Source organism: Protopterus annectens, chromosome 2.part0 (genome assembly GCF_019279795.1).
Source record: "Protopterus annectens isolate FY-2018-M chromosome 2.part0, PAN1.0, whole genome shotgun sequence".
Taxonomy (NCBI): domain Eukaryota; kingdom Metazoa; phylum Chordata; order Ceratodontiformes; family Protopteridae; genus Protopterus; species Protopterus annectens.
In genome coordinates this window covers 1,068,295,857-1,068,367,945 of record NC_056728.1, presented here as the reverse complement: position 1 = coordinate 1,068,367,945, position 72,089 = coordinate 1,068,295,857, and positions in this window count along the sequence as shown.

Sequence of the window (72,089 nt, the reverse complement as noted above, 5' to 3'; positions counted from 1 at the left end):
TTTCTGGGAAGTTCAATCCTCCTTGTTTCCAGGGTCTAATGTGATGAGTTAGAAATACTCTATTCTTTTTTGAGATGCCATAAAAATTTTATTAAACATGAGTTTATTTCTTTAAGAATGCATCTTTCAGGAATTAACTGTATTGCTAATGCTACATATAGTATTTTCGCAATAAGACCATTTTTATTAATTGTAATTTGTCTTTAAAACTTAATATAATTTTGTTCCACTTTTCTATATATTTTTTATTGTTTCAATAATGTTTTTCTAATTTATTAATATTGTTTTGTTTATATTTTTGCATAACACTATTCCTAAATAATTGAGAGTAAGTTCTTGTTTTCCTTTGATGGAGTTATCTGTAACTTGTAGTTCTTTTTTCTTATTTAAAAATAGAAATTTTGATTTTGATCTATTAAAGTGTAGACCTGAAATCTTATAAAATTTCTCCATTACTTCTTCTAGCTCTCCTAATGACTCTAGAGTTTGATAGGGTTAATAAAATATCATCAGCAAAAAGCATTATTTTTGATATGTACTGGTCATCGACTTCTATTCCTTTTATACTTGGATTATCATGTATTATTTCTCAAAGCAAATAAAATAGGAGAAAGGGGGCATCCTTGTTTAGTACCTTTTGTTATATGGATAGATTCTGAGGTGAAAGGACCTAATTTAATGTAGGCTAAGTTATTAATATATATGTTTTTAGTAATAAGATGAAGGGAGGAAGAAATTCAAATAATGCTAAAGTTTTAAATAGATATTACCAGTTGAGGGAATCAACGTTTTTTTCTATGTCTAATCCAATTACAAGTGTTTCTCTATCTTCTTTATTCACATAATCTATAAGAGTATGTATCTTTTAATATTATCATGTGTGTGCCTCTTATATAAAAATCCAGTTTGATCATTATTGTCTTTGAAAGTGGGATTTTCATTCTGTTAGCTAGGATTGACATGAATATTTTGTAATTGTTATTCAGTAATGATATAGGTCTGTATGAGATACAAAGGTCTGATGTTTATTATCTTTTAGAATTGGTGTTGTGAGAGAATATATCCACGAGGGTGGTATCTTTGCTTCTGACTGGACTTCTAGCAAAGTTTTATGAAAAAGGGAGATTACGTTTAAAGGGAAGAGTTTGAAAATTTCTGTAATTATACCATCTATCCCTGGAGCTTTGTTAAATTTACTTTCTTTTATCTTGTCAATAATTTCTATATAGGATATCATTTTTTGTAGGTCTAGTTTTAAGTTTTCATGATTTTTTTTATGTTGATAAGGTTTGTATCTAAGTTTATTTGGTTGGTATCTACATCTTCTTTTTTAAGTGTTCCATATAATGGAACCAAAATGCTTCAAGGATGTCTCCTATATCTGATACTTTTTCCCTTTCTTTTCATGATATATACTACTAATGTTATTTGATTTAGATTGTATTTTAAATCATGTAGATAAGTTATGTAGATATCCGGGGGAGGTGGCTAATGAGTTTATTTTACATTTTTCCAAGGCTAGACAATTTTTGTGTGTTAGAATTTCATTATATTTGTTATTTAATTCCTCTATTTCCTTTTTGACTTCTGGACAATTCTGATTTTTTTTTTAGATTTTGCTGTCAAGAGTCTGGTTTGCAAGTCTAATGATTCAGATTTCCACTCTCTAACTTTGTTTTTGTACCAGCTAAGGGTCTTACCAAATAAATATGCTTTCAATGAGTCCCAAACCATGACTCTACTGATTTCTGTTATATTATTGATTTAAAGAAATAATTGTAGTTCTGACAACATCCAGGGTCTGAATTCTTTAATTTTCATGATGTATGTTGGAATTCTAGTTGAGAGGACTAAAAGTTTAAACTCTATTTGGAGCTTCATTATCAGAGAATCATGATCTGAGAAGGGACATGGAACTATTGAGAAGTTGAGGATTTTTGATTGTAAATCTTGAACTACGAATAATTTGTCCATTCTGGTTTGTGTTACAAATCTATGGTCTTTATGGGAAAATAAGGGTTTATCATCTTTTACTTTAAAAGTGTCTATTAAATGAAATGAATCAATCCATCTTTTTAAGAATTTTGAAATAGTTGCTATGTTAAAAAGACTTCTTGGTGGTTTCAGAAGCTTCTAAGTTACAATTAAAGTCTCCTCCCAGTATAAGATTTCCTTTATAACTGTTGGAAACAAAATCTAGGTGTTTGTTAACTGTCCCTGCTCCAATTCCTGGGAATCAATATAGATTAGCTAAGGTCCATATTCTGTTATTAAATTGAATTATAACAAACTCTAGTAGACCTTCTTTGTCTTCATATTTATAAATAACTTTTGGAGTGATTGTGTTTTTCTTCCAGAGAATTGATACTCCTTTTGTCTTTGCTCTATAGGAGGATTGAGCTAAGACTGTATAGTCCTTAGGGTTCCAAATAAAGCTATCATTAGTCTTAAAATGCATTTCCTGGAGAAATACTACTTGTGCCTTATTTAGATTTAAATGTTTTAGTAAGTTTGATCTTTTATTTGCATTATTTAAGCCATTAGTATTTAGTGATAAGAATGTTAAACCCATTTCAAGTTATTGTTGGAAAAAAACATTTTGCTTCTTTTTTTTAAATTTTGATTACAGTAGTTAGACCATATTTTCTGATAACAGTGAATGTTATTTTTATGTGTGCAAACTTGGGAGTGTAATTTAATGTTCTTTTTCATTAAATACAAGCAGGGTAAAATTCTGGTCAGGCTTTTAAAAATTACTTCTATAAAACATTAATTCTAAAGTATCAAATACAAGTAAATACGAATTTCCCATCAAACATGGAATGAAAGTCATTCCTAATCCAACAGATAAAGATTATCACTCATACCTTTAACCAACAATATTAACTGAGCTCCATATCTTAAATTATTATACGGAGAATTTTCTTAAAAGAGATATGAAATTCTATATTACTATTATTATTCTATAGTATTTTATATATCAGGATGGAATGTTAGTAGTGTAAACAATTATTATGTTGACTTAGAAAATATCCCATATTTAGTTACCCTTAAGAGATTGCAAACATGTCAGATATGTCATTTCAGATAAATTAAATGCAACAGAGGAGCATGCACTAAATAAGCCAACAACAAATAGATTATTACTAAAATAATTTGACTAAAAGGACTCTGTAGGAGACAATGAGTGATTACCAATGAAATATGAATTTACTGTAGGTGTACTGTCTTCCTTTACTTTTCCACTCTTCAGCTCACCAACTTCAACTTACACCTATGAAAAGACATGCCTTATCAGTGGTATTGTGGCTCCAAGTAGAGGCACCCTACATTTTAGTGTGCAGTGCTTTTACATATTAATAGATTTACAAAGTAGAGTCTAAGAATGAACTATGATCACCCTGAGAATTCCCACCCTGCATAGGGCACCTCCTGCTTGCAGAATGGGTAAATCACATCAGGTCTAGAATGAATGTGTAGGTGTTGCTGTAATAGTTCCTTAAGAGTATCAGTCTGTTTTTGAGAATTTAATTTGAGGTTTTCTAAGTCATTTTTAAAGCCATCCATCTTCAAAGATAGTTCCTGTAAAGTAGATGTCATCAATTGCAGTTCTTTTTTCAAAGCAGCATTTGGATGAGAATTCCTTGAGTTGTTCATAGTCACTGACTCAATATATTTCCAAGTTCATTGACAGAAAAATGTGTGTATATCTCTACCAAAATTGACATTTATGTAGTTTAGTAGTTTATCTATAAATTTCTGACATTTTAAACTTGAAAATAATAACATTTTCCTATATTATTATACTAGTTTATGGAGCTCTCAAAATTCGTAGCTCTCAGTTGGCCATCTAGGCTCCTCCCCCCCAGTATTTAACAATTTGATGCTCTGTAGATGGCATACTTCACTGGTAAGAGAGACAACAATGGTGACTTTCCAAAAAGAAGAACAAATCCAGAGGACCCAGAAAATGTTGTGGTCATTTCGATATTAAACACAGATCTGAAGTTATTTTCTCGTATACTTGAAGAGAAGCTTGAAATATAGCTTTTGAAGTATTTTTTTCCAATGACAGGTGGATTTTGAGAAGGGGGAGTTCATACTTACATCACTAGAGGTTTCTTATAAACTTTATTGAATAAGGAAGAGGAGTGAGAAGAATATTCAGCAATCAGAAACATTTGTAATGGAGAAGTGAGAATTGTTATCTGAGGTTCTAGAATGGGTAATAGGTTCATAGGTAGGTACTAGACTATTGGCCCTGGGGCCTATACAAGCCCAGCCAAAAAGGTACCCTGGCTTTTGCCACCCAAGAAAATTATTTTCCTGTGCCACTGTCGAGCAGAGCCACAGAGGTGATCCCCGGGGTGAAGTTCCTATTTCCCATCCAATCATCAAGATTTTTCTTGAAGAGGGCTAATGAGGAATTTTGTTTGATATAGATGAATAGTCTATTCCAGAGTATGGGAAGTCTCTGGGACAGGAATCTATCCCTCTTGCATGTTCTGTTTATTGTGGTGACAAGGTTTATGTCCGTAGAGCATGTAGCTCGGAGGGATTGGGATTTCTTTAAGTGAAGCATGTCCAACAGCTCTGGGTTTGACATAGCTTTGTATGTTAGGCAGAGATCACCTCTGAGTAGGCGATATGCGATGTAGTAAAGCTGGAGTTTTTTGAGACAGTCTGCATAGGGCATCTCTTTGAGGCCGGTAATCCTCTTTGTGAGGTATTTCTGCAGCCTTTCCAGTTGTTGTAGATGTCTTGTGAGGTACATACCAAAAGGGGTGGTGTACTCTATAAGGGGTCTAATGAGTGATGAGTGGAGGGGAACAATGACCTCTTTTTTTTGGATGAGAAACCTTTTGTGATGAGGTGTGCCATGTAGAAGGATTTCCTGACTACTGTGGCGATGTGATTATCAAAGGAGAGACTAATGTCCACCTGTGTCCCAAGGTCTCTTATCACACTTCTGTTGTTAAGTATACTACCGCCTATGTTGTAGCTCATGGGTACAGAGTTTTTACCAAAGGGGATGACAATGCACTTTTTGGCATTGAGCTTGAGGCCATGGATTTGACACCAGGCATCTGTCTCAGTGAGGCCCTTTTGTAGGATGTCTACATTGTTAGGAGTTTCGATTATGGCTCCTAGTTTGCAGTCATCTGCAAACTTCATTAGCCAAAGACCTTCTGTGTTAGCCTGTACTTCAGAGAAGTAGATACCAAACAGGAGACGACCCAGGACTGAACCCTGTGGTACTCCACTTGCCACTGGTCTGAAGTCGGATTTGGAGTCTGCTACTTTCACAGTGTGGGTTCTGTCAGTGAGCCAGTTGGCAACCTGTCTTGTGACATAGGGATTTATACCTAGTTTAGTGAGTTTATCTATAATTCCATAGTGGGGGATGGTGTTGAAAGCCTTGGCAAGATCTAGATAGGCTGTGTGAACTGCCTTACCCATGTGTACAGCTTCGGTGACTGCTTCAAAGCAGTCTATCAGGTTTAGGAGACATGCTCTGCCTTTTACAAACCCAAACTGGGTGGAGTCCAGAGTTTGGAGATTACCAATGTCTTTGTTTCTATGTTCCATGATGATACGTTCCATGGCCTTGCAGACCAGGCTCATCAGGCTAATGGGGCAGTAGTTCCTGTGGTCCATGGTGGCTCCCCCCTTGTGGAGTGGGATAACTGTCACTCTGCGCCATTCAGCAGGCATAAAGCCTGAGGTGAGGCTATGATTGAACATGGTACTTAGGTGGGGTGCCAGTTCGTTCTGTAGTCTGTGTAGAACGTAACCTGGGATGTTGTCTGGTCCCATGGATGCTGTGTTCTTGGCTTTGGAGAGTGTGGTTTTTACCTGTGCAACCATGATTACAAGAACTTTGCATTCTTCCGGTATAGAGATGGGCTCCTTAGGGGGTGAGAGGGGGGTAAAGTTAGCACTGAACCTATCTTCCCGGATGTTGGCAATATCAGTTGGGTCTATATATTTAGTGCCATTGTGCTGTAACTCAGAGCAGATCTGAGTGCTGCCATTGAGATTTTTGACATAGCTATAGAATGCTTTGTGGTTGTCTTTAGAATCAGTGGCGATTTTGTTTTCGTAACTAACTTTGGAGGATTTTATCAGGGATTGCAGCTTCTTACTGAGGCTGACCAGGGAGCTCCTCCACTCATGAGATTTTACCCTCTTTTGCAGCAGTTTGTCCCTTCTATTGTACAGTTTGTTTATGGCAGGGGACCACCAGATTGGCTTACTTTTTTTGGAGGCTAGCGTCTTGGTTCTGTTTGTGATAGCACGATCCATGCACTCATGTAAGTGCTTATAAAGTGCAATTGTGTAGGATTCAGTAGTCATAACTGTATTGTCCATCTGCATGGGTGTCATGAAGTTCATCACTTCTGTCTTAAGAAGCATGAAGTTGGCTTTGGAGACATTTTTACCATGGTTTCCTTAATGGGGGTGGGGGTGGGATGTGGATATCTAGGGTAATTAGCTTATGGTTGGATCGGACCAATGAGGCGTTGACTTCAGGTGTGGAACATTGGTCACTCATGTTGTTAATGACTAGATCTAGGATATTGTTGCCCCTGGTTGGGGTGTGGATAAGTTGATCCAAGGCACTGGAGTTTATGAATTCCAGAAAACGTTGAGTGAGGGAGTTGGTACATGAGTAGTTTTCCCAGTTAATGGTGGGGTAGTTGAAATCACCCATTATTAGGGTGTTTGGTTAAACCCTAATATTTTCCAGTATATCAAGAAAAGAGGAGTGGGAATTCTGGGGCATGGTGGGTGATCTGTAGCAAGCTACAATTTGGATTGCAGTTTTGCCCAGCGTTAGTTGCACTTTGATAACATCAGCTACATTATGCTGAGCAACTAGCCTGGAGTTATGGATATCCTTAATGAATATGGACACACCTCGCCTTTGGTGTTCCAGTCCAAGTTACATGGCCGAAAAGTGTGGTATGAGTTATAGCCTGGTAGTGCAGTGGTGCTCTCTGGAGCCTTGAACCAGGTCTCAGTCACTGCACAGATACCGATGTTCTCCATTTTAAGGAGTGCCTCGAGTGAGTGCATTTTGAGATTTAGACTTCTAGCAATGAGTAGCATCACCCTCAGTTTTTGCTTGCCTGTTCCTGTTACGGTGGTGAATTTGTTATTTGAACCTTGCCTAGAAAAGGCACTATAGGGGCAGCAAGAGCCTTAGCCAGTATCCAGAATCCCAGGGGTGACAGGTGCAGGCCATCTTTGGCAAAGCATAGTGGTCTGTCGACCATGTCATCCCAGGCAGACAGATACTGGATCCCTTTAGAATGGCACCAGAAGCTTAGCCAATTGTTGAAGTCAATCATTTTGTTCTTGTACTGCAGCATCATTCTGGGTGATGGCAGAATGCTACTCAAGTCTAGGTTCATACCTGCCTGGGCTACAAGATTGGAGAGCTCTTCCATGTCTCTTTTCATGTAGTCCAGGGAGGTACGTCTCAGGTCATTCACAACAACATGGACAATGACAGAGTCATATTTGTACTTGTTGTGGAGAGACCTGAGTGCATGGGTTATGTGGTGGATCCTGGCACCTGACAGGCAGCTGACAGTAACCTTCTCCTTGTTTAGCCTGGTGAGTGGGACATCAGTGTGCCTGACTATAGAGGTAAAGAGATGGGACTGGGGGGAGTGTCCCAGATCAGATCTACAGTGGGGGCAGGCAACTGCAAAAGCCTCCAAATTTAAACAACAAGACAGGAATAGGGAGGATGGGTATGGGAAAACCAACACCTTCAGCAGAGATCTGAAAAACTATACAGTGAAGCAAAAATAACAGTGCACAACTCTGAAGTCAGCCAGCAATGATATAAAATTAGTCAAACGACAATTACCAGTACACAACTCTGAAGTGTCAGAAAAATATACTCAGCTCTGTATATCTCCAGATAGTTTGAAGAGCACTCTGTCAGGACACAGGAAGGCTTCAGCAATGATATGCAGGCTGTTACTAAGAGGGTCTAATTTTATGCAAGTAATCCTTGAGATAGTCAGATAACATACAGGATGTAAAACCAGTTATACCAACTTAAGAAATAGGGGGAGGGGGGGAAACACCTTCAGCAGAGATCTGAAAAACTATACAGTGAAGCAAAAATAACAGTGCACAACTCTGAAGTCAGCCAGCAATGATATAAAATTAGTCAAACAACAATTACCAGTACACAACTCTGAAGTGCCAGAAAAATATACTCAGCTCTGTATATCTCCAGATAGTTTGAAGAGCACTCTGTCAGGACACATGAATTCTCCAGCAATGATATGGGGTAGGAAGGATATGTATCAACTTACTTACGTTTTTTTTCTTTCATTCATTTTTCATCGTTAACTGGGAACGCAGGCTTTTTCAGGAACTTCTTTCAGTCACAACCTGGGCCATACACAATTATAGCTGTTTAGCTTATACAGCTTATATAGCTTGCATATGTGTATTTCTGTGTAATATGCAGTGCAATTTTATAGACAGTATTTATTTATACATTCTTGGAGGTAATAGTTGTTGTAGTATAATTTATATATACAGTAAATTTGAGGCTTAGGTATTAGCAAGATCACATCTCATATTAGCACTGAGCTCTTGACAATGCATTTTAATGCTATACAATACAGTGTTTGCTATAATCATTTTATGATTAGCTATTCTTACTAGATTTTACCACTGAAACAAAATATTGTTGGGAAAATATGCAAGAGAGGTGATGGCTTTATAATAATAGAAGGAAATAGATGGATTGCGGTATGGTACCTCTGCCTAATATTGTCATCTGAGATGCATTCTTGGAATAATAATATTAGATAGAGATGCATGACAGAGATATTGCTTATTGCTTACTCATAGTGTGTATCTATAGGTAATCATAGTACTATCCTAAAAGGTTTGGGGATATTTAGAAACCTGGGTGTGCTTAGGTCAGAAGAACAGTTAACATTTATTTTACAACCCTATGTAGAGCAGAAGAAAAGTTGGATTAAGAGGATGTATTAGAATACAAGGGATGAAGAGGGGCATATTGTACATGATGCCATGTTAAAGATGAATGGTAAACCAGATGATACTTGAGGATTTTGGAAAAGACAAATATGAAATGTTACTTACAAAACTGATAGCAATATTGGTGAGAAGGAATCAAGGGGCATGTAAGGAGATGTCAGTGTCACTGGGGTAGAAGTACTTCGTTAATAAAGTATCGCGTCAATGTAAAATAAGGCAAAAGAGTTGTTGGACAGGTAAAGTGGTAGTGCAGAATCATTGTGGGGCAGGGTTGAGGTAATGAGAGTCACGGTTTCCCAACAAGTGATATATTTATTTACACACCTGGGAATGGGTCTCAGGGGTTGCTAAAGGTTATGTCAAATATCCAAGATAAATAGATGTGGGAAGAGATTAGCAAAAATAAATAAAAATAAGCAGTGAGCCAATAAAGAAATTGAGGGCTTGGAGATGCTAGATTTTAGTATATATGGAATAGCTTGAGATATGAATCAGAAGTTATAAGGGTTGAGAAATAATCACATAAATTATGTTGAATCAGAGACAGAGATAGGAATGCAGGAAGGCAACCGTCATTTGGGCTGAACTGTGAAATCTACTAGTAGGAGACCAGACATGGTGAGACAGTGCAGAGAGAGAAGTGAGTTAGGGCAACCAGGGAATGAAAGTTTGGATTGTCACTGGAGGGAATATATACATAGATAAGGAGGCAAAGGGAAGACTAAGTTACTCTATTTTTCTTATGGAATTTCAATGGGGAAATGAGAAGGGTGTCTTTAAAAACTGGCTATTGATACAGTAAGAATATGTTTTGGGGAAGAGTATGGGATATTTAAGGAGTTAATTAAGGAAAAGATGGAAGAAGGGAAGGACAACATTGAATATTATGTGGTTAGAAAGATGAGAAAGGAACCATACATGGAGCAGAAGAGAGGTTGGATTAAGAAAATATATATTAGGATGCAAGGGATGAAGAGGGGCAATGAGATATAAACAGGCCCAGAAACAGGGAAATAAAACGTTATTGTAGAAAGGTGTATGGTCTGTGGCCTGTTGATGAGAGTAGGGCCAGTAGGTAATTCAATGAGAAAATTATTGAATAGGTAGTGAAACACCTCACATATCTGATATAGTGGTAATTTAGAGTTCTGTCTTTATGCTGGAGAAGTGGTACAGAAGGAGAAGGTGATGTACATGTTATGACTTTAGAAAGAAATTAGGAAGGCATGGGCTGAGAAACTAATAGACTGGAAGAAACTGTACAAGAAGACTGTTGAGAGGGTGCAGGAATTCTGTTTGTTTGGTGGAGCAGGGAATAAAAGTAGGACAAATGGGGTGGGACGACATTATTTATGGTTGCAGAGTTGGTTAAAAGTGAAATGGAATAGTGCTGGACAGATGAAAGAGCACCAGTGCAGGTAGGTCAGAGAAATATATGGTGGGTACAAAACTTAACTATAGGTGCATGAAATACATATGGGGTAAAAGTACAGAACAAATGGATAGTATAAGAACCAAGATGTAATAGGGAAAGGGGTTATGGAAGTATTTGAGAGGAAATAGGGGACCGTAAGAGTATAAATGCGGCTATAGAAGGGATATATTCATAAACAGACTGAGGAGAAGGGGAGACTTGAAGGAGAAGGGGGTTTAATCAGGTGACTTGGGAGTCTGACAGCACGATGCAGCATATTTTACCAGACTCTATGGATATTCATCAGTTCTAGCTTAGTGCACTGATGAGATTAGCAGACAGATATGGAAAGGTTATAGATAATATATTGTGTAGCAGGGAAATGGATATGGAATGCAATCTGCAGCTGATTTTTGGTTAACATTTTGCACATGAAGGAGTAATATCTGTGATAAATTTTATATTGTTTCATTTTACAAACATTCTAGAAAAAAGCTTAAAAAATATTTGATCTAAAAAACCTTATTTTGTATCCAATACATTTCAAAAGGTTTATACAGTTGAAACATGTTTAGTTTTAAACAAAAATTTAAAATGTTTACTTTTAAAGAGAAATTTAAAATGGACATACATATGGTATTAAATTAAAACTTGAATTTACATTTTTCTTATTTTTCTTATATCTTGCTTGCTAAACTTTCAACAACACTAGCAGACCAGCAAGAAGCAGCTAGGAAATAAATCATCTCCCATATCTGATACCTGCGCACTTAAGTCATCACTCGTATGTCAGTGGAAGGGATTATGTGTTATACAACAAACATTTGCAAATGATGGAAGCATTTGTCAGAAGCAAACATTCTTTAATCTTGATTTAACAGACCTAATTGTCATAGCTAGTCTTTTGGCCTGGGTAGTATGATTCTTGCATGTTTATGCAGCATTACAGCATCCATAACTCATATCCACATCTTTTTTTCTTTGTTTACTTGTAGCACAAAACTGTGTCATAGTTTAGAGCTTCTGTTTATTTTAGCTATCATTTTGGCATTTCCCATGTGTCTGCTTATAATAGCCTGTGCGTGATAATGTGTCTGTTCTATAGCTTTCATCTGAAAATGTTCATTTCTGTGAAATTGATTTTATTGTCAGAAGCTGACTATATGAAACAGAATCTTTAATGTCTTGGGAATGCATTTTTGTACTAAGGTTTTATTAGCTGAACTTACTTTTTAAAACTTTTTTTCCTATATGCCTACTTATTTTTTTCTGGTGAAATACATGTCTATGAAGTCTGTTTGTTGTAGATATTGCATTTCCAGTATATCTCATACTTGATATCTTTGTAAACTACCAAATAATAAGGTCCTTTCATTTTACTTTTGAAATATTTCCATGCACCATCAAATTCACATATGAAGCTATTCTCCAATTTTAAGTTTACCATATATTTATTTATTTTCACAGACTTGTTTTTTAGCATGTTTCCTTGCAACTTAAAATAAGGTTGCATTATGTTTATGTTTCCTTGCAACTTAAAATAAGGTTGCATTATGTTTTGCATGTCCAGCACCAATTGCTGCAACTTACAATAGCTAATTTATTTAATTGTGAACCAAGTAAAAGGAACTACCATGTAGTTCAAGTACAAACAGTTTATTAGCAAATCCACACCACGGACATAACACCAAAACACATTAATGCTCCACAATTCCTTATACGTTTTCATCACCAAATAACTTCATCAGATGAGATACTGCCAACACAGTCCTTCCTCTTTAGTTCATTATACTCTCAGTCTGCTAAGTGAAACTGCAAACCAGTATTCCTGTAGTCACCGGGGTTTGTCACATGATTTACCGTCATGTGACAAAAGTATACTAAAGCAGAAGGTAGTTGACAGCAGAACTGTACATTCCTTAGGGAAGTTGGGCTGTTTTTCAACTAACTCCCGAAATTATTTTCATGCACTTCCAGAAACTGAAGGAATACTGGTAAATGGTAATACGGTAAATCATATGACAAACCCCGTTAACTACAGGAATACTGGTTTGCAGTTTTACTTAGCAGACTGAGAGTATAATGAACTAAAGAGGAAGGACCGTGTTGGCAGTATCTCATCTGATGACGTTATTTGGTGACGAAAACGTACAAGGAATTGTGGAGAGTTAATGTGTTTTGGTGTTATGTCCGTGGTGTGGATTTGCTAATAAACTGTTCGTGCTTGAACTACGTGGTCTCCGGTGCTCCTTTTACTTGGTTTAGAGTACTATGGTTGGAGCATTGTGCCATATTCACTTTTTGGATTTATTAATTTATTTAATTACTGAATTTGTAGTTTAGATGCAAACTGTAAACTTTTTGTAAAACTGTGAAAAGGAGATGTATTAATGTTTTTCTCAAAGATAAGAGTATGCTGTTCAATTACTGAGGTATTTCTCCTCTAAGTCAATATTAACATTTGAGATGAACAGTGAGATTTTCTATTGATGGCTGATCCAATGCAATAACCACCCATGCAATATTCAAACATTGCAAGAGTTTTTTTTTTTAACATCTGTACCAAATTATGAAAATACTTTATTAGGTTCTTCAGAAAAAAGATAATTCTTTCTCAGGTAATGACTGGACTGTCTGCCTAAATAATACATTTAACAATGTTTGCATTTTAACCTGTGTTCATATGGGATGCGCTTTAATACTTCACTGCAATTAACTGATTTTTGTAGACATTAATACATTTTCGTTTCATTTGGATTTATAACAAGTTATAACGTAACATATAGACATTGTTAGATTTTCTTTATGTGCTGAAATAGTGCCTTTATCCTACTGTAGCTAGTGCTTATGGGACAGGTAGTACAGCATCTCTAATGAATTTAAGGCACTGATTCAATCCTGTTAAGCTTGCCTTGGTCAAAACAGTTTTATTTATTTTACAGTTTTTTTTCAAAGGCATGTAATACTTACATGTACTTATTAGTTAAAAAACTAAATATATTTTAGTTTAATTTTAATAATGGGAACTTATGCCTCATAACAACATATGACTCCTGGAAGTTGCATTGCATCCATAATGTCAAATAATGTATTATTTGCATAGAAGTGATGACATACTACTGAGTTATATTACAGAGGAAGATGAACATTAGATTATCACTACTGAAGATAACTGTTTTAGACAAGGGAATAGATTATATTTTTCACAGAAAAAAAGCATAAATGTATTCTATAAATATGTGCAACCAAATAATTCACTCTTGAATTATCATAAAACTGTCAGTAAAGCTAAGTATACCACTCAGCAGTCTGCAGGGCAGATTATGGTGGAATTTTCTATAGGGCAATGACTCGAGAATATAAATGTGAAGTTGTAATTTTATCATATCTAGAAAATGACATAAGATTCCCCACCTTGACCTTAGTGGTATGAAGCAATATAGAATTGGTTCTGAATCAGAGAACTATGTATGGCCTAAAGGGCACTAAGACATATTATATAAAGCATCAAGGACCATGTTAGAATGTAATCTTAACTACAGCTATCAGATTTTGTTGATTGGGATTGGAAAGTATGAAACTTGTGAAGAACGTAGGGCAGGGCCTACTGACCCTTTACCATCATATTTTACATCCTCCCACAAGAAAGATTAAAAAATATTGAACAATCAGTTTTTAGTGCATGCATCCTAAAGTACATCACAATTAAATAGTTAAAAACACAAGTTATACAAACAATAAATATATCAATTGAGAGAAAATGTCACTTAAATTAAATAATTGCTGAAATAATTGGTTATATTATGCTATACAGAAAAAATGTAACCTGAGGGCTCTCTGGAAGCACCTAGTTGAGGTATTGTCTCTAATCTAATGTGGACTCATATTTCACATGTAATATACCAATTATGGTATAGAACGCACAAAACAACCTTGACATATCCTAGAAATTATAGTAGCCCTGTACTAGCTACAAGTAGAAAGAGCATGAGATAGATGAGGTGGAAGTAAAGGAGTTACTGCTCAATGTTTGGAGTCTAAACAAGAAACTTCACTCCCTTCAAGGTCTCCACACTCTAGAAAACATTAATGTCTGTGTGGTCACTGAGGCATGGTTAAAAGCCACAGAGAGCACCACAACAGTACAGGCTATAATGCCTTCCACACATTTAGATCACCAACTACACAGGTGGGGAATAAGAGTGGATGTGTCTTGATTTACATCAGAAATAAATATCCCTCAAGGCTGGTGAAACAAGACAATGTACTTGAACTTCTCCAAGTTGAAATCACCATAAGCAAACCACTTTTATACACATTATAGCTCCCCATGTATGACCCAGGAAACACATAACATGTATTTAAATTTACTGAAACCCCTCACCATCCTACCTGATACTATATTCATAGGTGACATTAATTACCCTAGTATTAACATGGAATCATATACAAGACCAAAAGTGCAGACAAAGTGATTCATGGATTTTTTAAGCACAAACTTCCTGGACCAGATTGTCAAAACACTAACAAGGGGCACAAACATACTTGATCTAGTCCCCAGTAATATAGGAGAGTGCTGCACACCTCCTGGTATAATGTTCTCTCTAGTTAGGTCAGACTACAAATGGTCTCCTTTGAAGTAAAACAAAATCCTGGAACCCCAGCTAACCTGGAATATACAGGAACTACTCCAAAGGCTAACTTCCTACTATTAAGTGATAACCAAGCAAAATTTCAAGCCCCCCTAAACACTGACAACATTGCTGCCTATGCAGACCTGTTAACAGAAACCCTATGTAAACATGTTAATAGCTTCATAGATGCAGGTGTACCCACCGGGTTTAAGTACAGACCTAACTCAAAAAAGAAGCCAGCTTGGTAGGATCACAACATTAACAGGCTCTATAAAAGAAGGAAGAAAATTGTGGCAAAAATTAGGAGGTGTAGCACCCAGCAGGACAGAAGCAATTTCATCAAACTTAACAAATTGCTCAAAAGACAAATAAAATCTACCAAAGTCAAATTTGAGATAAATATGACCTCCAAGGCCAATTACAATCACAAAGACAATACACAGTTGTGTGCAGAACTCATTGTTAGTGGAGTTACCTATACTGAGCCAGAAGATATGGCAGACAAAATCTCAGCTCTTACATTACCCCCCCTCCTCCCATTGGGCAATGACATCAATACCCTACTATCTTTAGGAAATAGGTCCTCTATGCTTTCTCTAAGATCAAGAACACTGCATCGATAGGCCCTGACAATATCTCAGGCTGCTTTCTAAATAGCATGAAACTTGACTGATCAGGCCCTTTGGAATCACTATTTACTCATAGCATCCAAGAAGGCTTAATTTCTCATGACTGGAGAAGAACAGCCATCATCCCTCTGCACAAAGGTTGGCCATTTAATAACCATGGAAATTACAAATGCATAAGTCACATTAGTCTTATATGAAAAGCCATAGAAAGAATTGTCATTGAAATTATCAGTAATGACATAAGAAACCTGCAGAGACTGGGTCCAACACAGTTTGGTTTCATCAAGGGCATGTCATACCTACTTCACCTGGTGGTCTTTTTTGAGAAGGTCAGCAAAGCAAGGGTTGAGGGCAAAATGTTTCACACTGCCTATGTTGACCTGGCCAAAGCATTTGACACAATACCTCACACAGGCATTGCTCACAAACTCACTAGGTAAAGAATAAACCCTTATGTCACCCAGTGGATGGCCATCTGGCTCACAGACAGGACTCAGGTATAGTAAGCTTTGACTGGGCCATCCAACTCAAGAAATCATTATTCCTAAGGCATAACCCCTGCTGTGACAAACTATAAATGTCCATCTGAAGAGATAACTTCCTGTATTAAATTTTGACACCAGTTCCCCTTTTATACTGATTCTAGTTAGCAATTAACTTTTCTTTATTCTAGCTAACACTCCTTGTTACCTGGGTAAATTTTATGAGGTATGAGAATTTAAAGATATAACACACATTTAAAACCACATTCCTCATTTCATATATACAAGTTGCTCTACATATATATATATATATATATATATATATATATATATATATATATATATATATATATATATGTGTGTGTGTGTGTATATATATATACACTCACACACACATATTGTATGAGTGTGTGTATATATATATATATATATATATATATATATATATATATATATATATATATATTTCACCCATGCCTCTATATTAAAGTACTTTTCTCTCTTTTTCAGCTTGCTCAGGTATTTCTTTCTCGGGTTTCCCCTTCTACAGCTCCATTTAGACTGAGGAACATACCTCCCAAAGAAGAAATCCAGGGACATTCTGAAAAATAACCCTCTTCATCTGCATGTATGTGCAATACTCTTTGTTAAAGCTTATTTTTAAGGTGTTTGTATTGCTAACCCACAGCGTGCACACTTGCAGGTCTGCAGCAGTCCCTTTCCTCAACTTTCTCCCCTCCAGCCATTTCACTCCCTGTAATAAGTAGATTCTACATTTTACTTTTCTCAGGAGCACCACTAGGTGGCGATACATTCCCACTCATTGTTGTAAGTATGTTTCAATACTTTTTCCCCTGTTTGCTGCAGTTGTAAGGCCTGTTGGCCTTTCCCATTGTTGTTTGCACAATTGTCTTACCTGTTCAATTCTCCTTGAATTAGACCAAACCTTAACTCATAAGTAACATACCTCTGAGCGTGTCAGTACCAGTGAGTGCTTGAGAGTGCCTGTATCACTGATTGTTTTTGTTGGTGTCTACTGCTCCTTCCTCCTTCTCAGCTCTGCCCACTCTGTTTGCCCTTTGGGCTCACTCCGGTCCCCTACCCTGCCCCCATTCCCACCCACCCACACTCCAATTAGACTTATACCCATTAATCACACCCACCTCATATAGACCATTCCAAGCTAGCAGAGACAACCACCCAATTAGCCTTCTAATTATGCCTCTACAAACCACAATACTGAAATTTGTGACACCCTACCTACCTTTCCACTACCTACCACACAGATACAAAAACAGTACTTAACTAATTTCACTGTATTTTCCTGACTGATCTAAAGAATTACTTACTAAAGCAAGGAAAGATGAAGTGGATGAGTGGTCTTCTTTCTTTGTCAGGTTTCATCATTTCAGTGCTGGTTTATAGAATCACATCACATATATCTGATCATCTTACTTCTGGTTCCCATACTACCTTGCCTTTACTAGAAATCGAGCCAGAATTTAGTACTTGTGTTAACATAAACACAAACAGAGTTTTGTTAAAATGTGTTATAGCATCTGGAAGCCATAAAACCATTTTGACACATCCACCCTTCCAAGATAGCAATTAGTTCACTGCTAAGGACAATACAGCAGGATTCCTAGTCCTTTTTTTCACAGAAATTTCATCTGTGGCTGCAATCAGAGCTGTAAGATATGATCTTTATGGCTTCCAGGTAATATAATTTCAAACTATTTTACAAAGTTAGCTAGACTGAGATTAATCTCTTCTCTTCCAGTATCCTCTATTACAATATTAATTTCATCAATACAGTCTGACATACAGGTGTATTTCTTTTTTCTGTCCAGCAGGACTCACTGTTTGTACATTTTTTAACACAAGCAACTTTACAGATACATTTTCAACACAAGCAGCTGTATAAATCAGTTTGATATACAAATCACATTTACATAACTCCAGCTAGCTATGCTGGCATATGTTACATATCCACTGCCCCACTATTCCTGACATAGCATAGCATACCACACTTTTCGGCCATGTAACCTGGACCGAGAAACCAAAGGTGGAGGTGTGTCCATATTCATTAAGGAAGACTGCAGTGGTGGTGCTGCGGTAGTGTTGTCGCCTCACAGTAAGACATTGTCCTGTTCGATTCTCAGCTAAAGCGTCTTCTGTGTGGAGACATGCGTGAGTGGGCGTATCTTCATTGAAGGTTGTACGTCAGGGCTGGCAACTCAGTACGTAAAAATCTACTGCCAATCATTAGCGGACCTGAGTTCCACTGTGGCGACCCCTAACTGGGAAAAGCCGAACGATACAACAACAACAACACCTCCAGGCTAGTTGTTCAGCATAATGCATCCGAGGTTATCCAAGTGCAACTAACTCTGGGCAAAACTGCAATCCAAATTGTAGCTTGCTACACATCATGTCCCAGGATTCCCACTCCTCTTTTCTTGATGTACTAGAAAATATTAGGGCTCAACTAAACACCCTATTAATGACTTCTACTACCCCACCATTAACTGGGAAAACTACTCATGTACCAACTCCTTAGCTCAACGCTTTCTGGAATTCATAAACTCCAATGCCCTGGATCAACTTATCCAGACCCCCACCAGGGGCAACAATATCCTAGACCTACTCATTACCAACATGAGTAACTGGTGTTCCACACCTGAAGTCAACTACTTGTTGGTCCGATTCGACCAAAAGCTAATCACCCTTGATATCCACATCCCACCCCCCATTAAGGAACCACAGTAAAAAAATTCTTCAAAGCCAACTTCATGCTTCTTAAGACAGAAGTGGTGAACTTCATGACACCTATGCAGATGGGCAATACAGTTACAACTGCTGAATCCTACACAAATGCACTCTATAAGCACTTACATGAGTACATGGATTGTGCTATCCCAAACTGAACCAAGACTCTATCCTCCAAAAAAAGGAAGCCAATCTGGTGGTCCCCTGCCATAAACAAACTGTACAACAGAAGGAAGAAACTGTTGCAAAAGAGAGTAAAATCCCATAAGTGGAGGAGCTCCTTGTTCAGCCTCAGTAAGAAGCTGAGATCCCTTTTAAGATCCTCCAAAGCCAGCTATGAAAACAAAATCACCACTAATTCCAAGGACAACCACAACGCATTCTATAGCTATGTCAAGAATCTCGATGGCAACACCCAGATCTGCTCTGAGTTACAGCACAAAGGCACAAAAATTACAGAATCAATTGATATTGCCAACATCCTGGCAGATAAGTTCAGTGCTAACTTTACCCCTCTCTCACCCCCTAAAGGGCCCATATCTATACAGGAAGAATGCAGAGTCCTTGTAATCACAACTACGCAGGTAAAAGCTGCACTCATTAGAGCCAAAAACACAGCATCCATGGGACTGGACAACATCTCAGGCTGCGTTTTACATGAACTTCAGAATGAACTGGCTCCCCACTTAAGCACCATGTTCAATAATAGCCTCACATCAGGCTTTGTGCCCACTGAATGGCACATAGCAACAGTTATCCCACTCCACAAAGGGGGAGCCACCACTGATCCCAGGTACTATCGACATATTGGCTTGATGAGCCTGGTATGCAAGTCCATGGAACGCATCATCATGGTACTCATAAACAAAGACATGGGTAACCTCCAAACTCTGGATCCCATCGAGTTCGGGTTTTTGAAAGGCAGATCATGCCTCCTGAACCTGATTGACTTCTTTGAGGCAATCACCAAAGATGTAGATGAGGGTAAGGTGGTTCACACAGCCTATCTTTACCTCGCCAAGGCTTTCAACACCATTCCCCATTTTGGAATTATAGCTTAACTCACTAAACTAGGTATAAATCCCCACATCACAAGATGGGTTGCCAACTGGCTCACTGACAGAACCCACACTGTAAAAGTTGCAGACTTCAAATCTGACCTCAAAGCAGTGACAAGTGGAGTACCACAGGGTTCCATCCTGGGACCTCTCCTGTTTGGAATCTACTTCTCTGAAGTACAGGCTAACACAGAAGGCCTCTGGCTAATGAAGTTCACAGAGGACTGGAAACTAGGAGCCATAGTCAGGTCCCGAAATGATGTGGACATCCTATAGAAGGGCCTCGCTGAGACAGATGCCTGCTGTCAGAGCCATGGCCTCAAGCTCAATGCCAAAAAGTGCAGTGTCATCCCCTTTGGTAAAAACTCTGTACCCATGAACTACAACATAAGCAGCAATCTACTTAACACCAAATGCGTAATAAGAGACCTTGGGACCCAGGTGGACAGTAGTCTCTCCTTTGATAGTCACATCGCTGCAGTAGTCAGGTAGTCATTCTATGTGGCACACCTCATCATAAAAGGGTTCTCATCCAGGAAAAAAGAGGTAATTGTTCCCCTCTACTCGACACTCATTAGACCCATTATAGAGTACAACGCCCCTTTTGGAATGTACCTCACAAGACATCTGCAGCAGCTGGAAAGGCCACAGAAGTACCTCACAAAGAGGATTACTGGCCTCAAACAAATGCTGTACACTGACCTCCCCAAAAAACTACAGCTTTACTCCGTAGCATACCGCCTACTCTGAGGTGATTTCTGCCTAACATATAAAGCTATGTCAAACCCAGAGCTGTTGGACATGCTACACCTAAAGAAATCCCAATCCCTCCAAGCTACACACTCTAGGGACCTAAACCTTGTCACCACAATAAACAGGGCATGCTGAAGGGTTACATTTCTGTACCAGAGACTTCCCATACTTTGGAACAGGCTACCCATCTATGTCAAGCAAAGTTCTTCATTAGCACTCTTCAAAAAAAAAAATCTTGATGAGTGGATGGGATATAGAAAAAACACCCGGGGATCACTTCTGTGTCTCTGCTTGACAGTTGCACAGGAAAATAACTTTCTTGCGTGGCATAAGCCAGGGAACCTTGTTGGCTAGGCTTAAGCAGGCCCTTGGGCCGATAGCCTAGTACCTACCTATGAGCCTATATACAAGCACATACACACACACACCTGGGGAAGGCTGGCACAGGTTTACTAGCTATGCCCCCTTCTGCCCAGTCTATAAGGTAGTTATCATTGCCACCAATCCCTTCTTATCAGCTACTTATGGCCTTACAAAGGGTGTCTAATCCTACTGTATAATGTTACTATTATCCAAATGGTAAGTGTGACCAAGACAAAGGCTATTTAGGAGTGGCCTGTACAGTGTCACCAAATACATATGCAAGTACTCTGAGAGCTTAAATATGTCTCACAAATATGAGCCACAAAGTTTAAATATATTTAATAATAAATAATAAAAGATAAAGGCAATACTCAATCAACACAGTAACTACAGAGTTCAGAATCACGGGAAATGTTTTAAAACAACACTGCAGGACAGTCTGAAATAAATACAGAAAACATCTAAACTAATCTTTACTATAGTCCTATCTATATCTAAAAGAAATACTATACCTAAATCTTACTTACAGAACAACACACAGGCAGAAGTACTGAGTGAATGTTTCTAGGTCCAAGACAAGATACAAAATGCACACTCTGTCTTTGAGAGAGAGTTTTTAAATTAATAGCACATATTACTGCTGGGTTAGCCTGGATGACATCCCTCTTTGTCACCTGCCTTTAGTTCCAGGATAACTGAAACTTAACAGAATTTAAAATTTCTGTATGAAAATATCATATCTCTCAGATGTTTGCTCAGAACTGGAAGTCGTAAAACAATTAAACATTTTTACATTTGAAACCTAGTAATTATTTCTGTTTCAAGACAATAAGAAAACCTCTAGCTCTAGACATTGTCTCTGCTTACTGAGAGATAACACAATCATAAAACACTTTACTTTTCAACTTATTTTCTTGAAGTTTTGCAAGTTAACTCTATATGTTCCAGCTTCTTCTATTAAAACATACATTTGCACAAGTACATAGTTTATATACATTTCTGTTCTTTTCCAGTAGAGTACACTGTGGTTAGATTCTTAAAGCTCAGTACATAACATACAGTTCTCTTACATTTGTAAGACAACCATATGAATCATATTAATATTCACAAATGACATATGATTATTTACAAAATTCCAGCTAGCTGTGCTAGTAGCATCACAATTCTCCCTTCCCCAAAAAACTCAAGCGAATTTTTCAAGTGCCCATTAAGAAACGTTGCTTGAGAGGGTTGAGAAGATCAGGGAATACCTTACTCCATTCTCTGTCTTGATACCCCATCTGCGTTGGAATTGTTAATCCCATTGTGGTGCTGCACTGTCATATCATATGCTTCCAATCCTAGGCTCCACCTTAGTAACTTGGAATTTTGCTGGCTGGCTTGATGTAGCCATGTTAAGGGACTGTGGTCTGTAACTACAGTGAATTTCCTTCCACACAGATAAGGCTAAAGTTTCTGCAGTGCCCACACTATGGCTAGGCATTCCTTTTCTACAGCTGCATAGCATTACTTCCTGGGTTGGAGCCTATGACTGAGATAAACCACTGGGTGCTGTTCTCCCTCTGAAAAAAAACTGGCTAAGTACATCATGGTTTGAAGCATCCACCTGCACAACAAATTATTTGCTGTAATCTGGACTGACTACACAGGAGGTCCTCCCAAAGCTCCTTTAAGCTTCTGGAATGCCTGCTCACATGCTGGAATCCACATTACCTTATCTGGTCTGTTTTTCCTTTGCAGGTCTGTGAGGGGAGCAGCTATGGTGCTATAACTGGGGATGAACTTTCTGTAGTACCCTACTGTCCCTAAATATGTCCTCACCTGGTTTTTGGTAACAGGGGCAGGCCATGCCCGAATGGCTTCCACTTTGGCAGGTTCTGGCCTGATCTTACCACTCCCCACTCTATGTCCCAGGTAGGAGACCTCTGCCATACCCACTTGACATTTGTTGGGATTAAGGGTCAACCCTGTCATCTGTAGTCTGCCCAGCACCTCCCTGACATGCTGAAGGTGCTCTTGCCAGGAATGTCTGTAGATGGCAATATCATCTAGGTAAGCAAGGGCAAAATCTCCTGCTCCAGCTAGAATATGATCTACTAGCTTCTGGAAAGTCACTGGGGCATTTTTCATCCTAAAGGTCATCTTTGTGAACTCATACAAGCCAAAAGTAGTCGCAAAGGCTGACTTCTCTTTAGCACTGGAAGTCAAGGGCATCTGCAAGTAACCCTTGGTAAGATCAATGGCGGTAAGATATTTAACCCCACCCAGCTGCTCTAGGGCTTCATCTGTCCTAGGCATGGGGTAAGCATCTGACTCTGTGTGACTATTTAATTTCCTGTAGTCCACACAGAATCTCGTGCTGCCATCCTTCATTGGTACCAGCACCATTGGGGAGCCCCAGGGACTCCTGAATTACCCCTAGTTCCAACATTTCCTGTATCTCTTCTCTCAGAGTCTGTTTGCTTCTCTGAGGCACCCTATAAGGGGTCTGCTTAATAGGCTTTGTGGTCTTGTATCCACATGGTGCTGCACCTGGTGGGTGCACCCTGGTTTCCTTGTGAACATGTTCCCAAACTCCTCTAACACTGCTCGGATTTCTCAAACCTGTTTAGGGGATAGCTGCTGGGACATTGCTACCCCTTCCACTGATCTATCAGTCTGAGCCTCACTGAGGCGATCAGTCACCAGATCCCCCTCAGAATCCTCCTGCAATCCACTACAAATACTCAGCGCAAGGGCCTCCTTGTCATGGTGAGGTTTTATCACATTAACATGGTTCAATTTGTGCTCCTGCCTCCTGCCTAGCAGTTCTAATATGTAGTTAACATCACTGAACTTCCTTACCACCATGTAGGAGCATTTCATCTGGAGCATTTCTCCCCGGGCCTCCACTGAAAACAGGCTCTGTGGAACCTAGTCGGACATTCCCGGTCAACAAATGATAAATAAATAAATAAATAAATAAATAAATAAATAGGTTAGGTTCCCTCCCAAGCTGCCTGTAGCTTTTTGTGCCTGACAGGAATAAGAACCATTACCTGCTGCCCTACAGAATACTCTCTAGCTCAAGCATTCCTGTCATACCAGACCTTTTTCTGCTGTTGAGCTTCTGCCAGGTTCTCCTGGGTCAAATCCATGAGTTCCCTGAGCCTTGTCCTGAGGTTTAGGACATATGCCACAACAGACTCCTTGTGGAATTCACACTCCCACTCCCACTCATCTCGAATCTAATCTAGGGATCCCCTCACCCTATGCTCATACAACAACTCAAAGGGTGAAAAACCTGTGGATTCTTGGGGCACCTCTCTGTAAGCAAAAAAACAGATGGGGCAAATATTTGTCCCACTCCCTCTTGAACTGGTCTGCAAATGCCCATAGCATGGACTTGATTGTAGACTTTAACCTCTCAACAAGGCCATTAGTCTAGAGGATGGTATAGGGTGGTCTTTATATGCTTCACCCCACAGTACTTCCACAGACAAGCCATCAGATTTGACATGCAATTGGCACCTCTGTCAGTCAGTATTTCTTTTGAGAAACCTACCCTGCTAAAAATCTCTAACAAAGCATTTACCACCTTTTCTGCCTCAATCGAGGACAGTGTCACTGCCTCAGGGTATCTAGTATCATAATCTTCTACCACTAGGATATATTTATTCCCTGTGGAACTTGTGATACTCAGAGGCCCCGCAATATCCATAGCTACCCTCTGAAATGTCTTCTCAATCACAGGCAAAGGCATCAAAGGAGCTTTCACCTTGTCTCCTGTCTTGCCTACCTTTTGGCATTGCTCACAGGTCCTGCAGTACCCTGTTACATCTCTGGAAATCCCAGGCCAATAGAAGTTCTGCATAGTATGTCTCTCTGTACGTTTTATTCCCATATGACCTGCAAAGGGAATATTATGGGCTATGGCTACAAGTGCCAGATGGTAGGCTCTGGGTACTACCAACTGCTATATTATCTCACCCTCTAGCCCTTCCTCAGGGGTCCACTCTGTATACAGTAACCCTTTGTCCCAGTATACAGATTCCCCCTTCCCTTGAGAATCAGGTGCCTCAATAGCTACTTCCCTCAGGCCTTGTAATGTAGGGTCTGAGAGCTGTGCCTGTCTCGACTCTCTCTTTGTAACCCTTCCCAGTTCCCCTTCCACAGGAAGTCTGGTTATCCTCTGACAGTGGTGACTCACTGTCAGCCTGGGTACTATCACTCACCTCTACCCTTGCAGTCATTCTGTCCAGGGGAACATCAGTACCCGCAAACAGCTGTAGCTTACCTTCAGTCTCACTGCTACAGGGTAGCTCCCTCCATGAAATAACCACCTCACCATCTTGGCTGTAAGTGTGCAGGCTGTCTGGGTCTCCCCCAGGCTACCAGACCCACACGCTTATCTCCAAGCCTGACTGCATGTAACTGCATGCACACACGGTACTGATTTATCAAAATCATTCCCTATCAGGACATCTGCAGAGTAGTAGTTTGGTACCTTTGTAGTCTTGAGACAACCTACTGCTGGCATTTTGTCATTCCCACTTACTGGGTCTCCCACCTTTTGTTCCCCACCTTGCTTCCATTGACATCTATATGCTACATGGCCTCACTGGTTGCATTTAAAACATTTAACCCTTGATCTTTGGGCATGTACTTGGACTAGTGGCTTCTCCTGCTACTGGCTGACACTGTTGTGGCATTCTGGGCTGCTCACCATGGGATCCCTTAGACCCGTGAGCAGCACTGGGTGTTCCTTTCCTGTGCAGTGATGCCCTACTTGCTAGGTACAGGTGTCCCTTCTTCCCCAACTCATCTGCAGTAGAACAATGTCTATGAGCTAACCAGATTCTCATGTCCTCAGGCAAAGTGCTAAGGGTTTGTTCCCTCACCAAAAGGTCTGCCAGCCCTTCAAAAGTGGTGACCTGATATCCACTCACCCACCTATGAAAATAAGTGTTTAGTTCAGCAACATATTCACACACACTTTCATCTACCTTGCATCTATGCTCACAAAACTTTTTCCTATAAGCTTCAGATGTAAGATAAAATATTCTAGCAAACAGTTCTTTACAACATTATAATTTAAACAATCAGTATCAGACAGTTTAGAAATTTCAGGTACAGCTTTACCATGGAGTAAGGAGGGTCAGAACCCGTACCCAGAGCCCTTGGTCAACATTTTACTGTTTACATACTCTCTCAAACATATGAATGAAACTATCAAAAGTATCCCCCTCTGTAAATTGTGGAAGAAATGTACTTACCTTTGTTGCTTCTGGGGTTTGGTTACTCCCTTCCCCACTACCTCCATGACTCTGGCAAAGAGTCAGCATCTCCTTATCATGTTGCCTCTGCCTCTCATTTTCCTCAGCCTGCAGATGGTGTAGTTTCTCATTGTCCTCAGCCTCCAGATGTCTCAGTCTCTCTGCTGCTTCTATTTTCAAATGCTTGGCCTTCAACTCAAGTCTCTTTAAATCCAGATGCATTTTTAAGTCCTCTGTGGAAAGGTTGAGCTGCCTGTTTTCTGAGAGTTGTACATCTCCATGGCCAGTCTGATTCTTCTCCTGGTTGTTATTCTCTGATGCATCTGTGACTAAAACTGCAATGATGTCTGCTTTAGTCAGGTTAGCATGCAACAGTCCTTTAGCCTGGCATATCCCAGCCAACTGGCTCCTTGTCAGCTTGCAGTACTCCTCTGCTGACATGCTTGCCTGTTCTCCCTGACTAACTTAGCTAACAAAAAAAATTAAACAATTGTGATATGAACTCTGAATGTTCACTGCATGGTTGATTGAGAGTACAAACACCTTCAGTGACCACTGTACACAGCCTACAGGAATTCAATATCCACATCACTACAAGCCAATTAATACATGGTGTGGCTAACTCACCACAGTCAACCAATTAATATGTGATGTTGATATCCCACCACTGCCACCAATTAATATGTGACACCCCTGCATTGGCCCAGTAATCAAGGAGCCTGAATCCTGGCCACTGACAACAGTGAGGGACATACACAAGGAGAGGATGACAAGTACGCATACACAATAAAGTAGAATTCCCCTTAAGTGGACACAGAGATCACAGTCAGTCTGGGGCTGGTTTCTTCCTCTTTCTTCAGATCCCCAATAAGACTCCCAACTGGCACATCTATAAGGTTAAGATCTCGGCTGAAGGGTCAAGGTCAGACCTCCAGCACCCTCTCTGTCCAAACCAATGCTTCATGTCCCTGCCCAAGTAGCTGACACACACACACACACACACACACACACACACACACACACACACACACACACACTTTGAGATTTGATTTATATACAAACACACACACACACACACACACACACACACACACATACACACACACACACACACACACACACACACACACACACACACACACACACACACACACACACACACAGACACACACACACAACTGGGGAAGGCTTGCACAGGTTTACTAGGTATGGCCCCTTCTGCCCAAACTATAAGGTAGTTATCACTGCTATCAACCCCTACTTATCAGCTACTTAAGGCCTTTACAAAGGGTGATCATTCCTATTGTGTAATGTTACAATTATCCTAATAGTAAGTGTGACGAAGACCAAGGCTATTTAGGAGTGGCCTGTACAGTGTTGCCAAATACATATGCAACTATTCTAAGAGCTTAAATATGTCTCACAAATATCAGCCGCAAAGATAAGTTTAAATATATTTAATAATAAATAGTAAAAGAACAAGATAATACTCAATTAACACAGTAACTACAGAGTTCAGAATCATATGAAATATTTAAAAACAACATTGCAGGACAGTCTCAAATAAATACAGAAAACATCTAAACTAGTCTTTGCTATATTCCTATCTATATCTAAAAGAAATACTATACCTAAATCTTACTTACAGAGCAACACACAGGCAGAAGTGCTGAATGAATGTTTCTAGGTCCAAGACAAGCTACAAAATGCACATTCTGTCTCTGTGAGAGTTCTTAAATTAATATCACATATTACTGCCGGGTTAGACTAGATGAAGTCACTCTTTGTCATCTGCCTTCAGTTTCCAGGCTAATAGAAACTTAACAAGATTTAATATTTCTAGGTGAAAATTGCATATCTCTCAGATGTTTGCTCAGAACTGGAAATTGTAAAACAATTAAACACTTTTACATTTGAAACCTAGTAATTATTTCTGTTTCAAAACAATCGGATCACCCCTAGCTCTAGACATCATGTCTGCTTACTGAGAGATAACACAATCATAAAACACTTTACTTTTCAATTTATTTTCTTGAAGTTTTGCAAGTTAACTCTGTATGTTCCAGCTTCTACTGTTAAAACATACATTTGCACAGGTATATCGTTTATATACATTTCTGTTCTTTTCTAGTAGGGTACACTGTTGTAACATTCTTGAAGCTCAATACATAACATACGATTATCTTACATTTGTAAGACAAGCATATGAATCATTTAATATTCACAAATGACGTATGATTATTTACAAAATTCCAGCTAGCTGGGCTGGCAGCTTCACATACCCCATAAACAAATTCAAATAAATAAAATAAATAAATACATTCAATGTTTTTATGTGTGTTATGGAAAGGCCTAGCCAAGGCCTACAGCTGAGACTTTTATCTGGAAGTTTGTTGCTGGAGAGGCTGTGTTAGTCTGAACCTATACAAAACAGAGCTGGTAGATGTACAACTTGGGACTTTAAACCTTACATTATGGCACTGTAAATATTTCTACTGACTAACAAAGCAAAGCTGAGTATGCTATCTGTTTGCCTCCTTTTCTGAATAAAGTAATGTTTTTCCCATATGTGGGCCTTCTTTGTGTTTTTAGAACTTACACTGGAAGTGAACCTGTATGGACCATCTTGACTTGTGCCTACCAAAGCAACTTACTATCTCTCTGTTGTCAAGTAAGTGAACTGTTTACGCTAAATTCCTGTGGAGTTATAATATGCAGATGTTTTGCTGCTATCTGGCGGTGTTACTGTTATGGCAAGACTTGTTTTTCTGATTGTGTGTTTCTTTTCATTCATAACCATGAAAGAGTTAATAAAAGTGTCAACAGAATCCAAGGAAGAGAATAATCTGAAGCTTGTGTATCTACAGCAACAGTTAATGAGGCTGGACAAAACTGCATCTGTCATTAAAAAAGTAAATAAAGAGGAATGTAGTGAAGTCATGTGTGGTAGCTTTTGAAAGACATGCTGTCCAAGAGAATAGGGACAATTCAGATCGAGCCATAATATTTTCCTCCTGGCTAACAGGGGATGCATTAAAACATACATGGGCATGGAAAGGACCAATTATGCTGACTATGAAACATCTAAAAAACTTTGACTAGGATTGAGATAAATTCTAAAGTGTAAGCAGCAAAATTTCACAAATGGACTTATGATGATGACAAACTGTAAAGACTGCAGAGATTTGATCAAAAACATATTATAAAGCTGTGGTTAAAACCTGAAAGTAAGAGTAAAATGGAAATGTTAGACATTTTAACAGTGGACAGATAAGTATTACCTAATAATATCAGAAAATGGGAGTTGCAGACTGAGCCCAAGAATTCAGACAAGTTAGGAATTTTAGTAGAACATTTGATAGTTCATTACAGTGTTTAAATCTAAACTGTTTGCTGTAAAGTAAAAAAGTTACAAAAAGAAACCCCGAGCCATATAGGATCATTAGACTAAAGTAGCCTTGAAGCTTCTAAGCATCCTATGAAATGTGGTCTCCTGGGAAACAAAAAGTATCAGATGTGTCAGGTGGGATCATATTGCTAGACTCTGATCCATTAATACTGATGAGAATACCAGTAGCAAAACTCTGAACGCTGATATGAATGTTACAAGTGATTATTGTAGCTGCCCAGGCTTAATATATCACTTCAATGCTAATTAATCTCCATACCTTAGCCTACTGGGATGTGTTTTTCACTGAGGCACCTCAAACCATATATCCAGCTGCAAATCAAACTAAAGCCTCTCCAGACAGACCCAGGATTCTTAAAAAGTATGATATGTTACTCCAAACTGCTGTATAATAGCTTTTTGAAGTATAACTGCTTTGAAAACAGTGATACAACCTGAAGCATGTTAAAAATAAGAAAAATAAGAGTTTTAATCTGCACAGTTCATTTAAAGTAATTCAGAGCTCTGCGTATACATCACTATTTGAACCCGCCAAACCCTACAACAACAACCTCTTCTTATTGTACTCTAATACCTATAACCACCTAGATAAACAACTGAAATTGGCCGAAAACAAGTTAAAATAGAATATAATAACCAGGGCATAAGTTTTAGACCTTTCCTACACTTCTTATATTCATTATGTGCAAAATTCACTGCAGTACTGTCTGTTGTTCTTAACTTAAGTTTGTCTTAACAAAAAACTTGCAACTTGTGTTACCTCCTTTAAATTATCAGGACTTGTCTTGCCTCCTGTCCTGTTTCAGTTTTACAGATTTGTTTTGCTGGTACTTACTCCACCATTGGCCAATCCACTTCATTCAGCCCTCACTACACTAGGGATTCACTCCACTCTCCTGCTCTACTCACAATTTCCACCCAACCCACCCCACTACATCTAAACGTATACCTCTGTTAACTCCACGTCCTCTACTCATGCTCCTATGCTGTACCTAACTGCAGTATCCAGTCACACACTGTTTTCATTATATCATCCCCACCTACATTTGTTCTAAATTCCTTCTCAAATCTCAGTCTGCTCTCTCTCCATCAAAACCTACATATTCTCCATACTAATATCACTGCTCATAACCTGACCATGTTACACGATTTTTGCAACACTAACCATGCTATTCCCCTCCTGTATCACCTTATTCATCCTCTGCCTCTCATTCCTAACATCCTCACCAGCAGTGATAATAAATAAGCACACCTCAACCATTACTTCATCCTCAGCTATCAACCATCATCCCACTAACTTAAAAATCTCTTCAAGCATATTTCCCATAACTCCATTCCACTACTGTAATCCCAAAATGCTAAAAAATGCCAGTCCCAATGTCAACGTAATACTTCTACCCATCTCTACTATAATTCCATAATAAACAAACCATCATTCTCTATCATCCAACAATGTGCAGACGTCCACCCCAACCCAGGTCCCAACCAAACCATAAGCCATTGCATATACCCAAAAGGTTTAAAAATAGTCACTTTTAACCTTAGAAGAATATGCAACAAAATCACAGATTTTCATGCCTTGATGACTCAACACACCTCATATATCCCAGTCACAACAGAGACATGTCTAAAACCTGAAATAAAAGATATTGAAAAACCCAACCCCTGGCTATATTATTAGACATGATAAAACACATAAAAAACAGGTGAAATAGCTAAAACCTTCCCAATATGCTCACAGTCATTCCCTATACAGGCATGGATCCCAAAATTGGACAAGCAGAAATCCTAATCTTATTCCTAAACCTTAATAGAGTCATATATTCCCCTAGGGCAGAACATTCCAATATTTAAAAATACACTATCTTGAACAGTAGATACAACCACAAATGAAAGTATCCTCCTGGGAGATGTAAACATTGACTGGCAGTATTTCTCTGTAAATTTAGCAATCAACAGCATCAGCCTCTTTGGATTCACTTAACGTATTAATACACCAACAAGATATGGCAAAAATAATTCCCAACAATCTATCCTGGACAGGATTCTGGTTACCAACCCTTCTAATTTTACTTCCTTGGGTACCTTACCAGATATACTAAGTGACTACCTACCAGCTTATACCCACGTGAATACTATAGAACTAACAAAGGAAATTAAGCTCAAAACTACCCATGATTTCCCTAACTTCTCCAAAGAATATTTCACTGAAGTCCAAAAAGTGGTTAACTGGTCCATCCTAAAATGACTCCTCTTAAATGATGCAGTTGAATACTTCAATGCAGCATCTCTAAATGAGGTTTGGTAACAAACCAATTTGTCCAGGGACATCTTCAAAAGGGGGTTTGGATAAATTTACTAGTGGGAGTTAGAGGATTGGGAATGGAAGAGTTAAATGGAGGGAGGAATGTGTGGGAGTATATGAGGTAAGGGCGGGGAGGGGCTTAAGGGGTTTAGGCAAGTGTAGCTGGGTAAGTAATCACATTTTGGCATGAACTTGCTATAGCAAGTATTACATTCATGACGACATGTAGGTATTGTGGTGCAGGTAGGCCTTGGTCTATGGTTTGTCAAGAATTGCTATGTGCAAGTGTGATCAGTAGTACACTAGTATGGGGGAGAGTACCAGGGTGTTTGCCAGAGCTGCTATTTTGTATTTAGACTGTCTGAGTTAATAAGATCGTATTAAAAAAAAGAAAGAAAAGGAAGAGAGAATTTGTAACTTTATCGCTCTTGACTTAGATAGCCCAGTTGAAATTAGAATGTCCTATTTTCTTTAATAGTGCAATTCTTTTTTATCTAATGTTTGTAGTAAAATTGGGAGCAGATTACCTATTAAAGACAATTGTCCATAATGAGTTGGAATAAATACAGACAAGAAAGTATGGCAACCAGGACTTTTTCCATCGTCTTTCTTTAGTAACCGTTAGCTGGTTTTATACTTCTTTAATTAACAAACACATGGCAAAGATCAGCAAAAGTATTGGTCAAAAGAGTGGAATGATCTGTAAATTGGCAGAGGCATACTGGTTTATTAAGATTCGGTTCGGCAGGGGTTCGAGTACTGCAAGTAAGGCCTGCCAGGCGTCAATATTGGATAGGTCATTATTCACTGGTGGTTGTTGTAGGCATGGCTGGGAGCATTAGGTTGTTTTGTAGCTTGCAGGGGTATATAATGACTGTGCATGTCAAAACTTTCTGAAACATGTTTCCTCCACTAAGGCAGGACAGAGAAAGGCTGCTATTATGGTCACTAAATCAGTACCTCATCTTAAACACAAAGTCAGTATTTTAATAGCGATCCCAGAAATGCCACACTAAGTCTCACCTGATGCACACTGATATTGTGTGCTGGTATTGTGCTTGGCTTCTTTGGGTGAATGGGGGAAGGTGCATGTGCAGTTCAGAGTTTGTGGCCTCATAGTTGCTTGCTGGTGGCGCTCTTGCTGTTCTGCGAGTTTAAGAGGTGATGAGAATAATATTTGGGGTCTGTCCCTGACCTGGTTTGGGAGTCGGTGTTGATCTTGAGCTCCTGGGTCACGTGCAGCATACGTAATTATTTTTCACCATAGAGGAAATGCTGCAGCTTCCCTTTCGTGGACTTTAAGGTGACAAGAATATTGTGTAGGGCACATGCGCAATAGGGTCAGTGCAATGTTGTTAAATACAGTTTATACCATGGTTGATAAAATATATTTTAAGTATAACTTAGTTTCGATAGGGCTGAAAAGGTGCACAGGAGATTCAGTAGTAAATATGCCTCATCACGGCTCTCAGGGGGTACATATTTTCACAGAATGTCCAGACTTTATGTCATGTTTTGGTCCACTGTTTGGTGTAGCAGTTGGTCTCATTGTTCAGTGTAGAATTGTGTCTTTCTGGGACATTACTGGCTGTACATTAAAGACTCAAGTTAAAAAAAAAGAGAGAATAACAGCAAAGAGGGAACAAGGGGAGAAAACATTTGATCTTGGCTAACTGATTCAGCTAGTGGGCTCAGGTGCCATGTAGAATGGCTGCCTGACAAGAGCATACTTGCAATGTCGATTAGGAGCATTTAGGGGCAGGGTGAAGTATAGGAACTGCAGTTTAGAGTAACAGTTTAGACTTGGAGAAAGTATGCAGGGGGAGGTGACTTCAAGCGTAGCCTTCAAATGCTGCTTGATTGCTGTGTAGCAGATCGTCATTTAAAAAAGACTTGGGAAGAAAAGCTGGGGCTGCCATCAATGCTTATTGGAAGGTGGGCAGTCATGGGTGATGGGGACGCTGTGTCCTTCAGAAATGGATCTGCTTAATTTGCAGGGTTACCGGCTCTTGAGGGTAGGTGAGTTAATTTGGCAGATCCTTGGAAGCAATTTCAATCGTACCATTCAGGAACTCCCTGGATTTGATTTTCAAAAAAAAAAAGAAAGAAAGAAAAAGAAAAATGGAGCGGGTTTGGGATTAGCAAATACTGATTAAAAAAAAAAAAAACAAGTGTGTGTGTGTGTGTGTGTGTGTGCGTGTGTGTGTGTGTGTGTGTGTGTGTGTGTGTGTGTGTGTGTATATGTATATATATATATATATATATATATATATATATATATATATATATATATATATATATATATATATAGATAGATAGATAGATATATATATATATATATATATATATATATATATATATATATATATAGACATATATAGATATATATATATATATATATATATATATATATATATATATATATATATATATATATATATATATAAATATATTAAATAATACCAATAATAAAGGAAGACGTTAGTGAGCAGTGTATTATTCACGGGGAGTGAGTCCTTCATTCCAGAGTAGAGTAGTTTGTGGTAACTAAGGGTTACGAATTTGAAGGAGATTGTAATGAAGAGTTCCGAATTTCAGGACGTGGCAGTGTCAGGATGGGCACCTGCTTCCTATCCCTCTAAGAAAGTACGGGCTTTGTATTTAAGCTGTTAATATAATATTTTATTGAGTGGAACAAACGGGGAAAGCGGGAAACAGTCAGTTTGTATATAGGGTGTGGTGAAGTAATGCTCACAATTCCTTACAAGTTGTAAGGTAAGTGCGTTGCTTGGCAGATATTGGGACCTATTTAAGTCATGGTCAGCCAAAGATCGCATAGTTTTTATTTGGTAGGGGTGGTGGGTGCTGGTCATCTCTATCATCTCTGTTGAGTTGTTGGCAACTAGAAGGGAAATGGGGTCAAGAGTGCTTATTCATTGCAGGCATACTGGTCATGTGTATTATGCTGGCTATGGTTGTGGCGTCATCTCCTCGGTGCAAATATATAAAGTATCAGTCTGTTGGTATGCTTTCGACAACGGCAGCACTGTATTAATTGGATTTATTTTAATACCATTTACTAACTGGCCCACAAATAATTACAGTATTATGTTCAGCCTAAGAGTATGGCGATTTGCTCAGGGTTACATAGTAGGCAACAGGAAGCTGTGGCAATTAATTACATTTTGCCTGCTTGGGATAAGGTAGCATGCTTGCATCTTAATGCAGAGGGCTGCTGGTTCTACTTCCATGGTATGCTAAAAGGTTCTTAGAATACTGTGCTCTCTCACATCAATCAAAATATGACATTTACCAAAAATATGGTAAGTTACAAGAAAAGCTAAAGGCATTGCACTCCAAGTGACATTGCTCCAGTTTGCTGCTCTTCAGCAGATGGGCACTTTCACAAAATAGAAGGGTTATTAATTATTCAGCTAGGATTATTGGTTCCAGCATACATTGTATAGTAGATTTTTAATAAGTGTGACTTTTCTTAAGTGGGTGGTGTTATGTTCACTGCTTTCATTTTCCTGTTAATATAGCCATGGGTTCAAAAGCTTATCATTTGAAGTCTATTCTTTGTTGGAAAAAGTAAGGGAAACATTTGTATCTTACCGCAATTTTATTACTATGGCTTTATTCATTCTTTTCTAGCCATAATTCCACATCTAAGTATTCTACCAGTCTTTCTCTGCCTTCATTAATTCTTTTCTGTCATGTAAACAAAGACTGGATACTTCTTAGGGTGTTACCTATTCAAAAAAAAAAAGTTTGTTATTTGTAAATGTTTTGATAGTTGTGTTACCTCTCATAATGTGGAACAAATGGGCAAAATGTGGAACAAGTGCTAACGTTTACTAACAGCTTCAACTTGGTAGGTCATAAGGTGGGTAAAATATGCTGGCTACTTACAAAGATCTTTTTAATGAAGTAATATGATTTAGCTATGTAATTCTTACTGTCACTTAATATGAGATATACATTAAGTCCGGCATTTCCCATTTCATCATGTTGGGTCTATTCAATAACATGGCATTTTTGGGTCAATTAGTGACTTCATAACTGCCAGGGAATTTATGCTATTGCAAGTACTAATTTTTAGATTTATGGGGCAATGGATGAAAGTGACTTTGTATAGTTTCTTGGTTTAAATGAATAGTATGGTTCAGGATCTGGTTATTGCTACATTTTCGGGGAGTTTTAGGATAAAAGAGGTGAAATTTATGAGCAAGGTGGCTCCTAGCAGCATCTACTGTGAAATAGTTAATGTGCACAGCTATTAATTTGTATTTTGTTTTCAGATGGGAAGTGCAGAGGATCATCAGTTGGTGGATTGTATAAGCGTTCTTGAGAGATGATGGTTGGTAAGCCTAGTTCGATGTAAGCAGTCATGGCTGGAAGGAAGTGGAGTTGGAAGGTGATGGATTTGTCTGGGTGGCTGCTCCTGCTGTTCTGAATACACTGGTCACAGGAGATGTTTTGGTCATCAGAGTGGTGTGCAATGAGGTTGTAGAGGGCAGTCAGAATAAGCAAAGCATTGAAGGAAACTGAGGCGAAAGGTGGGAAGCGCAGAATGGCAGCAGTCAGTGGCCTGAAGGAAGCAGATGTTAAAGGCAAGAAGAGTAGCATTGGCACTGGTCAGTCAACTGAAGGAAGCAGGCTCGAAGGGGATGGAGGTGCTTATGGTATCGGTCCCAGTTGCTAGAGTAGTGCACAATGACATCCCAGACAGGGGAGTACAGAGTGCATAGCACTCAGTGATATAAGGAAATGGAATTCTGTTGGGGTGGGTTATTATATTTTGTGTATATTGCATAGTGGGACTTTTGGAAGAAAATTTCAATTTTTGTTATTATAAATTGGGTGGGAAATAGGGTTACAGCTAGGCAGGTCAGTGGTAAGTGCCCTTGTATGGTTTCATGTGACGTTGGGTAATGTTCTGGATTTGACTTTGGCATGTAAGGCTCTAGGACACATTAGGATATTACTAATAGTTAGGGTACAAGAGAGTTAATTAAGGTATAGAAGGTATACAAAATTACGACAAATTTCAGTATGATAGAGGGGGAACAGCCTGGTCTGGCTGGTGGGCAGAGTAGAGGGACAGGTTTCCCCTCTTCTTTTCCCCCTCTGGTGTTTGGATGTTCATTTCAAGGGTTTGGGAAAGGAAAGTGAGCAGCTGGAGGCTGCTTGTTAAATAAATAAGCAGAGGTAAGGATGCTGCTTATTTGGTGGAAAGGTAATTCAATAAACAGTGTATGAAGTAAGTCTTGGATGCTGCTTCATAAGTAAAGGTTGGATGAGTAATTCAAGAAATGGGATATGAAGTGAGTCTTGGACGCTGCTTCATAAGTAAGGTAAGCGAGCAGAGGTATGGATGCTACTTACTGGGGCAGGATGAGTCAGTCACGCTGTCCTGATTAACCCTGATTAACTCTGCATGGATGTTATGCTGCGATTAAAAGCAATTACTCTGTGTTCAGTTCTATTTAATAAATGTTGGTTATCAAAACTATGTTATGGAAGTTTAATACAGGTTGTCAAATGTCATTCGGTGTGATGTGTTTATTGAAGGGGACCGGGACAAATATTCTTATCACCTTAGCCCCGCAGCGTACAAAAAAGAATTAAAAACAGCCATATCCATGGTTTACCAACCAAAACAAACTCCTTATGAAAGACAAAGATAAAGCATGGATTAACTGGCAAAAGAATACAAATGAGAAAAATCTGCTACTTTTTAGACAGCTATGAAACCAAGTCAAGAAACAAGTAAATAAGAGATAAAAAGTCTTATTATACTTTTCTACATGATAGTGATAAAACCAGCCCTAAAACAATCTGGTATTCGACATCATCTCTCATCCTGGGTACAAAAAGGATCCTAGCCCATATCCAGGTGCTCCCCCTCTTCAAACAGCTACCTCTTTCAATACATACTTCATAGAATGCATAGCCAACTTAACCTAAAACTTACCTAACACACCATTCCACCCTGCTAACCTTAGTCCCTAGCAGATCTCCTTCACAAAACTCACATAACTGCAACCTCTCCAATACACACATAGACAGCTCCACCCACTTTACATTTAATCAAGTTTTTATAACTCTCATAAAAATCTTTAACATAAACTAAAACCTTGTTTCTCCTGTGCCAGCAGCCTTCCCTGGAATACCTAAATCTAGCTGCAGATGCAATATCAGCATTCTTACTACTAAATCAGTTACAGAATCCTGTGTCCCTAACTTATGGAAAATGGCACATATTATACATAAAGGAGGTAATTCCACTTAAATTTCCATACCATAGCTATCCTGTCTCCCCTATCTAAAATCCTTGAAAGATGTATACATCATTAATTTCTCCATTATCTCTTACAAAGTAAGCTAATCACCAATACACAACATGAATTTCAGCCAGACTACAGCACTTCCGCTGCATTAGTAACATTTACAGACACTGTCAATAAAGCTTGCAACTCTAATAAACTCATATCTGCATTATTATTAGATCTATCAAAAGCCTTTGACATGGTCTCTCACACTTAACACCTCAGTCAACTTTCCACCCTGGGTCTATCAGCTCACATTTATATCACGCTATCGAAAGATGAAAATAGCGAATGTTGTTTCATCGAACCTAAAATATCTAAACAACATAATATCAAACATTCAGGACAGTGAATTTTTTCACTGGGGAAAAAATTTGCTATTCCGAAACACATACACACAACACAAGCACACCTAAAAAAACATCAATCCACACACATACACTTATAATCCTACAACTAACTCTACACTAAACTGTACATACACTACTATCTATCCACTTACCTTAACCCAAACCCTAACCCTAAGGTCCGTCACTATTGCACACTTACCTAACCCACGCCCTAACCCTAACTCACTTAATCTGCCCCTAACCCTAATTCACCTAACACACACCCAAACCCTAACGACCACACAATCGCACACTTACCTGAACCCGACCCGTAACTTTCCACCACAGCGCTGAAAATAGTGAAGTCAGAGAACCGGCCAACCAAATTCTTTCCCTAGGAAAGAATTTGGTGTTCTGCAGCTTCGCTATTTTTAGCATTCGCTCAAAATGCGTCGATATTAGAACATTTGAAGTTTTAAAACTTCGATGTTCTGATATAGACCCTATCAGCTCCATCTATTTAATGGTGCTTCAGCTACCTTGCTAACAGGCAAATGGTGTAAAATGGTAAGGATCTATCTCTGCATTCCTTCCCACTACCATATTTAATATTTTTATCAATAAACTACATTCATCTTCTTGTGAAAGCACCCCGATTTAATATGCAGATGACTCTACCATCATCTGCTCTTCAAACACCTTAACTTACTTTGAAGAAATCATTCAACAAGTTGTCATCTCCATAGAAAACTGGCTTACAAAAACCCATCACTGATCCCCCCTAAAAAAAAAAAACAAACTCATCATCTTTACCCCTAAAACTCACAAACCTAATAAAGCATCTTTCAAAACATTTTCGGCAAATGGCACTGAAACTGAATTAGTTCACGATACCAAACTATTAGGAGTCATACTAGATGATAATCTTAAATATAACCCCCACATCCAAAGCAGTATCAGGAAAACCCATCAAAACTAGGCATGATATACAAAAGCAAACATTTTCTGAGCACGCTCACAAAAATTACTCTAGCCAAAATCGTCTGCCCTTACTAGTCTATGGTACCCCAAATCTAACCAATTTACAATCATCCATAAGAAAAAAACTTTTAAGTTGCTACAACAAATTTAACAAGTTTGCTACTAATTCATCCTCCTTTACCCATCACTGTAAAGCTCTGCATACCCTTAGCTGGCTAGAACTCTCCTCCACCTCTCCCACATTCAGCTTATAACATTACATAATATCATACACAAACCATTAGCCTGTCCAGCTCTTACCCCTTTAATCAACATATATTTTCCTAAAAGAACACTTAGTTCAGAAGACAAACAACTCCTCACCATAAATAAACCAAATAAATCTCTTGAACAAAACCTATGCTCATATGCAGTAACAAAATAATGGAACTCCCCACCTCTAACCACCAGAACTATTTCTAACCTACCCACCATTAAATGCTCCCTGAAAGATTACTTTACAAAATCCTGGACCTGCTCCTGTGCCAATCCTGGCTGAACTTACTTACTATACTTCACTGACCCCCCACCTATGTCACACCTCACAACCCTCTTCAACCTCCTACTCCCCTCCATTCTTTTCTTTTTCCCATGACCTTACATTATCCACTTCATCTCTGAAGACCTTTCATCTACCTCTTTCACTTTCCTCCCTACTCACCTAAGCTACCTGAAGGCACCCAACCCTGCAGTCTTCGTATAATTTCCTTTTCTCTCCATTCTTACTTCTTTCTATAACCCTAATATGAACACCCCCTCTCATACTACGACATCACTCAATTTCCTCTCACTGTCTCTAATCATGTAATCTCTAATATCTCTGAAATATTTTATTAGAATTTTCTCATGTCTTATTTATTGCATACAAATCTGTGCAACCAATAATATAACTAAAGAGTTTTTCATCTCATATTTTTTCCAACTCATGTTGCTTTTCATTGTACTCTACATTAAAACATATATTCTATGATTTATCATTACAATCTTTTTCCTTCTCATTTTTGCAGTATTACATGATACTTTGTGATTTAAAAGATTAGTAATTGATTTTTTATAGACTTTTATTGTGGAGCTTTTCTCCCTGGGCCTCTGCTGAAAATGAAAAATTTTTGGCCCAGTTGGACTTTCCCGGTAAACGAATGTCAAATAAAATAAATAAATAATAAATTAATTATTTGTGTGAATTGTGTAACTTCTCTTGCCAAATGTTAAAATGTTGAATAATTTGCTTCATTATATGTATTGTAATTCCTTTATGCATGTCAGGTGTCCAAATGTTTTATACTGGTAGGGCTGGTCAGAGATGATACAGCTGGACAGTGCTCTGTCCAGAAAAGCAAAGTCTTACTCCAGGAAACAACATTTTTATTTTAGTCAATGAAAACAAAGTCATTAATTGGTACTAACACATTGTTTCGAGCATTGATAACTTAGAAACTCCTTAAAATGATTTCTGCTAATCTGAAAGCTTGAGTAACTCTGTTATGTTGTTTTATTAAAGGGTATAACATCGCCTCTGTGATCCATTTTTTAAGATGAGATGCAGCCTCTGCAAAGTCCACAGAACAAGGCTTACATGAGCAAATCATGAGGCATATCCCATTGATAAATATCTTGCAGATTTCAGCATTGGCTGAAGCTACTCAAAGCACACATTGGCTATGTCAAGGCAAAGGGAGATATGGTAATTCATCTTTATACAAACTAAAGCTTGCATACAAATAGTAAGTTGCCATCCAAACAATACAGGAAATAAATAACAAGTCCTATTTGACTATTTCAGAGCCCTATCCCTGCACTCTGTGTCCAATAGATTGCTGCACGGTGTTCTATGCCTATCCCCAGATCCCGCACAGCTGGATTAGTTGCATATGCTCAAAACAAATAGCATCAGAAATACCTGCTCCAAGGACCTAAACTTTGCCTGTGACATAAACAGGATAGGAGCAGAGATGTGACTCAAACATTACCCCTTCTCTATTACAGGCTTTCCATCTGCATGAGGAAAGCTTGCCCCAACCCTATTCAAATGCAACTTGAACCAATAGATGGGAAACCACAAATTCACCCCTGGTTTTGCACCTTTGTCCTTAATGAACAGGGCCACCCTGCATATACTTCATGTGCACAAGTCTATATGTAACTGTAACAATCCTTGGGTACTTGACACATATCAGCACTATTTTAGTAAATTTAGGGTAAGCTTGACTTGGCTTAAAATGCCACTTGGGCCAGTAACTTAGCAAACATCTATGAGTCTACGATGCTGGACATTTTATCTGATGCTACTATGAAGATTTAACTACAATTGTCACATGTTCTTTTTATATCAACTTGTCCGCTCCAATGTGCTTCAAGGTAGCAGGAATAGTAAAGCCTTTGACTGCTCTTCATCCATGATAGGATGACCTCATAGTAATTAAAGCTGACATACACTTCTAAGTGACAGTAAGGTGTAAATGGATGTCATCATCATAAGAGCAGTGCTTCAACTCTCTCTGTCAAATGATATTTCCTAGTCAAAGTATAATAGCAGTGAGAAACAGGGAGTCCATGGTTGACATTTAAAGAACTCCAAACTTTAAAATGAGGCATACCAAATAATTAGTATCGAAGACTACCCTCTGCATGTGAACCCCAAAAGTAGGAGACAAATTAATTGTGGATAGTGGTGCAATGAACATGGTGTGTGTACAGATCCTCAGCCAATGATACCATGAATGACAAGATCAGATGCAGGTGAGATATCAACAATGACTGGTACTGAGTAGCACCACAGAAAGTTTTGCAATAGGAAGTCATTAGCTATCCTAGCAAGGCCAGTCTTGGAACTGTCCCAGGTCCTGAATCCAGACTGGTAAGGATCAAGGATGCCATCAGTAGGTAATAAAGATTCAAGTTGGATACAGCCTTCCTTCTCAGTATCCTTACCAGTAGATGGCAGATTTAACACAGGGAAGCCATTTTAAATATTATGGATATCAATAGGTTTCTCAAGAGTGATGTGCACCCTTTTTGCACATGGATGTAAAGCAGTAGTATTAATAGTCTAAACATATACAGGATCCTTGAACTCCACTGATAAATACATCAGCTTGGTTGGCTCTAGACTCAGTGTACATATACTGTGTCTCTTACTTGAGTTTAAATATAAAATCTGTATAAAAGAATTCAGTCTACGTCTATCCATGGGGCTCCATAAAGGATCACTGTACATCCAACGTTTCATTTATAATCTGCTCATTCTTTTACACAAACAAATGACCAGAAAGTTTACATTCAGATGCAAAACATGTTTTGGTTGGTAATGCAGACTAAATTGCATGGTACAGTATTTTAACCATCTATAATAGATCTGTTGGTCTGTTAGAAGTCAAAGAAACTAACTGGATAAGAATATTGTCTTCTTATGGATGATTTAAGGCAAATACACTGCTTGTTCTCTAAAAGATGTGTCTGTTATGCGTAACTGTGATTGATATCATTCCTGCATGTAGGCTGCATATCCGCCAGCATCCCCTGTATCCCTCTTCTAATCTTCTAATCAATAATGTGCCAGCTGAATGAATTTTTTATAATAATATATATTTCAACAAGGATCCACCCTTCCTACTTTTCTGATGATATTTAACTCTGTATCTTACTATAACTCAGCAACTTCTGATGAGGCAGGCCAAACACTTTCAGGGTCAGTTTGTATAAGAACATTAGTGATGGCCTGATTATAGGACATTGTCAATCACTGATCTTTATCTGCATTGTGATTTACAGGGAGTGGTTTAGGAACTAGGCACCAGTCACTAAACGTCACCTGACTTAATGCCCTGTATTTAACCAGCCAGCTGAAGACTGCTTGACCTGTCTAGAGGAACTCCATGTTTAACTGAGCAAAATGCTAGTTAGACTACAAGACTGATTGCACTACCAGCTTAGGGGTAAATACACCAAGCTATAAAATAAAGTCAATGGCATAATCTGTTTCAAAAGCCCAAGAAATAAAAATCTGAACAGGGATACTCTTTTCATAATAAAGAATGTGTTGTAATGGAAACACATATTTACAGTATGAACAGTCCAGATGTTGAGCTCAGCAGTAATAATCCAGTTAGGAATGTCTATGTATTATTGTATGAAAATATCATTCCCAGATGGACAGTAGGTGAAAAGGGGTCTATATTAAATCAGTGAAAATCCATTACATCGAATACCAAAACAGCGACACGTATTACTCAAACCGCGAAAATACCTAACGCACTAAACCGCAAAATTTAAAAAATCGAACATTCATAGTCGGCCAACCCCACCACCCGCTACATACTACCTACCCAAACAAAATAAATAAACCACATACATACACTAACCAAACCTTACTCCTAACCCTAAAGTAAAGCACCAAAACTCAACTTCAAATCCCACACTAAACCCCACATACACAACTATCTATGCACTATCCCTAACCCCTCCCTAACCCTAAGGTCCATAACTACCACACACTTCCCCTACGGAGATATAACCAAACAAAATAAATAATACACATAAATACATTTAACAAAACCCTACTTCTAACACTACACTAAATCTTACACACATTACCTATCTATGCACTTACCTTAACCCGCATCCTAACTCTAAGGTCCATAACTATTGCACACTTACCTTACGGAGCTATACCGCAGACGGGCCAACCAAAACACTTCTACATTTCGAATTTCGTGGTTTTGCATGTTCGACGTTTACGTATTTCATGCAATACGTGTCGATGATTTCGGATTCACGTAAATGGAGTTTCGACAATCTAATAGGAACCCGGTGAAAAGGAACCTGCAGTTTGTTTTACAGCTCATGATATTCTCAGATAAGCTGGTTAACTCATTAGGAGTTTATACAATTTCAAAAATATATCTAAAACAAATACACCCCACAACTATATATTGATATCATCCCATCTTTTGAGCTATGTCAGATAAAATGAGAGCCAGTGTTGACCTCCAGACAAGTTTTTGTAATAAAGGTGAGGTCTTATTTCACAAGAAGTTACATATAATACTCAGGATGTAGAGAACAGACTACCATTTATTGTAAATAGCCCTATTCCTGACCAGTAAGGTACAAGTCTTGCCTAACTGCCTGCAAATTGCTTTATAGCCTCCTAAGTGTCAGACACAGACAGAGGATTCTTCAATCTGTGAGCAAATTTGTACCAGGCAATGTACTGTTATCCTTATAGGGTCAGCAAACACTAGTTTAGAGGCACCACAACAGGATGTAAAATGGGAATTTTTTAAGTAGAAAAAAAGACAAGTGACAGTGAAGAAGAGTCCATAATACATCTTCTAACAGAAAAATGCATAATATGTAACACAAAATGTCTTTTGAAAATAAATAAGTAAACTAGATGATGAGGTTGAAATATAATTTAATTATTAAGTAACATATTAACAAACTGAAAATGACCTCAAATAAGCACAGATTTCAGGAAATGCAATGCGCACTTCGGAAACACTACAAGCAGCAAATGAATAGTTAATACGATTAAACAATAACTAAATGAGTTTAATCTGGCCACAAAAATCCAAATATGGTAACAATGACTTGCTGCAAATGAAGATTAAACTGCAAGCATGCATCTTAACTATCCAGAATTTGGCAGAATGCATAGATGTTTGTCTCATATTTTGGAATATTCTTCATAAAAAAGCATACATTGCTGACAGCTCATTCAGGATTGACTTTGCAAAATAATGACTGATATTTGAGTTTCAGACTTTATATCCCTCAGATAAAACATGCAAATATAAAACATGGTAATCTAGCAACTTACTAAGTTAATAAGAACAATATTTAAAATCTGTCCTTATTTTTGGGGATTTATCGCCCCATTATTTTAGGCTTTGCCCAGATTTCATGTGCTAAGAGGTTCAGAGGTACTCCCTATGCTATTTTTAGTTTTTACCATAATTCCTGTGCTATGAGATTGAAACATATGGCTGCAACCATAAGGTTAAACTGAAAAGAAATTGTGCATTCGGAACAAATATTGGAAAAAAATGGATATTGGCTACAGACTCAGCCCTACATGGAAGCAGGACAGTTTGACGCCAATGCAATTGGATACACTTTCATATTAAAATTCACATTTATTGCCACTGAGCATATTTATTGGAGAGTTTGACCCTGAACTACTTGACCCCAATTAAATTTAATAAAAGCATTTTACAACTTATTACTTTAATCAAGATTTTTTGCAGAGAAATATAATACATTATTTAACATTTTAATATGTAAATGCTAATTTAACATTTTATTTAATATAAAATATAATTAATTTAATTAACAATAGTTTTTAACATGCAAATAAAACCAATCAGGAATTTTACATAGGAAGTTAACATGTTTGAAATTTTGAATGTTACAGTCATAAGGAATTAATATTAATAATATATTATTTTATGTACAAATGCAAATGTTTAAAACAGTTTATATATATATATATATATATATGGTTCTACAGAAGACCGAGGATGCCGACATGCTGTGGTGTATGCGTAGGGGGCGAATGAGTAGTAAGCGTGTGTGTTGTGTGAGGTGAGTGTGGGTGGACGGTGGGTGGGGAGGGGGGGTAGGGTTAGGGAGGGGTTAGGGAGCGATAGGGGTGGGTTAGGTGAGTTAGGGTTAGGAGGGTAGGGGTGTGAGTTTTAGGTTAGGGGTTAGGTTTAGGGAGTAGGGGGTGAGTTGTAGTTAGGGTAGTAGGTGTGGTGTCATAGTGGTAAGACATATAGTTAGGAAGGTAGGGTTTAGTGTGCTTGTAGATTTTTGGTGTGCTTGTGTTGTGTGTGTGGTTTGTGGAATGGGGATGTGTTTTGTTTTAATTGTGATTGTGGTGTGTGTTGTGTGGTTTCGACTATGTCAGGTAGAACCATATATATATATATATCTATCTATAGTTGTATCTTTCGGCTTTTTCTGGTTAGGGGTCGCCACAGCAGAACTTCGGTCCGCTAATGATTGGCAGTAGATTTTTATGTACCAAGTTGCCAGCTCTGACTCACAACCTTTAATGAAGGTACACCCATTCACGCATGCCTCCACACAGAAGATGCTTTAGCTGAGAATCGAACAGGACAACATCATACTGTGAGGCGACAACGCTACTGCAGCACCACCACCGCAGTATATATATATATATATATATATATACATATATATATATTTATATATATATATATATATATATATATATATATATATATGTGTATATATATATATATATATATATATATATATATATATATATATATATATATACATATGTGTGTCTTTCTGAACCACAACCTGCTGTCAAGCTACTCCCCTTAGCATTTGTTCTGGACTATCATTAGGAGATATACTTAGTACAGTTAACCAAAAGAAACTAAAGTAACACTGACTGGAGTAGAAGAAAGTGGCACCAACACTACCATAAGTAGTATGTCCCAAGAAATTAATTTAATAACATTGAAAATTAAAAAAAATAAATAAAAAAACAAACAAACACCCAGTACAGAACTAAAGACAAAATAAAAACAAGAAACATTTTGAAATCCATTGTGTCTTTCCTTTAGACCAACACTTTCACGTACACAGTGAGGGCTTTCATCTCTTCATAGTCAGACTTCTTCAGACTCTGACTGCAAGATAAAACTCATAAGGTCATAAAATAGTAAATACATCATAACATCATCTAAAACACATCCAATCAAATCCCTTCTTTAAAATCAGTTCTTTCACTTGATCTTAGTCCACAAGGAGCATCCAGTCATGGTCCTTCTTTAAAAATATTTCTTTACTTTGTCTTAAACCTTCATTTATTTGAAGTACATTTAAAATTAATATGGTCATTCAAACATGCAGAATTTGTGGCATTTAATCTTATTTGCCACTCATATTCCTTGGTGTCTAACAGGTTCTTAGCATCCTCGCCCTTAATCGATAGCACCTAACACATAAAGAATAAACTTCTTAAAATTTGAACATTTTAAAATATATCTACACAAAGTATTTTTGTCATTCTTTTTTATTGCATAACAGTGCTCATATATTCTTGAACCTAGTTTACTAAAAGTCCTGCCCACATAAAATGCCTGGCAGCATGACAAACAGCAACAACAATTACAATAAAGGTACTACAGTTGTAATATTTTGGTGCAGGACAACTTATTCCCATGTTCAAACAGAAAAAAAAGGACTGTTTGCTACAAATCTGTATTGACTGCACATATTACATGAATATGTTCCATTTATTTTTAAATCACTTCCTTCTGTTTCAGTTTTCTGCTTCCAAGAATATTCTTTTTTTTTTCAAAAACTTTTTATTTCATTTAACAACCAAAAATTAAAATACAAATGGATAAATCATAACAAAAACAAGAAATAATAAACTATATGCAATCGTCCATAACAGAATCTGGTATGAATTATTTCAAGAATATTCTGACATTTTTTATTTATAATAATGGGCGCTGCACCCACCACTTTATCTACTGCAGGATCTTCAGCCAAAATCCAACAGTTATTTGTCACTACATCATAAATTGCTAGAATATCAGGCATGTAAGTTAATACTAAACCTACAGTGTACCTGTTTGCATCATTAACATCCATCGCAGAGGTATTAGCAGCTTCTTCATCTTTGTCAGTCAATGGTTTATAATGAAGATTTCTTCCTTTTTCTATGTCACTGGCCGTCTCCTCTATGACACTTGCAGGGTATCCACTTTCTTTAAATATTCTCTTTAGACTGACAATTTCTCTTTCAAAATCAGAATCATTTGTGTTTAGTGTACTAATCCTTACCACCTGTCCCTCTTACGATATTACGATTTTGATTGGTGGGAAGTGTGCTACCATAATGTAAGTAGCTTTTACTGTCAGCAGCTTTTCTTGCAACTGTGGAAAATAACTTGCTATATGACAGGCATTTCTCAAGCTTAATATCCATGAATATTGTACTGTAACTGTTTGTAGCGAAAGTATAATTCAGAAATCTGGATGTTTTGTTCAAATATTCCTGAAACCTTACTAGCAAATTAGTGTCAACATTCCATATGAAAAGTATATCATCAATAAAGTGCACATACTTTTCAGAAATATGAGAAAAAAACTCAAACATAGATGTCTTTTCAGTGTGCCAACACAGTACTAACCAATCTGGGGATCACTGCAGCCCCCTTGGTAACCCCTTGAATTCTGGTAAAAGTTCTTGTTAAAAATGAGGCAGTTGTGTTTCAAAACTACCTTCAAACATGAACTGATAAATGTCCACTTTCCAAGCAAATATTCTTTAAACCAGTGTCAATGGGACTGACTGTATATAGACTTGGCTTGTTACAGTAACGTTCTTAAAACTACTGATACTGTCAGCAGAATCTAATATGAAGTATTTTATGTTTTTAGAACATGTTTCAACTTATATTCAATAAATATAGCAAAAGGCTCATTTTAGAATCTGCAGGCAACACTATCACCTCAGAGGTGAATTGATCCAGTCCTTATAAAGTTTGGGTATGCCAAATATCATTCCTATCTTGGAAAGGTTACAGTCAAAAAGTCTATCAGGTTTGCATCTGCATACCCCTCTGGTAAAGTGCAGTGTAAAAGTGTGTTAGTTTCTTTGACCCTAGCATTAATTGTTCCTTTATCAACTTTTTGTAAAAGGAACCAGCAGTTAAGAGTTCCTACATCTTTGTATTATAATTGCATTTATCAATGACTGCTACAGCCCCACCTCCATCTGCCTTCATGACCTATATCTTAGCATCATTAGATAACTTTAATAATGCATTTTTTCCTTCTGCAGAAAGATTATAGAACTTTCCCTTACAAGGTTTCAACAGGGTTGACCTGATTTCTTTTACACATACATTTCAAAGCATTCAATAATGTTACTAAGTGGTGGTATAAAAACACTGGGTTTGCTTAAGCCATTGTTTAAGCCTTTATCACGGTTGTTCCTTTCTTTGCCACTATTATGAAAAAACACAGCCAGGCTTAATTTTTTGTAAACAACTTAAATGAAGGTATAGCATCTGTAATGGATGGTCTCTTAGAGGACAGAAAAGCAAGACCTCTTTGAAGCAGTTTAATTTCTAGATAGATTGCAGACTTTAAAACATGTAGGACTTACTGCCTCAAACTGTCATTCTTCAGTTCAAGAAGTCACTGTTGCAAAATACCCTCAGTCTCTAGATCCACTTAGTGTACTTGGTAGAATGTGAATTTTCTGGTTTGTTCCTCCACTCATTTAGTGTGTGTGTTTTTTTTTTTTTTTTGGCTACCACGACCTCTGGTCTGGACCATCTGTTTCTATTTAGCTCCTTTTTGGAATAAAAACTTCCCTTCTCTGTTGATAATTCATAGTTCTTCCTCTGGTCCTCTTGCTGTGTCCCTTCATTTTGATGTGCTGCAGGTGTTTTAGGAGACCATTCCCTAAAAAAAAAAAAAAAAATCCTCCTGAGGATGAAGTTCCTCATTGGTTGTCTGACCAGGGCTTATATTCTCATCTTCTGATTCAATATCACTATAATCATTCAAGTCTCTAATAATTTTTTGTTCTACATTTCCTCAATATAAATCTTCCTTGTCAACTACAACCAGAAGTGTTTGCATATAACTTTCATATTTTGAAAAATTAAAAGTATCTTTAAAGTGTTTTACCTCATTTGTCAATTCATTTTTTAGCTCAAACATTTCCTGCTGTGATTGTTTCAACAGCAAAGAAACCAGTTTTAAAAATGGTCTCTCCAAAATCTCATTACACTCGTTTTTATCTGACTGAAGCCAGGACTGAGGTCTTTGTTGAGTATTTTGATTCTTAGTCATCTTGGGATACTTTTACATTTTATGCTTGACTTGAAAAATAGAACAACCCACATTACCCTTTTGTATTGTATTGCATTTTTTTTCTATTTCTGTAAATATGTCACCAGCATTCCAACTCTTTGTAGTTGACCCCATAGTAACATTGAAATTAGATGCACTTAAATACTTCCCACTTATTCATCACTGAACAGTTTGCCAGGGGAAGTGCGGATTCCTGAATGTATAGGTGGACCCTCCATAACAGCTCTCAGCATTTTCCTCAGTTTGATGGGACAGGCATCAGTGAAAACTGCCAGAGTAGCCATAAAAAACAAGAAGTAAAAAACAAATGGACAAACACCCAGCACTGGACTTTAAAAACAAAATAAAAACAAGCAAAAATCTGAAATCCACTATGTCATTCCTCCAAGCCAACAGTTTATATCACACAGAGTGAATGCTTTCATCTGTTCATATTCAGACTTTTTCAGACTCTGACTACAAGATAAAACTCAGCTCATAAAATGGTATAAAAATCATGCCATTTAAAACACATCCAACAGTTTCTTTCCATGTTAATAGATTTTGTTCCTTAGGAAACTGTATACCTGCCCTTCACTAGAGCCACCACTCAAAGAAACTATCGGAATTCAAAGAAGTAAACAGTTTATCCATTTAAATTAGCAGTATTGAGTGCTGTAGAGTTGGTACTTAATTGGACAATACCTCTACTGACAGCCCTCACACCCCCACAAACACTAGAGAATACAACACCTTTGCCCGAATCACTGGTTTTGTCTTTCAACAAGGACTGGGATCTATCAAGTGAAAATCCAAAAACAGAATGAGTGGAAGAACACAAAATCTCTGTAGACCTAGAATTTCCTATATATCTCTCACCCAACTTCTCAGTGGTCAAGTTTGGGTGAGAGTGAAATCTTTCATTCAGAATTCCTTTGACTGGTATATTCTATGGGTCTGGCTGGTCCATCACATGTTCCACTGAAGATTGAATAGGTTGAGTAAATAACTCAGTCAAGTGAGTCATCTCTCACTTCATATCATTCACATCATTAATGAGTTGGGTCAAATCAACAGCATTAACAGAATGGATCAGTACATCATTCAGGATGTGTGCCTCCATTGCCCCACTCTGACAAAAAAAAAACTATTCATTGAAAAAATAGGCGTAAGTCTTACTGACCAACTAATAACCAAGAGAAATAAGTGTAACACTGAAAAGAGTAGAGCAAAGTAGCACCAACACTACTATGAATAATATGTCCAAAGAAAAGGCTTTAATAACATTAAAAATTAAGCACTTTTATGCCTCAAACCAAGGAATTCATCAGAATTTATAAAAAACATTACATCACTTTCTTTATACATTGATACAATCATCAAAGACCACAGCTACTCCAAAGTAATTAAAGGAAAACCAGTCAACAACCTGAAATTTAAACTGAATAAATGCATCCAATAAAAGGCAATACTAGTTGCCACATCTACAAAGATGCATCATTTATATGAATATATGTAAAATTGTTTAATATACATATATATATATATCTATATATCTATATCTATATATATATATATATATATATATATATATATATATATATATATATATATATATATCCACATATATGTGTATATCTATATATGTATGTATGTATATATATATATATATATATATATATATATATATATATATATATATATATATATATATATATATATATATGTTTTCTATGTCAAAACTACTTATATAAAAAAGGTCTGTGTAAAAAAATATTTTACATCCGCAAACATTAGCAAGAAATAATGAGAAAAATAAATTAAAAAAAGAAGGCACCGTGATTTTTGATTCCATTGACTATTCAAGTGCAATGTTTAACATTTTGCATAATTCTGAAACATATATTGAACTGTCTTGGAAGGAAGTCAATATTGCTTATAACAAAATAGACTTGTTTTTGGAGGAACTTCTATTGGACAATAAGATTTCAGAGACTATTTGCAATTTTCTTAAGATTTTGAAATTATTAATTCCTCCAATTTTCAGAATCCCTAATTTCCATACAGTGCCGGTGCTAGATTATATTGGACCCTAGGCAAAGCTTATTAGTGTGCCCCTTGTTTTACAAATAAGTTACTTTTTTAAATTGAAATTATAGAAAAAGGAAACAATGTTACATCATCCTTAAACGGCTCCCTAGAACACACTGCAGACCTAGTATCTCTTTGAATCCTGCCAGGATATTAAATTTAAAAAAATATATAATAATAATAATATTAGTAAAGAAAGTCATCAACAGCCCCCAAAACACACAGACCAATAGTATCTGGTTGAAGATGCCAGACAGTGTGTTACAGTGTAAAAAAAAAACAGTCCCCAAAGGAAACTTCATTGCCAGTATCTGGTCAACCTTGCCAGCATAGTATAAAAACAGAAAGTCATCAATAGCCCTCACAACACATACCACTAGTATCTGGTTGACCATGCCAGTGTATTACAAAAAAAAAATCAGCAGTCCCCAAAACACATTGCATCCCTAGTATCTGGTCAACCCTGCTAGGGTAGTTTATTAAAAAAAGGAAATCATCAACAGCCCCCAAAACACACCCACTGCCTAACCTTACCTAGTAATAGAATCTGGCTGGCCATGCCAGGAGTGTTAGAAAATCACAAACTGCCTCCAAAACAGTCAGCCCACTCCAGATTTCATCTTCTACTATGATCTGGTTGACCCTGTCGAACCCCAGGCCCAATATGTTAGAAATAAAGAACAAATACATAACCAGTCCACCTTTCCATTTTAAACAGTATCTAGTCAATCCTGCCAAAAACAATAAATAATTAAATACATAAATTATCTAGTCGACATTGCCAGAAAAAAAATATAGAAAATATCTGGTTGACCCTGCCAGGAAAAAAATGCAATATATAGTTTGATTGGCCCTGTCAGGAAAAAATGAGTATCGCTTGCAAATATCCAGCTCTTTCTTACCTCTCTGTTGTTGCTGCTCATTCTTCTCTTTCCTGACTAGTAATGTGAGACATGCAGCCTGTAAACCATTCTATATAATTTTCCTTAAATGTGGGAGAATATTAAATGGCAATAATATAATATGTAGTTGCCAACAAATAAAGGGGAGGGTGGATGTTAATGAGCAGAACCTATGAATTGTGTGCTGCTTACTTACTTTTCCAACTTTGACAAAATTACATATAACACTTTGTAAGTCTTATCTAACACACCCACTGGTTGTAGGGCAGTCTGCATTGTTGTTGTCTTTTCCTTCTCCATACCAGTAATCATTTACAGCTGCAATCCATTAAAAACAAGCACTGTGGGAATGCATGCATTATGTTTATATTAGATACATGGAGCAAAATATTTAGTATTTAGCAATTCTAATCAGATCACACCTCCACCGTGCTGACAGCCCTGAATCTATGCTATAAAAAGACAACTGTGTAGCAATGCTATTAGAAACAATGATTGTAATAGAAGTGCTTTGGCAAAACATATTTCTGAGAAGGGAAATGAACATCTTTTTGGTTTTATGGTTATAGAAACTTTAAGTAGATCTGTATGTTTGGGAGATCTTAATAATTTATTGGAACAGCTAGAGACTAGATGGATTATAAGGTTATATGCTGATAGGCACCCTGGATTAAATGCTAGTGTTCTCCTTAAGCCTTATTTAAAGGCACATCCACTTAGAATTTATACTATCATATATATATTTTATACATATATTTTCCCTTCATTATTCATTCATTTGGTATATATATTTCATTTTATTTTTGTTTTGTATTTTTAATACTGATTGTGTTCTATATCTGTTTAAGCAATTTATTATTATGATGTATTTGATTTTATTGGATGACTAAATGATGTAAGCAATGATGTGTTACTATTTAAATGCTGCACTGCTGATTTTATAAAGGTCTGTTGAAGCACCTTTGAATTGGTGTGAAAGCGCTCATTAAGCTTTTTATGGTTCATCTGCTGCGTATCATCCTACTTAACATTTGTTTGCTGTTTTATCTCTGGGATTTTATCCGGCTAGTAGGAAGTTTATCCATTGAAGGCTACCTCTTTATTTGTAATATATAATTATCAACCATGGGATGGTTCAGGTCAATCTATAACTTAATAGGATAGGTTATTTCAAGCACAGAAAGGGAAACTGGAAAATCTTAAAATGACACTCAATGGCAGCTAGCCCAGTACTGACCTTTGAACCTATGATAAATACTTGATTTATATAAAATTCCTTACTTCCCACCACTGGAAGGTAGTTAGGCAGGCCAGCAAAGAACTCAAGCTCATCATAAGAAAGAGTAAGGCAAGATATAAACTGAAAGAAGCTCCTAATCCAAGGATGACCATAACGTTTTTATATCTTTGTATTTTAGAAACATTACCAGTGCCATCCAGTACAACACCAAGCACCAAAAGATTTGGTACTTCATATTCTGATGCTGAAGCCATAGCCACCAACCCAGCTGTACAATTCTGTTCCAATTTCACCCCTTCCCTTGAGTCTTAAAAATGAACCAAAAAAAAAATACAGTTCCATGGGCATAGACATTATACAAGGTTGCCTCCTTTTTATTGAAAATTACAAGATTGCTGACCTCCTCTTAAATCTTTCCAAACGTTTTCTCTCCAAATGATATGTACTTGACATCTGGAAATTGGCCATCATGCTGTCACTCACAGTTGTCTTTTAAGCCTCACCAGAGTTATCTGTAACATCACGGAATTTGCTGTGGTCAACTTTATAACAATGAAATTGGTGGCCTACAAATTTTAGGCCCTATTCAATTTGGTTTCATGAATGGTAGATCCCCTTTCATTAATCCAGTTAATGTCTTTGAAAATGTAATGGATGCCATTGACAAAAAAAAAATTTGCACATACCATTTATCTCTTCCTTGCTAAAGCCTTCAATATGATTCTCCACGCTGACAGTACTAACATGCTTATTCTTCAAAATATAATCCGTTAACCACTGGGTTGCATGTTGAATCTCCAATTGAAGTAACACATTGAGAGTGGCGGTGTCTTCTCATCTAAATGGCAAGTCACTAGTAGTATCCATCAGGAAACTCTGCTTGTAATTCCCTCTTTGACATTTACTTCTCTGATGTGTAAGATTTCAATGGTCTTTTGTTAGTCAAGTTTGTTGATGAGTGTAAACTAGGTTTTATTACTGAGTCATCCACAAATATGGATATCCTCAAACAGGGGGTTGTCACAACCAGCACCTGGTGTAATGACCATTATCTTAAGCTCATTTGAAATGTAGTTGTAATTGCCTTGGAAAACAACTCTATCATACTGGTTACTAAATAAATATGACCCCCATTTAAGAAAGGCAAATAATCAGCAATTAGCTATTCTTCAATCAACACATACCAGTTATAGCTTTGTAATCCTTCTACCTTGCCCAATTTTTTAGAGAGGGTATATTCCCCATATCTTAGTCTGCCATAGTCTACCTCTTTCCTTTTATTTTCTGGTCAGTCATAGAATACAGTACACAGTCATGAATGTACCATTTTAAATATCTTACCAATTTATTTTTAAAACTAACAAAAAAAAAAAACAAAGTACCAATTTATATATATTAGCTGACTGAGAGAATAAAAAGTTTTTTCACCTTTCTTCTGCCTCCTATATGGTCACCTCTACCTCATCTTCTGGGTTATGAAATATCTTATCCTACAAATACTCCTCCACCTCAAAAATCCTGGTAATACAAAAGCACTCACTATAAAGACCTGAAAATTAATTTCAACATAAACAAGACCTATTTTAAAGATATGACCCTCAATCAACAAATTTCCTAACTATGGAACAAGGTTCCCTTGTATGTCAAGCGATCTAACATTCTGGTCACCTTGAAGCACTTCCTTGAAAACTGTATGGGTACCTAAACATTTAATGCCTGGGTAAGCAATATTATCCTCACTGTGTGAGGTGACTGATCCACCAATAACATTTTCTGGGTTGCAAGTCTAGGGACCTGGTCACCCAAGCTACTCTCCTACTAAAAACCTGTGATCTTATAAAACTAAATCTTATATGAGAAACAGAATTGAGATATGACATATATTCATGCAACAAATGCATTGTTTCACATAGTACAGCACTGGCTTATAATGATTCTATACTGATGTTGCTTTCATCAGAATAAAAATCCTATTTATTTCACATGTTTTATAAATTTAAATTTGTCATAGGAATTGTAATTCCCTCATACTTAGAGTCAAGAACATTACAGGAAGATAATGTTGTCTGCGTATTTTTAGAATGCTTTTTATGGAAATTGACTTTAAGTAAAATATTGTCCCTCTGTCATTAGCAAGACAACACACACACACACCCACACATACACACACACACACACACACACACACACACACACACACACACACACACACACACACACGCATACACGCACACACACACTCACGCACCTCCCTACATCATTTAAATGAACATGGTAATGCTCCACACTTACTTATTTACATTAATTATCTCAATGTCATTGTGTTGATTTCAGGACAAAGCCAAAAAATAATCATGTGAGGAAGGTCCAGATTCAGGCATGATAGTCCGTTTCACATAAAGCATTAATAGAACGTCAGGTTTTGGTTCAACTTGTACTTTCTAAACAATTCAATGTATGAAATTCTAATGTTTGGCATAACTGACTGTAATCCACATTGATTTACCAAAAAATCAAATATTTGAGGAGGAAATGGCAAAATACAAGTTAAAATCAAGAATATTCTGCAATGGATAATTAAAGCAGGATCATGACTTCTTTGGACATTGATGCAATACCATGAAAGATAACTTGCACAAGGTAGATTTTTCAAAATAGCACAGGGATGTCATGGTGAAAAAAGAGTCTGCATTCAATATGCATATCCAAATGGATGATGGCTGTGCCAAATTTAAGTGGATTGTTATCTATATAAGTAATGGTGATACTAGAGTGAGCAAAGAAAACTGTTCAGCATTCCTTGGTATTGAGGGTAAGCCCATGAGTAATACACCAAACATTTGCTTGGCTAAGCCCTTACTGAAGAATTTAAGTAACATAATTGGATTTGATAACTACAACAGTTTGCAGTGATTAGCTAATGTAGTTATCCAAAGTTTCTTGATATCAACTTTTCTGACACAAAAATATATACCTAAGAGGAAGGAACCCAAGACAGAACCATGTGTGTGACTACTGGTGGCATTTTTCTGTCTAGGGCAAATATATCTGATGTTAACAGTATGAGTGCTATCAAACACCCATTTACCAATCCAGTAAACTATATATGGGTTAATTTTGACTTGGGAGAGTTTATTTATAATCCCAGCATGGGGGATAGTGTTAAAATGAAAGTGACTGACAAGGCTGAAATAAAGCAGCGTAAACTGTCCATTTATAATCTATAGCCTCAGAAACATTTTCAAAGAAGTCAGCCAGGTTGATTAGGCAAGATCTGCCTTTTAGAAAACCAAACTGGTATGTCTCCAGGGCTACTATCCCACACCACTTAAGAATGGTCTATGACCTGAAAGACTTAAAATGTCAGCTGAATACTTGATAGATAAATGGCTCTGCACTACTCCTGGTTAAATTGGTACTAAAATAGTTACTTGAATTTGTGTCATAACTCTCTGCTGAGCAACATTTAAAACACTCTTTTCACAACTATACCCTCCTCTATCATCATATCTCCACTATCTTCCTTTTGCCTTCTCCCTTCCGTCCTTTCTTTGGGGTGCTTTAACTTTTTATCTTATCTTCCCATGTCGTAGATTTTGAACAAGTCTTTACAGTAATAAATATTCTTACATAAATCCTGACAATCTATGTATACAGATGATAGTGCACTACATATTCCTCCTTGTATTTAAAGGAAAATATATAATATATACAATCCATGTAACTGTTATTTTTAATGGAATCTGTTTGTAAATGATATAACTGATGTTAAGGATGTTCAAATAATAAATGGAACTGACTGTAAATGATGAAACAATGCAAACAATGACCAGGATGTCTGTACAATAATGCTTATCTTCCAGAGGCCTCCTCTGAAAAACAGCACTGCTCAGATGGACTTTCCAGGTAAACAAATGTCAATAAATAAATAAATATAAGGTCACTTGTATCATTCCTTATTATTTCAGCTGTAATATGTTCCATAGCCTTTCAAATAATACTAATGATGATAATAGGTCTGTAATTCTTAGTCTCAGTAGTGAGTCCACCTTTATGCAAGGGCACCACAATGTTATAAAATGATATTATTACATCAGATTCACCACAATCTGTATTATCAATATCTTCGAACTCAGTAACATTAAACAGACTAGGGCTGATTTGTGCTTATTCTTAAAATGCAAGGCTCTCAGTTTTCTGTTTCTTACTGTGCCTTGTACATTCCCACACTCAAATCTTAAAGGCTCTGATTGTTTGACCAATGAGATCTAGGTTGGAGGATCACCTCAGGGTATAAATGTTTTTTTTTAGAAATGAAGGCAATTGTTCCTCTTGCATAAACTTTCAAGTCATTAATCTTCTCAGAACCAATTTACACTACAACAACTGCCAAAGGGTTACATATACCTAGTGTGGACTGGAAGCTATTCTAATTGCCATTTATACTATTTAGTCTACTATAAATAAAACAATCATGTATATTCTTTTTTCTTGAGTATGAAACCTTTGCTAGGGAAGAAGAAATCTGAGACTTGGGTCTTACACACCAAAAAAGTCTAATTTATTTTTCTTTAGTGCAGGAACTTATCTGGTTTAACAAAACATTGTATTGCATCACATGGTAGCTAGTTTGTGCATTTTGATTAGTATTTTGTTACATAATTATAAAAAAGTTATAAAATATTTTTGTTGCAATGTAAAATACATTTCTAACTGCATGTAGAATATTATAAAAAGAATTTCAAACAAATCGATTGAGTAGACATTCTTACAAAAACAAATTAAAATGCATTTTGCTTTTTTTAACAAAAATAAATCAGTATTAGAAGTACATGCTGCCTTGGTCCTCATAGTTTCCATAAGGTAGTACTGCCAAAACGGGAGGGGGTGGTAACAATTAATAACTAGCAGATAGCAATTGCAGGATTGTTTCATTTACAGATTTGTAGAAACAACTAGATCTTGGTACACCAAAAAGTGTTAAGTCTAAAAGAAATGTGTAGTTTGCGAATGAACTCAAAAAGTAAAATATAACCTATATTGACTGTAATTTAAATACTACATAAAGTTAACAATGTCACGGGGATCCCTCACAAAGAAAAATGAAGTTTCCTCATCTATGTAATAACAACAGGCAATAACACAATGTTGAAAAAAACTGAATGTGAATAGATTACCTCGACAAGCTTCACAAAATGGCTGACATATGTGATGCACGGGAGCATCCTGAGGCACACGACTGATGGTAGAATTGGTCACTGACAATAAAAAATTAACAAAATAAAATTCAATCAGTTATGTAATATAACAAGGCTGAAACTTGTATTCAATACTAGTTTACAACCTCACATCTACTGATAACTGATATGTGAGGGCCATCAGACATTAACAATTTTTTTACAACTTCACATCTGATAACTGATGTGGCAGCCATCGGACATTTGTAATTTTTTGTGTGAGTTGTTGAGAATATTATTGTAACACAGTAAAGAATACACAAAATTTGATAAATGACAACCAATGACTTTGTCAATTGTTTCACAGCTGTTTAAATGTAGCTTGAACAACCTGCAGCAATTGGTCTATATAATGGTTTTTACCAAACATTTGTGAGTTTTGTGTTTCAGTAAAAAGAAGACATTTTGCATTTTTACTCAAAATTACCAAAAACATCAGTGGCATTTTGAGCTGGAAAGATGGAAGCACTACCTTTCTGTATAAGATAAATCAACTTATTTCTAAACATATTCACAACAGAACAGACAGCACTATGAAGAATAGCTATTTGAAGATTTGCAATGATATAGTACATTTTACTGAAAATTAGGCAGAAATATATTCTGAAAAATGATCTCTTTTTACTGTCAAAATGAAAAAGCTTCCTGTTTAATTTCCTTTTGGTCAAAGCATCTTCTGTCTGGGAATTTGTACTCCTTGAGACATTTATTATGTTTAGAGTGCAAGCAAATAATTATTTGCCTCCCTACTGGTTATTGAAAAACAGAAAATAAACAAGGAATGTAATTGTAATTCCTTTAATTGTATCTAAACTTATTTTAGCCATTTAGATCTGCCTTCTGCAATATCTCTTCTGTTTTTGCAATTTAGTTACTGATTTGATTCCTTGTTTTGAGAAGTGTGTAGGTCTGATGTTTTTGGGGCTGCCTGAGATTGTGTGTATCTACAAAAAAAAAAAAAAAAACAAGATGAAGCCAAGTACAGATAAAATGTTTATTATGGATGTGGCTTTGTTTTTTTTTTTTTTGTAGTATTTGGCAGTTTTGTATGTTTAACATTGTGTGTATCTAGGTGAGATCTTGATATACTGCTGGTCCAGGGAAAAACATATAGCACTTGGGCTGCAAATTTCACTTTTCTGTCATTGGTTGTTTGCTTCATTGATTGGTATTTAATACATAACTGTGTAGCCCAGCCTGGTCTTTCAGTAAAGTTGAGGCAGCATTTGCAAGCAAACCATTATTTGGCTCCCTCCTGAAGTTTTAAAAACCGAAAATAAGCAAGGGGTGTAATTTTACTTTGTGTCTTTCTGTCTGTACTTATCTTTTACCCATTTAGATCTGCCTTCTGCAGTGTTTCTTTTGTTTTTTTGAAATTTAGTCTCTCCTTTGATTTTCTGTTTTGAGAAATTTGTAGGCGTTAAGTTTTTCCCACCCATCCAGTTTCTATTGTGCATTTTAAATTTATTGGCTTTTCAGTTGCCCACCCCTACACTAAATTTAGCTTTAGAAGCCCCTCCCTATCTTAACTCATCAAGTCTTTCCACCGGGCACAGAAAGATCAAACAGTTTAGTCCTTCCCCTTAGACTGTTTCATATCACCCCACTCAGTAAATGCACACTGAAATATTCAGAGATGTTTTCCTTTCTTTCCAGTTTACTTTTGAAATCTGTAGTACCTGGACTAGACTACCAATCAATGGAGTGTTTGGGAACTGCTTTTGAAGACTCAGCATGGGATTAGTGCTTCTGTTTTGCTCCTGGTGAGAGAGGAATCAGGCAGAGGGCCTTTATATTATTTCTGAAGGATGCTGTTTTATTTATTGCATTTTTCTGTATTTTTTTCAATATAAAATGTATTTGCTTTGCCTTGGTTTAGCTACTGCTAGTGTGCTTTGAAATCACCTTTATTATATTTGACTTACTGCACTTCATTATTTAAATGATCATTACTGTTTTACTGCATTTAAAAAGCTTTTAACATTTAAAAACATCCCTGTATTTTTTAAGTGTTAGTTTCTAGACTGCTTGCATTTAAATTATCTTGCTGTACGGTGATCAAGCCAGGGAATAAGTTGTTTTGTTCTTGTATTATCCTTGAGGGTCCTATTTTCTGTGCAATTACATTAAGATGACTAGGATCATCCATCTTGTGGCAGAAGGTGTTTGCCTGGTCTTACTGAGTTGGGAAGCACTCCAGAAGAGCTCAAAGTTTTGTCATTTATTGGCCAAATGGCTCATGAGACAGAATTTCTTTTCTTTTCTTTTGTTATAAATTGGGCAAATTTACACAGCTCTGCATTCTTTTTGACAGAGCTCAACAAAACTTGGCACCCTTGCCTATGATCAAGAAGTGTTTCCACTGTAATCAATGCCATCCAGGCAAAGATAAATTATTGTATTTCATTTCCTGCACTTACACTTTATTATTCTAGCAGTATCAGGTGTACAACAGGTAGCATACTTGTCTTTGGTGTAGATGGCAGCAGGTTCTATTCCCACATCTGGTAGATCAACTGCTGGCACTATAGCATAGCCTAAGAGGGATGTGGCACTTCTGAGGGTGCTGCCCTTCTTTTGAGACCTTAAGCAAATTCTCCACCTGCTTGAGTGGTGGTAGCTCTGGTGGTTGTAAAAGATCCCATAGCACCTATTGAAAAGAGTAGTGGATGTTCCCTGATGACTTAGCCAAATTCCCCCTAATAGTATAAATATTGCCTCAGGTCTCCACTGAAAAGTGCCTTATAGCCTACTGGGACTAACCAGGTCAACAAAGGATACATAAAATAAATGTAACTGATCATTAATGTTTTACTGCATTTTAAAGAGTATTTAAAATTCTTTGGGGGAACAATCATCTGTGTTCTCATAAGTTCTAAACTTTTTGCATTAAAGTCAGTGATCTAGCCAGGGAATAAATTATTTTATTGTTGCATTGCACTTGGGGGTTCCTTTTCGCTGTGTTTTAGATCATCTGTTTTGTGGAAGAAGTATTTTGCCTCATCCTTTGGAGTTGGGAAGTACTCCAGATGAGCTGAAAGTCTAGCTATTTATTAGCCAGAGGGCTCAGGAGTTAGAGTTCAGTTATTTTCTGTTGCTATAAATGAAGTGCATTTGTGTGGTTCTGTGATCATTCCACAGAGCTTAGCAAAGCTTGACATCCTTGCCTATAATTGAGAAGCATTTCCACTGTAACTACCTTCATCTGGGCAAAGATCAGTTACTGAATTTGATTTACTACACTTTATCTAAAGTGTTGAACTGATTGCTATTGTTTTACTGCATTTAAAGAAAATTTAAAGTAGTTTTGGTATACAAATTGCATGTCTTCTCCAAGTCTGGCTCTCTAAACCCTTTTCATTTAAAAAAGAGATCTAGCCAGGGTATAAGTTGTTTTGTTGTCACATTGCACTTGAGGATTCCTTTTTTAATGTGTTTTACATCAAGAGGATCAGATCATCCATCTTGTGGCAGAAGATGTCTGCCTGGTGTTTCTTAGTTGGGAAGCATTCCAGGGAGCTCAAAATGCCTACTGAGCAGTGCAGTCAGGAGTTACATTTCAGTTTCTTTTCTGTTGCTATAAGTTAGGTGCATTAGCATGGAGCTGCTCACTGCACAGCAGTGGTCAATAGTGACTTGTACAGATGCATAAGCGTGGACAGTAAAGTTTACCTGTATAACTAGTATTAGCACTGTAACCTATAACTCAGTCAGGCATTGTATGGAACTAAGTTTAGAGAAGCCATCTTGCATGTCTAATAGCACTAATACCATATCTTAGCAGTATCTATTTCTAGTCCCTAACCCTAGAGACCACCTTAGGAGACCTCTGTATAACCCAATCCTCAAAGCATAATAGCCTATCTTAATAAAGGTCTGGACAGCATAGATATGTAATTTCCAAATGGCTCCATAACCAACTTGGTAGATATAGGCATCCTGAGAAAACTTAGCAATCCCCTCATGGTGACAGACAACATTTTAATCCTTAAAGAAACTAACACAGTATGCAAGAGATGTACATACACAATTTCCTTAGAGGAAAACATCTTGCTTACAAACTACATCCACCACACAGCACCCACCCTACACATAGATCATCTTATGCTGATGCAATGAAAAGCAAGCTCACAAACCTCAGATACCTCCTAAGCCTAGAAACAATACCATATATCCTCAACAAACTCTAAAGCACATACCAAAAGCAACACTAAACACCACATATATGCCTACACCCAATGTACCCACAAGAATGAAGCCCTTAAAGGCAAGCAAACACTTTACCCAGGTATCATATCATAGGGGCCTCCGTTGTATGACACATTGATGCCCAACTCACCAGACTGGACAAGGAAAAGATAATAGCTAATTGCTTATTTGGAGCCAGGATCTCCAAGGTTATTTATGCATGCAAATAAATGCACTATGGGGCCCAGTATGATTCCAGTATAGTCCATGCAGGTATAAATGATCTGAGACACACCTCTCTGCACTATATGAAGAGAGAGACACTGTGGATATCTCTGAATACATGTCTCACACAGGTATGTGCCTTACACTGAACAACATTCTACCTTCTCCAATCATGATGCCTCAGTATGAACAAAAAATAAATTTTTTTTCACAACTGGCTTAGTTTCTGGTGTAAATTGTCAGCATAGGAGGACATAATTAACAGACCACATTACTTTTTCAAGGATGGTCTGCTCATGTCCCCCTGGGCTTCCAGATATTGATTAAAACTTAGAGGCCTTTATAGGCAATGACAAATTGACAAACTAGCAAAACAACCAACTTAGCAAATACACCCATGGGAACCTGAAAGTGTTATTGATCAATACTAGGGGCCCAAACAAGAAACTCCATACCTTACAAGCTGTCTTCACACTGGAGAATATAGACATCTGTGCCATTACCAAGACATGATTTACATCTGCAAAATGTACTCCAGCAGTGGTAGGGTTCAGTGTTTTCCACATATTTAGACCATCATTCACAAAGACAGGGACTGAAGATGGAGATGTCTCGATCTACAATAGCAGCAAATATACCTCTAGATTGGTTAAACAGGATGATGCCTCTGAATTCATCCATGTGAAAATCAATATAGATAAAGTCCCTTACTATATGCTAGCAGACTATAGGTCAACATCTATGCACCAAGAATCTTGTAACTCATGCAACCTGCTTGAGGTACTCATTATCCAGCCAAATTTCCTGTTCATGGGAGACTTCAACTACCCTTCTAGAGACCGGAAAACATACACTGCCTCCAACTTGCACCCACAGTATTCCCTGAACTTTACTAACACAAATATCTTTGACCATAGATTGCACATTCCAACCAAGGGTTCAAACATACTGGACCTAGTACTCACCAATATGGGAGAGTGTTGCAACTACCCCACCCCAACCCCCATGTCACATCTTCACCAGTGAAGTTGGATCACAAATCTGATTCCTTCTAAATAGAAGTCAACATGGAAAACCCATCAAAACTTGTAACAGTTAGGAGCTATTGTAAAGGAAATTACATCCTATTATGTGACAGTTTGTTAAAATTCAATACACCTCTGAACCCTAAGTTCACAGCAACCTATGTGGAATTGTTCACAGATAGCCTGATAAACCATGTAAATAGCTGCATACAGTCTGCTGTACTTAGCAGAAGTAAGCCCAAAACAAACCACACTGTTGTAATCCTAACCTTAAAGGAGAATATAAAAAAAAAAAAAAGAAAAAAGTTATGGCCAAAATCAAACAGCAACTGTCATAATGGCAATATCTCACTAATTAAACTAAATGGGAAATTAAGAGAGCTAATTTAATCCAATAATGCCAGTTATGAGGTAAAGATAGCCTCTCAGCTAAAGACAGCCATGACGTCTTCCACAGCTATGCCCAAAACCTTAAATGTAACACATAGCATTTTGCAGAACTGGTGGTAAATGGTACCATCTTCACTGATGAGAGTGACATAGCAATTCTACTGGCTGACAAATTCAGCTCTAACTTCACCTTCCACTCTCCCCGTCCCTACCCCCTGAGAAATCCCTACTAGCATAACCCCCACCTAACTATTAGCAGGAGATACTGTAGGTCATGGTGGCACTCACTAAGGCCAAAAGTACTGCCTCAGTGGGACCAGACAATATACTGGGTTACCATCTAAATAGCTTGAAACATGACCTATCAAGACCACTTGAGTTACTTTGCAACTACAGCCTCAAAACAGGATAGATGCCACATGAATAGAGGACTGCTAAGGTTATCCCTCTTCACAAGGGTGGACCATCACCGGACCCCAGAAACTACAGACACATTATAGTGTCTGATATACAAAGCCATGGAATAAATTAGCATGAAAATAATTAATAAAAGACATTGGCAATCAACAGACACTAGACTCATCCAAGTTTGGTTTTGTCAAAGGAAGTTCATGTATACTTAACTTGGTAGACTTCTTTGCAAGGGTCACCATGGCAGTGGATGAGGGGAAAATGGTGCATACTGCCTACCTAGATCTGTCTAAGGTGTTTGATATAATATCTCACTTAGATATTGCTGACAAACTCACTGAACAAGGCATAAATCCCTCATAGCTCTCTGGATTGCCAGCTGGCTGACAGATAGGACTCAACAAGTCATGACTGGTGAGACCACCTCCACCAAGAGACTAGTTACTAGTGGAGTATCTCATGGTTCAGTGCTGGGTCTGGTCTTGTTTGGCATCTATGTCTTGGTGGCCAAGGCTAATGTCAAGGGCCTCTGAAGAAGTTTATTATACTGCCTTTTGGGAAAAAATCCACCGAGGTTAACTACTTCATTGATAAGGCATCCCTAAGAGTTGATCCAGTAGTTAGGAATCTAGGAACATATGCAAAGAGTAATCTGGCCTTCGACCAGCACACAGCCAAGGTAGTATGTTATCCAACTTACAAAGTAAGGGTATGGCATCCAGGTCCAAGGAAGTTATAGTACTCCTTTACTCAGCCCTTATCAGATCCATTATTGAGTACAGTGCCCCCCTTCAGCATGTACCTGACCAGGCATATGTAATAGCTGGAATGCCCACAGAGGTTCCTCAACATGAGAATCCATAGTATTAACACATTGTTCTATACAGATCACCTTAAAGTCTATCAATGTACTCAGTCTCCTACAAGTTACTGAGACATGATCTTTGCCTGGCATATAAGGCATCCTCAGTTCTAGCCAAGATGGACCGTTTGAATAACTGCAAAATGAATAGCACCAGAAATACTAGATCTAAGATTTAAACTTTGGTTGCAACATAAATAGAATATGCTGGTAAGACAGGTAAATGTGTCAAAGAATCCCCATGGTATGGAATAAGCTGCCCATTGAAGTGAAGCTGACATTAAATATTCCTTAACTAACATAACCACCCCCACTAAACCTTTTCCTGTAGCAACCTCATAACTAGAATATTTCTCCAAACAGACACCCATGTTACATGGGAACACAATTAGGTTGGGTTGCATGGCTAGACTTATACAGGCCCTCATTGTCATTAGCCTAGCATATACCTGTGAGCCAAAGTACATATAATATGATCATTCCTCATTGCCTTATCTTTTTGCATAGATTTATGTCACTGTCCCCTTATGAATTGTATCCTTTAAGCCTGCTTCAGTTTCACCTTTAGTAATGTCTTGTACAAAGGTTTTATAATAAACAAAAAAAAAACAGTTCCTGAAATGAATGTACAGGAATTATTATTGCTTTTAGCCTACATAACTGTGCCTTGTGTAACTTGATAAATTAGTAGTGCAGAACATTTAATCTGTTTTGGAATGATTATACGTATGTTCTTTCTCTATTAGAAATTTGGCAGTGTTAGAAATTCTAGCTACCTTATTTGAATTTCTTCCAAATGGATATAAGAATTTCATATAATTATGAATTTAATTCATTGAGATATACCATTTACAGTTTATATTACTTTAGAAAACATGATTGTTTAATATTCTGGAGACTAAGAAAAAATCAAAAAATATATCCATACATTCATTGACAATGTTTACAATCTAGAACTAGATTATAGTGCACAATATGGATCTAGAACAGTACACAGTGTTGCTCTAGAACTAGATTAGAGTGCACAATGCGGTGATGCAGGGGATGTGGACAAGAAGAAGCTAGCCTGGAAGTTTAGGAGAAAAATGTAGATGTGCTCATTGAAGCTACAAGGATGGAGGAAGAGCATTTAGTGCATAAGAAATTTCTAATGCCTTCCAGGTTATAATGCATGGATATCTTTAAGACTAATAGTAGAGCTTGACTCTTGCTTTGGTAAAGGGGGACTGGAAGAGACTGCAAGTACTGAAAAGCAATATACTTGAAACAAAGCATCAGATGTAAACCTTAGGAGGAAAACACCAAACCCTAAATTTTGCAATGGTACAGGTAGGTTTAGAATACAGAGTATGTTCCCTGGCAATTAAACTATGGGAAGGGGGGGTCAAGTGGAGTGTACTGTATATCATCCACCACAATGGAAGTAATGATAAGAGACCAGATGCAATAACAGAGTGGAATAGAAGGAAGAGGTTAATAGATATGAACATGTATATGCCAAGGGTACACTAGGAAATTCCAAATTTAGCTAATCCATAATCCCAACAGGGGCTCCAATATCCTAGACCTGGTCATTACCAACCTGGGAAATTGATGCTCCAGACCTATGGTCACCCCCCCATTGGTCAGGTCTGACCATAAGTTAATCACCCTTAACATCCACATCCCACCCCCACCCCCAGTAAGGAAACATCCATATAAAACTTCTCTAAAGCCAACTTCATGCTATTCAAGTCAGAAGTGACAAACTTCATGACACCCATGCAGATGGGAACTGAAAGTTCGACTGCTGAATCATACACTAAGACACTGTACATGCACATCCACTTATGCATGAATTGTGCCATCCCAAATAGAACCAAGATGCTCTCCTCCAAAAAAAGGAAGCCAATCTGGTGGTCCCCTGCCATAAACAAACTTTACAACAAAAGGAAGAAACTGTTGCAGAAAATAGGAAAATCCCAGGATGCAAAAAACTCCCTTACCAGCCTCAGTAAGAAGCTGTGTTCCCTCATAAAATCCTCCAAAGCTAGTTATGAAAATAAAATTGCCAAAGATTCCAAAGACAACCACAAGGCATTCTATAACCATGTCAAGAATCTAAATGGCAATGCTCAGATCTGCTCTGAGCTACAACAGAATGGCATTAAATATACTGATCCCAAGGATATTGCCACTATCCTGGCAGATCAATTCAGTGCCAACTTCACCCCCTCTTACCCCCAAAACAGCCCAGCTCAATACTGCAAGATTGCAAAATTCTGGTAATAACGGCCACACAGGTAAAAAACGCACTCTCCAGAGCTAAGAATACAGCATCCATGGAACCAGATGACATCCCAGGCTGTGTACTACATGAACTACAAAATGAACTGGCACCTCACCTAAGTGTCATGTTTAATCATAGCCTCACAGCAGGCTTCGTGTCCACTGAGTGGTGCACAGTTACAGTTATTCCACTCCACAAGGGGGAATCTACCTTGGATCACAGGAACTACCACCCCATCAGTCTAATGAGCCTAATCTGCAAGGCCATGGAATGTATTATCATGGAACTTTTAAACAAAGACATTGGCAACCTTCAAACACTGGACCCCACCTAGTTTGGGTTCATGAAGGGACAATCTTGTCTCCTGAACCTGATTGACTTCTTTGAATCAGTCTCCTGAGCCGTGGATGAGGGTAAGGCAGTCCACACAGCCTATCTGGACCTCAACAAGGCCTTTGACACCATCCCCCACTCTGGAATCATAGATAGACTTACTAAGCTGGGAATTAATCCCTACATCACTCGATGGGTTACCAACTGGCTTACTGACACTACCCACACTGTAAAAGTAGCCAACTGTAAATCCAGCTCCAGACATGTGACAATTGGAGTACCTCAGGGTTCAGTCCTGCGACCGCTCTTGTTTGGCATCTACTTCTCTAAAGTACAGGCCAACACTAAGGGACTCTGGCTAACACAGTTCGCAGATGACTGCAAACTGGGAGCCATTATTAAATCCCCATATGATGTGGATACTCTACAAAAGGGCCTTACATAAATAGATGCTTGGTGCCAGAGCCATGGGCTCAAGCTCAATGCCAAGAAATGTATAGTTATCCCCTTTAGGAAAAAAAAACATGTACCTGTGAATTACCACATAGGTGGCAGTACACTAAACACCGAAAGTGTAATAAGAGATTTAGGGACATAGGTGGACAGTGGTCTCACCTTCGATAACCACATCACCACAACAGTCAGGAAATCCTTCTATGTGGCACACCTCATCACTAAGGGCTTTTCATCCATAAAAAAGGAGGTCATTTTCCCACTGTACTCATCCCTCATTAGACCCATTATAGAATACAATGCCCCATTTGGTTATGTACCTCTCAAGACATCTGCAAGAACGGGAAATGCTGCAGAAATACCTCACTAAAAGAATCACAGGCCTAATGCTGATGCATCATGCCCTACACTGACCACCTTAAAAAACTCCAGCTTTACTCTGTTGCATATCATCTACTCAGAGGTGATCTCCACTTAACATACAAGGCCATATCAAACCCAGAGCTGTTGGACATGCTACACTTAAATAAATCCCAGTCCCTCAGAGACACACGCTCCAGGGATCTAAACCTTCTCATGACAATGAACAAAACATGCTGGAGGGATAGGTTCCTGAGCCAGGGATTCCCCAGACTCTGGAATAGACTGCCCATACATGTCAAGCAGAGCATCTCTTTGGCCCTCTTCACAAGGAACCTTGACAATTGGATGGGAGAAAAGAAATTCACCCTGGGGATCACATCACTCACCCTGATAGACAGGGGTCCAGGGAAGTAAATATTGTGGGAAGAAATAGCCAGGGAATTGTTATGGCTAGGCTTGTATAGGCCCTAGGGCCAATAGCCTAGTACCAACCTATGAATCTATGAACCACAGCAGAGAGAGAGAGAGAGAGAGAGAGAGAGTACAATTTGACTGAGGTCTTGGACCAAGAGAAGTTTAACCATCTGGTTCAGGACTGTACCAGAAAGGACAGAATTCTGGCTGTGATCTAGCCAGAACAGATGGAGTTATGAATGTTCAGATTAAGACACTATTAACAACCAGCAATCATGCTACTGCCAGTTCATTTAGAATACATGGATAAATTATTAAGAATGACCAAGTGACAGAAGTTTAGTTAGTGGCTCAGGTCTCTGTATGAGCTGGTACTGGGAGAGGAAATTGTGGAAAAGGCTGTATCTATTAAACAATGTTTGAAAGCTGTTATTCATGTCTGATCCAGCTTTATAGTTGGTTACTGGGGATCTTCACAGAAAAGCATCAATAGATGTAGATAACACTGACTTAGTAAAACCTTTCACTATATCCATACATGATGCTGTAGGAAATCTAGAATTTCATTGGTAGAGCCACCTAATGAACTGGATAGCTGCATGGATAAGTGGAAGGACACAGAGGAATGTGATGAAAGAAATAATGTCAGTAATAAAGAAAGTGACTAGTGGAGTGCTAAAAAGGTGTGTCCTGGGCCTAGTGATCTTTATTATGTTTGTCTCAGATGTGCCTGAGGGAATAATGAACAAGATTAACATCTCTGGTGATGACAAAACGTTGCAGCAGTGGAGGAAAGGGGGAATACCTACAAAAAATGGAAAATTCTGAACAAGTTGGCAGAAAGGTTGTGGTTGAGAATCATTTAAAACAAATCCAAAGTACTAAACGTAGGTCACGGATACCAGAGTGTGAAGTACTTGGAGGGATGGAACTGATGACACCTGGAGTGAGATGCAGTGACAGGCAGGTGCAGCAGGAAACAGAATGCTCTGTGCAGGGGTACATTCAAGAAGCAAATAGGTACTGCTTCCACTCTGC